Source organism: Musca autumnalis, unplaced genomic scaffold (assembly GCF_047663935.1).
Source record: "Musca autumnalis isolate F117 unplaced genomic scaffold, ASM4766393v1 scaffold_1, whole genome shotgun sequence".
Taxonomy (NCBI): domain Eukaryota; kingdom Metazoa; phylum Arthropoda; class Insecta; order Diptera; family Muscidae; genus Musca; species Musca autumnalis.
In genome coordinates this window covers 1069855-1141943 of record NW_027411644.1, presented here as the reverse complement: position 1 = coordinate 1141943, position 72089 = coordinate 1069855, and the positions used below count along the sequence as shown (strand labels likewise).

Below are 72089 nucleotides of genomic sequence, written 5' to 3'. Positions count from 1 at the left end.
ACATTGAAAAATTAGGAGTCTACCAAAGTCCCACGCATCCAACCATTACACTACGTTTCACGGGTGGTAAAGCCGATCTTCAGGTGTATTAGGATGTTGTTGTTGTGGCAGACGAAGGCAAAGCTTGGAAACTAGTATATATATATCGCACTTCATTAGATAAATGTATATGCGAAATTATGTCAGTTAAATATTTTTTGAAGATTTTAGTCACATTTTTACCGAATTGGTTGTTAATTGGAATTTTGAGTTGCCAGAAGATAGAAAAATTACATATACATCGAGGTTTAAGTCTAATCTAGGGATACAAAAGCTCAATTCGGAATATTATAAACATTTGTCCATGTTTTGGAAAGAACAACGATGACGCCCTGTTGCTCTTTTAAAGGGCCCAGACAATTTAAAAAATGCAACAGCTGTCCCAATTAAACTTCAGAACTGCAAGAATCTACTAATTTTTATTATATTTTTTCGATTTCATAAAGGAAAAATTGTTATCGTACTAAACATTTTTAGATTAGAACAAACATCTAATATTTATGATTTTTTTCTCACCTTGCCTAAATTCGTTACGTGTTTTTATTTTATTTTTTGACTCAGAGATAGGAAAATATGGACTTACTCCTAGATTTTGTTATTTGTTGAGTTTTAAATAACACTGTGACACAAAATGGAACTCAAAGTCTGGATGGTGGAAAATTTCTTTTGGAGATGAAAGCCCTTGGTGAGGGTACTAAGAACCCAAAAGGAAATTTTCGGCGTAGGTCAAGTTTCTGAGATATCGCGCGATGAAGTTTTTAATGTTTTCCTTATGCTACTTGGGAAAATAGCTCTATATCTCTGTTTGGCGTTGTTGTAGCTTCGTTTTGAGATGCCATGTCTCCAGCCAAATCGATTGGCGAGTTTTTTGTAGAACATTTCATTCTTCTAACTCAATGCTTTTCATGTCCTTTTCATCCTTTATTTCTTGAACCATATTCAAAGTACTACAAGATGAGATTTTTCAACATCCAAATATTCTACAAAAATGTTGCTCCGAAGATTTTAGGCATGGTTCTCATTGCCAACTAATCGATTTTGTCTCGTTTTCATCGTCATTTTTGACATTGGTTCAGAATTAAACTATTGGTCTGTTCCAGAACTGCAAGAATCTATTAATTTTTACTGTGTTTTCCGATAACATAAAGGAAAAAATTTTATCGTAGTACAAAATAGTAGCTTCTTGCAAGTTCCGGAGCAGGCATTATGTTTTGTTTTTCTGTATATTCGTTATTGGTTATGTATTGGTATGTACATATACATGTCTATTGGTTATAGCATATATACGAGTGTTCACCAGCAACAACAAATTCGCTGATTGCAACTTTGTCGATTTCGATGCTAGAATAAAATAACCGTCTGAAATTGTTTTTAAAATATCACTGCGCGTAAATATGAAGATCAAAGTCTGGGGATTTGAAAATGCATACTTTCAATACGGTTTAAGAAATAAAGGGCAAAAAGGACATGAAAAGCATTGAGTTAGAAGAATGAAATGTTCTACAAAAAATTCGCCAATCGATTTGACTGAAGACATGTCATCTCAAAACGAAGTTGCTATTTTTCTAAGTATTATAAGGAAAACAAGTGAGCCAAGGCTATAGTCGGGTCGGGGCCGACTATGTGATACCCTACACCACTACCCCTGTTCATAAGCTTTTGACTAATAAAATTCAAAATATTAAAATTGGGATAGCTTAGCGCCTTTGCTCTGAATATCTTCATTAACACAGGTAAATTTTTTTGAAACGCATTTAAGCGCATCGACTATACAACACAAAAAAAAAATTGGAAAAGTGGGATGTATGCCAATCATCAATAGCTTCTTTCTCTAATTAGACCCCCATCAACCCCCAAAATTTCGTGAGGATCCGATCAAAATTTCGTAGTGTGATTGCACAAAAATGGAAAAAAGGGATGCATTAACGACTATTGCGATATCTCTGTTGTATGACCACCTATGACAACCTACTTCACATCGTTGTAAAGGTGATATTTTCTACTTTCCTTGCCGGGTTTTGCTTTCGATATACCTCCTACAGAAGGGAGATATTAACTTTGAAATAAAACGTTGGTCTTTTTTCCAAATATTTTTTTTTTGTCACATTCCGACCCCTGAATAATATCCGACCATTATCAAAAATCAAAAGGTTTTTTCCTCTTTGGGACCCCCAATAACACCCAAAATTTCGTGACGATCCAATTAAAATTGCGACCTGTGGCGTGATTTCCAAAAAAGTGAACAATGGGATGTATTACCGACTATTGCGATATCTCCGTTATTTGGATACCTACGCCAACCTGCTTTACATCATTGTAATGATGGGATTTTTTACTTTCATTGTCAAACTTTGCTTTTGGAAGGTCCCGAACCAAAGCTGTGATATTCGTCATTATTATTAAAATCGTAAAAATGAAAAGTTGTGTTCTATTAGCGGCTTCGTTGTTTGACTACCTACGACAACCTACGTAACATCGTTGCAAAGGTGATATTTTCTACTTTCATTAGCAGGTTTTGCTTTTGATATACCCCTTTTAGAAGCGGAGATATTCGCTTTGAAATAAAACGTTGACTTTTTCTCCAAATAAGTTTTTTGCCCATTCCGACCCCTTCCGGCTTCTTTCTCTGTAGGATCCCCATTAGCCCCCAAAATTTTGTGACGATCCGATCAAAATTGCGACCTGTAGCGTGATTACAAAAAATGAAAAAATGGGATGTATTGCCGACTATTGTGATATCTCCGTTATGAGATCACCTAAGCCAACCTACTTTGCGTCACTGTAAATATGGGATTTTCTACTCTCATAGTCAGACTTTGTTTTTGGAAGATCCCCAACCGAAGCTCTGATATTCGTCATTATTATTAAAATCGCAAAAATAAAAAGTTGGGTTCTATTAGCGGCTATTGCAATATATTCGTTGTTTGATCACCTACGAGAACCTACTTTACATCATTAGAAAGGCGATATTTTCTACTTTCATGGCCAGGTTCTGCTTTTGGTATACCCCATATTGAAGCTGAGATATTCGCTTAGGAAAAAAACCTGGTCTTTTTCTCCAAATAAGTTTTTGCCCATTACGACCCCTAAATATTATCCGACCATCACCAAAATCAATAGGCTTCTTCATCTGTGTGACCCCCTTAACCCTCAAAATTTCCTGACGATCCGATCAAAATTGAGACCTGTAGCGTGATTTCCAAAAAAGTGGAAAAATGGGATGTATTACCGACTATTGCGATATCTCCGTTATTTGGTCACCTAAGCCGACCTAGTTTACATCATTGTAAAGATGGAATCTTCTACTTTCATAGTCAGTTTTTGCTTTTGGAAAGCTTACAACTAAAGCTGTGATATTCGTCAATATAATTAAAATCGCAAAAATGAAAATTGGGGTTTTATTTGCTACTATTGCAATATCATCGTTGTTTGATCACCTACGAGCACTTACTTTACATCGTTAGAAAGGTGATATTTTCTGCTTTCATATTCAGGTTTTGCTTTTGGTATACCCCATATAGAATCTGAGATATTGGCTTTGGAAAAAAACGTTGTCTTTTTATCCACCTAAGTTTTTTGCCCTTTCCGACCCCTAAATATTATCCGACCATCACCAAAATCAATAGGCTTCTTCCCCTCCGGGACCCCCATCAACATCCAAAATTTCGTGACGATCCGATCAAAATTGCGGCCTGTAGCGTGATTACAAGGTTTAGATGGACAGACGGACAGACGGACGGACGGACGGACTGACGGACGGGCACACATAGCCAGATCGACTCAGCTTGTCGAGACATTCATTTTGATATATATAAGTATGGGTCTACGACCATTATTTCGATGCGTTACAAACTTTTTGGCCAAAACCAACTTATAATACCCTCTCCACATAGTGGTGTAGGGTATAAAAATCAAAAACTTCATCGCGCGATATCTCAGAAACTTGACCTACGGCGAAAATTTCCTTTTGGGTATACTCACCAAAGACTTTCATCTCCACAAAATCGACAAAAATTAGGCCCATACCTATATACGTCCGTATACCCAGAGCGTGTGTGGTGAAAAAAGTAGCACACATGTATTCTCATGAGAACTACCGAAATACGCCGAGCGTATACTTTTTGTAAGTTGAAAAAATTTAACTTTGACAGAACGTTATTGTTTGTATGTGTCTGTGTTTTGTATTTTAAAAACAAAAGTCCAACAAAACATGAAATACAATTCATTTCAAAGGAAAATTATTTGTTTTACGAATGAAAACATTAAAATAAGTTTCGGTCGCGCATTTTGTGTTTTAAATGTGATTTTGGACTCAACGTATTTGGTTGGTGAATAATTTTTGTACGTCGCGCTGGGACTTAGGTATAGCTGTAAAACAATTGTTATTAAAGGCTTTACCTAATTAATTGCGTGTTGCGTGTGCGTTCGAAAAAAAACAAAAACAAAATACATGTATTTCAAATTAAAAACAAATACATGTGTTTTTTTTTTTTTTTTTTTTTTTTTGAACGTCAGAATTTGTAAATTTGAGGTTAAAAACCAACGTTTGACTAGTAATCCATCCCTCTAAGACATCGTACTACGAAGAAACAGAAAACAACCCCCTCTATAGTTGAAGATCCCCGCAAACGTTTTATGTATCATAAACTGCGAATCTGCACCTGGAATGTTCCGACTATTTTTAGAAGTGCAGTTTACGCACTGGCAGATGTCCTTGAAAAATATATGTCCGATACAGGAAATAGGATGGATTTGGAACACTGTATTACAGCTTCCCAGTGATTAAAAGACTTGCTACAATTCGTAGAGAAGCTAAATTCAGTTTTATTAAGCACAAAGACATAGAAGACAAGGACGAACAGACCAAATGCACATTTTATGAGTGCTTAAAAGAAAGGAATGAGGCTGATAGACTCGCAGCTACAAAAGCATGGTACACATGCTTTTACATATTTTCGTTCGTGATGTAGCTTCTTCATACTGTACAGGTACCTCACATAAACCTATGTAATGGGCCAAATACATACGGTCCGTTGGGCGACGCGTTGCGCGTTGAAAACAACAACCACATAAAAAATGTGTAAGTGATGCCAAGTTTGTTGTTGAAGTCTTCATGTGGTTGTTGTAACGCAACGCTCAACGCGCCGTATGTGCAGCGGCCTTAAGATTTTCATGTGATGCAAAATCACTTTCCTGTTATTCCCTACATTCTCATCGGTCTCATCGTCTGACCATCGCATTGACAATTTATCAACAAACCACAACACAACCCCCACCATCGTCTCACCATCACATTGAGACTTTATCAACAAACCACACACAACAACAACTACCGCTGTCGGATCAATTGTTGTTAGTTAACTGACAAACCAAACAACTACAGTGCGTTTGGTGTCGAAAAAACCAAGTTCGTATAGTCAAATACTTCGCAACTACAAATTTGTAATTTCTTTAATATAAACGCAACATCTAACATCTCAACCTAGTGCTGATAGACTCAACACGTATGAACATATCGAGCCCTTCCCCCGAAAAAGGTGTAAGCGACAAAAAGCTAATTTTACAGGAGACGGTTTTTATTGAATAACTTTTGACATAACCAAAATTGTTTATTCAAATTTGGTATAGTTCTGTTATTAAATCCTACTTACTGAAAAAATAAAAAAATTGTGGAATATCTTCAATACAACGGTAGTTTGTGTCGCTTAAATCTTTTTCGCTGTCACGCAATCAGGCTTTTACTTTGAGAAGTGGCGGTTACATCAAAAAAAAATTATTTGAAACAAATCATTTTTAGAATAATTCTTATCTACAATTTAAAAACAAAGCACACTAATTTTATAGCAAGTATTTATTCGAAGAATTATAAGATTAAAACGCATTTCTTGTAATATAGTTGAATAACGACATGGTATGTAAATGTGCAATTTGATGTAAGCGACAATTCGCTGTCACAAACAAATGTACACAAAAAGCAAAAATGGCGCTTACATCAAAATTGTTTTTGCTCTAATTTCGTAACGGTACATGGCTGAGTTTTAAAAATTTGGGAGATGGTGTGTTGGAATATTCTTCATAGATTTCCGTAAAAAAACGAAAATCGAAAAATGTCGCTTACATCATTTTCGCGGGAAGGGCTCGATATGGTCCATCTTGTTATGCTGTGCTTACAAAACGATAACAACTACAGTGAAAATCTTTAGAAGAAACAGTAAGTTACATTAATACAAAATAAATGAATTAATAAATAAAAAGCAGCACAATTTGTCACTGCTTTGTCTGGTGGTTGTTAGTCAATAAAAACAAAACAAAAACTCGCCAAAATTGTTTCTCTCAGAAAATCAGTATTTTTTTGCTTCATGAAAAACGTTCTTGAAATGGAGAAATTTGATTCTTGGCAAGACCTTATGAACACTATTCCTGAAATACAGTAATTTTTTCTGTGTAGTTAGCAGTACCAGATTTAAGCAACCGACATCCATCGTTCTTTTACAAATAACAAAATTGTTCGACCGAGCCGGTTGGCTTTCTCCACGCTGGATAGATTTCACGCCAACCAGCAATGTTCTGTTCCATGGCTTCTGTGACGCGTCGGAAAGCGCATCCACAGACACAAAACGGAAGTTGGACATCGGCAAGCAATCACAACATATAGCCACAGCATTTCCACTCATCTGTCCAAATTGTTTAAAGTACAGTACACATTGCCAGTTTTGAATGACGATTTTTTGCAATTATCGATAACTGACCAACCGTCCAGCAACCACAAAATATTTTGTGGTTGCATGATGAATGAAAAATGAGAACTGACAATGTGTACCCAGCTTATCGAAAGTATCCCTCGTCAATGTTGAAGTCATTTCCTTTTCAAATATGTATACCTATCTTCTATTTTTATTTATGTATGTACATATATCTAATTTGATTTTAAATAAATTTATTTTGTCGTCTGTCACCCCTGTCAAAACTGTGTTGACACAATACGAGGACCTCAGGAAAAAATTGTAATCAGATGTTTCCTGTGTCCTACTTTGTAATAATTGTGCCATGGTTTACAACATGTGTACAAAATTCAGATCTGTAAAAAAGGACAGTCGTTATGCATAAAACATACCGTGTTGAAGCCCCACTACACCTCTTAACAATTTTTTAATTGCATTATTCCACCGACATATGTATGTAGGTATATTATACATATATGTAGGTATATTATACATATAAGATATTAATGTATCTTTTTTAAGTATTTAGTAATGAATTTAAATCCAGAAAAATATTAGGTTCTTCCAAAGTTCCATTAGGCAATAAATGAAGATTACCAAAATGATCCAAAATATATTTTGTTAAGGAAATTAGAAATTTTATTACGTTTCATGGTAGAATAAGAAAGAGTAGCAGCAATACACAGCTGACTGAACTGGGTTGCAACGTTAGTGTCAAATTTCATATGACATTTTATACATTTATTTCTATTTCGATGTACATTAGGGACATATATTTTTTGAGAACAAAATATATCATTCGGAAAAAAAACATTTCCCAGAAAGACTTCTTCATATCAATGATATGTAACCTCCTCCAAGTTCGAACGATAAGCTGCACAGTAAATCCCCGCTTGTAGAGGCGATACAACGTTAGTTAATATGTGAGGTATTTTGTTAAAATTTAAAAAAATAAAGCCCTAATAAACATGTGCTTCTTTGATTTCTAAAACAAAACATTGAAACAGCTTCTCCTTTTTCTATGAATTTCCAGCGACCCCAAACTTTTCTGCAAGAATTCTACTTTCTGCTAGAATTTATGCATTTAGTGGAATGATGTGGAAACATAAAAATTGAAAATGTAACGAATTTTCATTCATGTTTTCCAAAATATTGAACCAAATGTGAAAAATTTGTAGTTTTTCAAATTCCAATAATTTATAGACATTTCCTTGTTTTGTTTACAAATACAACTGGCAGTAACGTTACAAACAAAAACAAATTCCTTTGTGGTTGTTGTTCGAGTTGTATCCCAACATACCAAAAAAGCTTGAGAATTATATTATAATAAGCTTACCAACATAAGCCTTAAGCTTATAAAAGACTTGAGAAATCAGTTGTTAAAAGCTTATGTCATAATTGTAGAAAAATCGAAACGGACCCCTTGTTTATAAGCTTACCCTTGTAATTGAAGAACAAGCTTATGCAATTAATATTATCTTAAGCTTACCCTTGTAATAGTAAAACAAGCTTACATATATTTTTTTTTTAATTTTTTATTAAAATTTTATAAATTCAGTTCATATTTTGAGATTTAGTTATAAATTAACAAAGTGTGTAGTGTATTTTATCATTGTTATTTTTTAATTTAAATTAAGTTGATTAGTGATTTAAGTTTTCACTCTATGATCTAATTAAAATAATTATATTTACAGTTACATTTTTTGGTTTTATAATTGTTTCGCATCTTTATACGATTTTTCGCGAACCGTCTTGAATGAATGTGTCGTTGGAGTTGCGGCATCTATAAAAAGTAGAAATTTAGTGATAATTTTTTCAGTTTTTTTGAACTTACTTTATATAGCCGTTCTTGTGCAATAGTTGTGTGCCTTGCACTCTGCACGGTTTCGATTCTCAGGTCGGGCAAAAACATCACACTCTCCAACGGTGGCAAAATATCCCTCAGCGTAATGTAGACGACATTTCCTGATCAACCATGAAAAACTTTTATACAAGTGGTGTCGTAAAACACTCCGTTCGGATTCAGCGATAACAATTGGTCCCATATAATTAAGTCAATATGAAGCGGCGTGCACTGATTGATATGAGATAAATCTCCCGTGTCTATTAGGGGATGTGTATGGGTACATATATATGAATGTCAATTATATAATTATTCAAATTTTCATCACTTTCACTTTGTTCGCATTCACTTCTACTTTCATCACAACCGCTATTTATGTCACCAATCCTGAAAACTTCTTCGGATTCATCATTTTTTGGTTTTTAAGAATTCAACCGAACTTCTTCGTTGACTTTTTTGTCTTTCAACACTTTTTATATTTTTTGGCATTGCAATTATATCTTAGCACAACACGGATATTTATTTGTTAACACAACGCGGATATACATTTAATTACATAAAAACTTAAAGATCACAAAAAAAGTTTCTACAAAAACTAATTTATAAACAAATGTCAATTAACAAAATACTTTTCAGGCAGACTTAAGAAAAGTTTGTGCATGTAATAGTTTTTCAAGCATTGTTAAAAATTGATTGTGAATTTTCTATTTTTATAATATTATTCTAATGTCCTATTACTTTTTATTTTTATTTGGTATGTTGGGATTTGTTGTAGTATTAACTTTACCTTATATTTGTTCTACCATGATTACGTTTGGCAAAAGTGTGAACTTTATTTTGACGCGTCAAATTCTGGGTTACTTTGGTAATCTTCATTTATTACCTAATTAATAAATTGTACACTTACTTTCATAACATCATAAGGTAAAAGTTTATCATAGCCTTGTAACACATCACTAGACATCGGATTTTAACATGTTTTTTATTTCTTATCCGATTGGACTCAAATTTTGGATCTAGGCGTTTTGAGGGTCAATTTTTCGATATTTAGGGTCATATCAAAAATATGCAAAAAATATGCAAAATATGCAAAAAATATGCTAAATATGCAAGTGTTTTTTGACAAAAATCGTCAATTCAATTTGGAAAATCATCAAAAAAGCATTCTAAATTAAGTTTTTTGCAGATTATTATGTTATTGAGACTCTCCAGATATTCCGCCACAGCAATAAATCTAGACTAACAAGATTTAAATCAGTTTTCACAAGGTGAGAAAATGTCAAATAAACCAGCATTCCTATTACAACATAATTTGCTTCCTATACAAATGTAGATAGATAATGGAAAATTTTCAAAAACTCAATCAGAAATGTCAAAATCAACGTGTGCAAATATGGTGATAGCTTCTAATCGGCCAAAATTGTCTAGCAGAAAAACCAAGGAGCTAGAGTTAGTCATCGCTATTTTTGTTTAGATAAAAGCGCAATTTGTTCTAGTTTTTGGAAAAGGGTTCGTTTTTTAGTGCAAAATGGGAAAAAGTACTAAAGTACCATTTACGATTCCAGGTTCTGGAATATAACTATAATTAGAAGTATAAGTTTTGAATATCCACATATTAGGTTTAAATATATTTTTTAGTCCTTTATTCTGTATATACAGACATAAATTGGCAATTTTTGTTCTTTGTGGTCAAAAAGCTTCTTTGGAAAAATGCTCTAACTGCCGCTCTAATATTGATGACATGGTTTTATTTTAATGCACTAAAAATACATAACTTTATAATATCGATCTATATTGTACTCATACAACCGCTTAATGCAGAATTGGAAAATGTTCACTCCTCGGTGAAAAGTAATGCATTATTGTTATACCCATCCACGATGAATAATAAGCAAAATGAAGAACGCCCAATGATTAGTGCAAAATGACATCACTAAGAAAAACCACACAATAGAGTGGTAGTGGTAAAATAAGTCAAAAACCTTGAAATTGTCTTTAAAATGGCAAAACCACTCACATATATCTGCTAGAAAAGTATTTGGAATGCTAAAAAAATATAGTTCATTCATTCCTGCTACAGGACAACAATTTTGATAACACAGTCGAAAAGTCATAACCCTTCTGTATAACCCTTTTTGTACTAATTATTACCAATGCTTCGAATTTTGGCAGTTGTTTAATGGAGAAGTTGGTAAAAAAATTGTTTCAGCAACATTTAGTAAAAGTATCGAGTACAAGGACAAACCTTTCATGACACATTAGTCATGTTGCATAGGATATAAATAAATATATTAAGAAAAATATTCGCCGCAATATTGCCATTAAAGTTGCCAAATGCACTATTTAAAGGAATATTTATTTACAAAACGATGAAATTCCACATCTGTCTCTAGGTTTGCTTACATCCTCATGTAAACTATAAAAACGCCATATTTCTAGCACTACTTTCACAATCTGATTGGTTTTTTCTGGAACAAATACGGGCAATGCCAATAAAAATGTCCGGATTGTCGAGTAGAAAAATCTCACTATTTTTACACGTAGAGCACTTTCATTTAAGTGTTCGTTATTAGCAATTACAATTTAAAAAAGTATTATTATATAACTTCCACGAGTGATTTAATCATATAAAATAATTTATTTTCCTTACAATACGTTAATCCGAACAATTTGATAATTCGGACACCGCCGAAACCTGTGGTGTAGGGATTATCGCGAATGTACTGTATATATGGGAGCAATATCCAAATCTGAATCGTTTCTTACCAAAATAGGGATCGCCCTAGGGCCAAAAAAATTCCCAGTTTTTATGCGAAGTGGTCTATAAATGTGACCTGTGCTTTGCTTTCAAAAAGACATGGCGAGATGGATAAGTGCGAATCTATGCAGATCATCAAAAGGAACTGTGGGTCTATTTCGTTTCATTTTGCATGTTGCAAACTCATTCGCTAAGACATAATACCCTTAGGGTATTAAAATATAGTTATCAGTGCAATCATGGATAAAAATTCTGTGCAGAATTTGTTTCCTTTCCCCAATTTCACAATTTTTTATTTCCGTATTTATGCCCAAAAACGGAACATTTTTGTCGATTCAACTAGAATACGCCATAATGAAGCGAATCTAGTAGTTTTCAACTTTTAACAAATATTGATTTTAAAAGAATTTCACTTTTTAAAATCATTTTCCGTGTGGAAAATTCAGAGGGATATATTCATGATGGCACCGTAAATATTTTTTATATGTTTTTAATAAAATATGAAAGATTTTATGTAATATTCAAAATTTTCTTAGTCTTACCCCCTGTTTTTGTAACTATTTTTTGTTCGTTCGTCTATATTCGTAATAATTTGAGCATCCATAGCTCAGCCCCTAGACGATATACAGACCTAATTCTTCGTAGGCATGTTCTGTATATAGTATAGAATTCCTCATTCAAAAATCAGCGTTCTACATTTGCCCTAAGGCGAGTAAATCGATCTACAAAATTTGACAATTCGTGTGAGAACAATAAATATTTTTACAAAAACTGGGGGTTAATTTCTAGCTCATTTGTTATTCTGTCAGACAATTTTGGCCCAGCAGAAACTATCAACATATTTGGATACGTACATTTTGACATTTCCGATTGAGTTTTGTATTAAAAAGCAACTTATGTTGTAATAAGAAGGCTGGGTTATAGGAAATTTTCTAAGTCTTTTAGTCCAGATTTATTGCTGTGGCGGAATAATAATTAATAACATGATAATCTGCTAAGAAATCGACGTTTAACGGCAATAAACTTAATTTAGAACACTTTTTGATGACTTTCCAAATTTAATTTTATTATTTTTGTCAAAAAAATCACTTGCATATTTTTTGCATATGCAAAATATGCAAATATGCAAAAAAATAAAAAATATGAGCCTGTCATTGCATTCAGTTTTCTTCAAAACGAATTTTGGTCCAATCAGAATTTTCGTATCTTTATTAATAAAAAATATGCAAATATGCAAAATCCGATGTCTACACATCACAAACCATCGGCCTATTAAAGTAACCAAAAATCTAGTTCAAGTTTCTCCTTGTTGCACATAAAAAACTTGATGTACATAAGAAAATGGTTGAAATTGAGTTAGCTTTGAATACCTAAGCAGGAAAATGATCATACCACCAAGTTTCCGGGCCGGAAATTCTGTGTACTCTATCAAAAAACGCAAAAAGAAACTCCTAGGAGACATGTACTTACCAATAGGTCTGTACGATAACTTTCACAGCAGTAATTACTCCGCAAGTTCCAGCAACTTCTCTCTGTGAATTTTACTCTCTCAAGCTAGAAAATTATCGAACAACATTTTGTAAGAACTTGCAAGAAAGTCAGCTGTTTCCGAAAATGTATGAAAATTGTTTTTGTTTCTTTTGATATTTTAAACCAAATGGAACAAAAACATAAATTTTAAAATTGCATTTGACTTTCTTGCAAGTTTTTGCCAAATGTTGTTCGATAACCCGATTGCAATGAAAATTCCAATTGTTGTGATTTAAGTAGTCCAGAACTAGTTCTATGCGGTACTAGTACACAATTGACCACTAAGTAATGCGAAGGGAACCAATTGACACCTTTTTATTCCCAAGTAAACGACAAGACGTTAGTTGCGATTATTCACTCTTATAGGCCGTTTACATATAACCGGGTTAACCCAGTGGGTTTGGGTTTCAAATGTCAATTCCATTAGGTATACGTCAACTAAATCCTCATAAAGAAGGTTAACCCGGCAAAAAAGCTCTAGTGTGTACGGAGTTTTAAACATGGCAGAATAAGAAGGTAATCTCATTTGAAAAAACCGTCCTTGAGCTGCCAAATACAACCATGTATTCAAAACGAAATGAAAGTTGTTGTTATTGTATGTCAATGACAACAATAACAACATACTATTGTTTGTTTACATTTCAATATTTTATATAATTTTTCTTGGAACAAATAAATTTCAATTAAGTGACGATACGACAATCATTGGCACAATTTCAGGAGAATGCATATTAAGTTTTTTTTTGGCGCTTCTCTTGGTTAATGTAATTCGGGCTGCAGAATGCAATAATTGTTGCAAAATTGTCAAAAAAGATGGTAAGCAGCGTGCAAAAAGAATTTCTGTGAAAAATCCCTAAAAACAATGTTTTTCTGTATCACGGTCCTCAGGGCACACTCGGAAAACAATTAACAAACAAAACAACTCTTGCCCAGCCGTGATGTCGTCAATCAATTGGTGGGATTATCCTGATACCAAAATCGTTTAGGCAACCAACAACAAGCATAAAGCGCATTATGCTGACAGCAAACAAGTCGGTAAGTAAATGGGTTGGGGTGATGATGAATTGATTTAATGTGTGTTCCTTGTTATAGGTCACCAAACCTCTACGGAATCTTGAAAAACTCGTCGTGCTCTGATCAGTTGGTTTTGGAAGCACAGGCTTAACTCTAGTTTAGTAAAACCTCTCCGATTTTTGTGAAATTTTTTCCAGAGGTAGATATTGTTGCGCTGATCACGGAAATGTATAATTTTCTTGGGGGGACCCGGTTATTGGACCCGAAAGTCCGGGTACAAAACCCGGCTCTACTGAACCTATTGCTACAAAATGGTTATCATTGGAAAGCTTATGGAAATACCTATCTAACAAGTGGTAATATGATGGGGATAGTTTCTGGTGGTCAGGTGATATAACCCAAAAACTGATTTTTGGACCCGGATTTTTCCATAAAACCTTTAAAAAGTCGAAAATGGGCCCATTATGGGTTCCCATTTAATCTTAGCCAGGTTGTAGCTCACACTTTAACCTTTCCAAAATGGTGCTATATGTTGTAATACCTTCCCTGGATCCAGATATAATCTGGCTAACATTAAATGGGAACCCATAATGGGCCCATTTTCGACTTTTTAAAGGTTTTATGGAAAAATCCGGGTCCAAAAATCAGTTTTTGGGTTATATCACCTGACCACCAGAAACTATCCCCATCATATTACCACTTGTTAGATAGGTATTTCCATAAGCTTTCCAATGATAACCATTTTGTAGCAATAGGTTCAGTAGAGCCGGGTTTTGTACCCGGACTTTCGGTTCCAATAACCGGGTAACCGGATCCGTCCCCCAAGAAAATTATACATTCCCATGATCAGCGCAACAATATCTACATAGGGAAAACATTTCAAAAAAAAAAAAATCGGAGAGTTTTTACTCAACTAGAGTTGTTCCGAAACACATACCTTGATGGTGACCTCTACTGAAGATCTGGACTGAAATCCAAAAGGTGAACAAATACCAAAGATGCCGTGCAGGCCGAGGTACCATACGCGGTCGTCGTGCACCCCTTATCATATACCACAAAGATGAAGGTTTTTTTGCAAAAAAAGGTTCGACCCACCTTGAAGAACCTCCCTCAACTGAAGATTGCTAACACCGATTTGTATAGCATTTTTAAATCTGAAGAAATCCGCAGGTACTTCGGCCGTGTTCGTCGTCTCAATCCAAGCCCCACTCCCCTCCCAGGAAGATGTACACTTTTGAAATCTTATAAACATTGTTAGAATATTATATATTTTAATGCTGCAAAATGTATGATTTTATATAATATTTAAGACTATGCATATAAAACTAACTTAAGTTACAGCATATATTTCCTGGGAGACCAACATCTATGTATGTTTGGTCTTTAAACAATAAAAACTTCCCAAGGGGGAAATACGATATTGTAGTAATGATTATAAACGCTGCATCTAATTTGGGTAGCCATTTCAACAGTTATCGTGCCAAACAGCCATTTAAGTTTGTCACCATAGGATTTTTTGAGATTTGGGTCATTAGGAACCATGCCCATGTTTGAGAGAACTATTCCGAAGTGCAAGTGTTGGACCAAAGTATGTCACTGGCTGACTTCCGTAACGTCATAAAACTGCGTTGTTCCACATGCTTTGTAAAAGTACTTTTAAATGCACACCGTTGCAAAAACTACCACAGTTTTGTACCTGTTGACCATTTTGTGTGTATTCTGCGTTTCAGTGACTGCGCATCAGTGACGTCTTGGATTGCAATACTTCACACTAATTCTGCATCACAGCGATATGAATAGGATGTTTGACATTAACAAGGCAACTGTCTATAGGGATGTCGGCCACTCTTTAAATTTTTGTGACCACCAGTCATTTATGTTGGTCGCTATAGGATTTTTTAAGCCTTGAAGGAATATGTATGTCTGAAAGCATGGACTTGATCACGAAATACATCATATCACTGCAAACAGGACCACAAGGAATTTATAACCTATTGTCGAACAGCCCTTAAGAGAAATTCTTAATCTATGTCTGGAAAAGTTTTGGGAGGATTAATTTTTGACAAAATCTGTTGATCCGGTCGTAAGTTACCGTTCGCACCAAATCTTTGAACTTTTATGGGGGTGGTACCAGAAGAAGTGGACCGATATGCCCCATTCTCGAAATTGATTATTTTGAAAAAGTATGACGAGGCCTATATTTAGACCACTTTAGGTGATCCGTTCGAGAGTTATCCTTCAGACGGGCGGACATACAAGGCTAAATCGAATCGGTCTGAAAAATGTAAATTTAAAAATTTGAAATTAAATTGCTTTTAGATTTGAAATGTAAATAAAACTGACATATGTATGTTTTAACATATACATACATACAAAGCATGTCAAAATCATTTTGTCAATGAAGGGACGGCAAAGCGAATACAACTCTGTGAGCTGTAAGTGTGAGGTTACCTTGTATCATTGTATCATGACTCTTAAATTAAAACCAGCATTTTTTACTTAAACGACGATTTGTATAAATTTGCATTTTCTTAATAACTTACATATAAATGCAGCATCCAATAACAGAAGCTAGTGCTGATGGACTGAACATATTTGTACCTATTATTCACATTGTTCTGGTATAAAAAAGGAATACGGAAGAAATATACTATTTGCCGTCTTCTTCTCTCTCAACCCACTATCAATGAAAATTCCAATTGTCACAATTAGTCCAGAAATAATTCTGGACCGAACTAGTACCAAATCGTCACAAAGTAATGCGAAGGGAACCAATTGACACCTTACATTAAATCCACTACTATTTACTCTTACATTAAATCCACCACTTTTTTGAATAACATACTGGTATATGACTGTAAACTTGGAACTAGTACAATACTATCTACAGGTAATGCATAAAAAGTCAATTGGTTACCTCCTATGACATCCACATGTTAAAATTTACAGTTGATTGCACTGTGAGGGGTGTAAAGTGGAACTAGTTACTGTAGCCCTAAGAATCTTGCTTAAGAGAGTAAAATTCATTGAGAGAGGTTGCTGGAACTTGCTGAGTAATTATTGCTGGGAATGTTATCGTACACACCAAGGCACATTTATAGAAGGTTGAAGTGACAATCAGCTGTATTTTTACTAGTTTTGTAAATTTGGTTTTCAAAATGTAAAAGGGTCTACTCATGAAATTTGAAACGAACTTTGCTACCGAAAAATACTTGGTTTGATCATAAACTTGTAATAAAAATTACCTACGAGAATGCGTTATATTTACATTTTGATTCAAATTTGTTCTATTTTAGATAATTTTCAAAACGTATTTATGTTTTTCCTAAAAAAATTGGAACGACCCTATTACTCAATATTTATCTTTGACAATTAATTTTTAATAACAACAATGTTGTTTCTGTAAATTTGTTAGTTGTTGTAATTCAATTCCTTCGAAAAATTTGCCTTGGTACACACCATGGCAGAACTACCAGGTAGTGGTATCACACCAGCTGATCGAATACGAAAAGTCAAATCCCTTGATAAAAAAATTATTTTTGTTGTAATTTCCACAACAACATAAAGAAAGTTTTGACATAACATATTCAAAATTTTACGATGCCACTACCTGGGTAATTGTGCCATGGTACACACCTAAAGGCCTGCGTACATAAGCTGCCTTGCCTGCTTACCTTGCTTACTTCTGATAAAAGAATAAAAAAGAAAAGGGCAACCCAGTTCGAAATTTCCTCGGCCTTCTTTATTCTTTTATTTTTATTATGTCAAAAATGAAGCAGGAAAGCAAGGCAATCAGGCAGAGCAGCTTATGTACGCAGGCCTTAACATCTCATTGTCATAAATGTATGTATATTTATTTTGTATATTTATTTCTAGTTTTGATGTATTTCGGCACCTCTTTACTCGCGAGCAAGCAAAGAGAGCTTCTCTCTCCACTCACTAATTGAAAAACCATGCACTGGCAACAGTCTTTGCTCAAATTGTTGTTGTTGTGTGCCGAATGCTGCCATAAAGACTTGTTCATATCGATGACATGTAACCTTCTCCAATTCCGAACGATGTGCCTCAAACTATAAAGGCCTGCGTACACAAGCTGCCTTGTCTGCTTACCTTGCTTACTTCTGATAAAAGAATAAAAAAGAAAAGGGCAACCCAGTTCGAAATTTGCTCGGCCTACTTTATTCTTTTATTTCTATTATGTCAGAAATGAAGCAGGAAAGCAAGGCAACCAGGCGAAGCAGCTTATGTGCCCAGGCCTTAACACCGCTTATAGAGGCGATACAACATTTGGGCCGCCCAGTGCACACATCGATTAACTCCATAAAACGAAATGTTGAGAAAAACGATGATGAAATGTATGCTTGCCACTGTATCTCTGTATATTTGCCATTCTTTATTTGTAATTTAAAGGTGCTAATCTTTATTATTCAGGAAAGTTATTATACCCTCCACCATAGGATGGGGGTATATTAAGTTTGTCACTACGTTTGTAACTACTCGAAATAATCATTGTAGACCCCACAAACTATATACAGTTAGGCAAGAAATGTATTGCAAAAACCAAAATTGTAGAAAATTTCATATTAATAGTTCGTTTATGGCAACAAATTATGTGAAAACTATACGGTTTTTTGTGCAAATCTCTTACTATAGGTCCTTACAATAATATTCCGCCAAAATATGCAAAGGTTATTTGCGATTTATAACGAATACGGTCAAAAATAAGAACGGACCGTATGTGCTGAGGCCTTTAAAGTTAAACATAATTTAACTTTTTTGGGACAACACGTGTTCCAACGTGTCACTCAACGGACCGTATGTGCTGAGGCCTTTAAAGTTAAACATAATTTAACTCTTTTGGTACAACACGTGTCCCAACGTGTCACTAAACGGACCGTTTCTACAGTGTTTTATTTATAAATGCACCAAAATCAAGAAAATAATTTTTCGCTTAGCCTCAATAATGCTTGGTTTAAATTTACGAAATCCACTCGATTTCAACTGTCAATCAATCCAATCGATTTTAGATGAGTTTTCATTTGACGTATACGCAAAGGAATTGACAGTTAAAATCGAGTGGATTTCGTAAATGTAAACATAGTATTATTGTGTGTTATCTGTCATTCCATGCTTATAGTACGGTTACATTAGTGTTTTTTGTCGATTTAACCCACTTCATGAGGATTTATTTGACGTTTGCGCTATGGAATTAACATTTGAAACCCAAACACACTGGATTAATCCGGTTAAGTGTAATCAGGGTATTATAAAGCTTAATTTGACTATGCATTTACACGCAATTGGCCTAAAACGTAAACAATTAAAAAAATCGACTTTTTTGTAATTTTCGACTTTCGAAGAAAAATTTAAATATGCGGTAAAAATTTAATCAGAAATTGTACATATATAAATTCAGCGATTTGTTAGGAATGTAGTAAGAGTATTTTCTCAATCAAAAACCAAGGGATTTGCATTTAAAAATACTCCTATATTACCATTCAAACTTTTCGGCACTTTCAAAAGAAGGCCCGATTGCATGGTAGAACAAGAAAAGGTAGCAGCAATACCCAGCTGACTGAACTGGGCTGTAGTGTTAGTGTCAAATTCCATACGTAATTTTATATATGTATTTATTTCTATGTCTGTGTTTACCCTGTAGGAAATGTCAATAGTGAATCTATACTGACTTACTACTGACATTGTCAACAGCACTACTGACAAACTGTAGACAACTAATGTAATTTCCTATAGACATTTTGTATGAACGTGTCATTCGAAAGTCAGTACTGACAATGGAACTAGTATGTCAATAGTAAGTCAGTAGTTCCTGAGGAACCATGTGTTGACATTGGAGGTAGTGAGTCAGTATAGACAATGGAGGTAGTGAGTCAGTATAGACATTGGACGTAGTGAGTCAATAGTACCAGATTTTCAATACTAATTTTTTTAGCTTATTTGGAACTTTTCATAGATAAAACAGCTATATAGTACGTTTAATAAGAAGATGAAGCTACACATTTGTTTAAATACTATATTTCATTAAAGAATAAAACAAATAATATTGAAAATGCTAAAAATGTACAAATTGCGTAATACAGTATTTTTATCTTTTTAAATGGCTAAGCCAAAGATTCCACATAAGTAAAAATTAGTAAATAAAGACAATGTTTTCAATTCTGCTTAAACATTTTAACATATAAATAATAAAAAACGTTTTCGTTTTATTTTCTTGGCCAAGTCGCACCAATGACTTGTCTGCTTAAAATAGTTCTTCTTCTGTTGCACTTAATGTTTTATCAGGCGATTCGCTGAATGTTGATATAACATCTAGGAATTGAAAAGAATAAACATGTATAAATAAACATAAAAAATATGTCCTTAAATTTGCTTGCCTATTACAGCTGTATAACATTGCAAAAATCTCACAATCGATTTTTGCCAAATAATTCTTCAACATTGTAATTCATTATTATGTTTAGTTGCATCCAGCATTTCCAGCGAGACGGAACAATATATACATCAGGCCCCACAATCTTCTCTAAAGGTTCCACATAATGTCTAATTGTCGAAATTTCACCACAAATGTTAGTCGCCTCAGAATTCGTACTTTGCTATAGAATTGTTTATTTTTTACATGTCATTTATATTTTCTTTTGCTCATACTTGTTATTGAAATTATATGCTTTAAGTTTTCACGATATTTTATTGATTTTTACAAAAACACTTTTTTCACCAACCGCAAAAATTATTTTACGCCAAACAATTAAGAAAATTAAAAAAAAAATATGCTTCGTTGGGCTATCATCTGTCAATATACACAATGCTTCTTCTTAATAAGGTAAAGGTATCAATAGTTGACAACCTGGTGACAAAGTGTTGACTTTGTCACCATATTAGTAGACAAAGTGGCGACATGTCAACACATGACCCCACACTTCCTACAGGGTAGACACACAAATTTTTCGGGAAAGTAAATTGAGTTTTTGGGAGAGAGCGGAGAGGAAAGAGCCCCTCAATACTCTTTTCTACCCCCTATTGCCTAAAAACTGAATTTACTTTCCCGTGTGTGTAAACACGGACTATGTTCGATGTATATTAGGGATATATATTTTTTGAAGAACAAATTTATTCATCAGAAAAACAACTATTTCCCATAAAGACTCCTTCATATCATTGACATGTAACCTCCTCCAAGTCCGAACGACGTGCCGCACACTAAAACACCGCTTGTAGAGGCGGTACAATATTTGTTAATATGTGTGGTATTTTGTTAAACTTGAAAAGAATAAAGCCCTTAAGGCCTGCGTACATAAGCTGCTTTGCCTGATTGCCTTGCTTTGCTGCTTCAATAAAAAAATAAAAGAACAAAGAAGGCCGACCCAATTTCCAACTGATGGCAACCCAGTTCGAAATTTCGTCTTTATTCTATTATTTTTATTACGTCAGAAATGAAGCAGGTAAGCAAGGCAATCAGGCAAAGCAGCTTATGTACGCAGGCCTTAATAAATTGTGCTTTTTTGTTTTGAAAAGCAACAGCTTCCTTTTTTTCAATGAATTACCAGCGGCCCCAAAAAGCAAAGCCAAATTCAGATATCAAAATATGAGGGCAAAAGCAATATGCTTCCAGAACTTTACGAAAACAATAAGTAGAGACACCCCTCTTTCCATTGTATGGACCAGGATCAACAGAATAGGTGTGTTCGTTTACTCAATAATTTGTACAAATTTGTACAAGTCCAGTAACTTCTTGTAAACGACTAAGCTCTTTTGTATTGTACTGAAGAGTAAACGAACAGCACACAGTAACAATTTGCAAAAATTTTGAGTAAACGAACACACATAATATCTTGTAAAAACACCTCACACACTATAGGTGTGTTCGTTTACTCAATAATTTGTACAAATTCGTACAAGTCCAGTAACTTCTTGTAAACGACTAGGGTCTTTTGCATTGCACTGTAGAGTAAACGAACAACATCCAGTAATAATTCGTACAAATTTTGAGTAAACGAACACACATTATAACGGCAATTGATGTAAACAACACTCTCTTAACTGACTCAATCGATATTGCAAACTACTTTGCAAGTCGTTGGTCTAACGAATCTTTAAACAGCAACTTCCACTCGGATTTCTGTACTGCAAAAAATACTATGCCTTCCAGTTTTATTCAGTCGCCAAGTAATAAACACGCATCTATTATAGAGCAAAGTATCTCCATAGCCGAATTAAAACTGGCCTTAAAAAAAGTAAAAGGAAACACTCCGGGTCACGACCGAATTACTTATTCTATGATACAAAACCTTTCACATGTAAGTTTATCAAAGCTATTATCCTTATATAATGAAGTTTTCAACATGGGAATTCTACCACACTCATGGAAGTCAGCGATAATTTCAGCAGTTCCTAAACCTCATAAAAGTAAAACTGATTTTTCCGGTTACCGTCCCATTTCATTATTGTCGTGTGTATCAAAACTAATGGAACGTATTATTTCAAAAAGACTCTCGTGGTTCCTTAGTACCCGCAAACTTATTGCTTTATATCAGGTAGCATTTAAAGAAAAACAAGGTTGTACAGATGCTCTATTACACATTGACTACTACGTTACAAAGGCACTATCATCTAGAAGCCACGCTACAATATTAGCCATCGACTTTGAAAAAGCGTTTGATCGCGTAGGCATTCACATTATACTTGAAGCTTTATCATCATGGGGAGTTGGATCAAAGATCTTAAACTATATTAAATCATTCTTAACAAACAGGCATTTTCGTGTTAAGATAAACAACAACCTTTCTCAACAATTCCCGTTACACAATGGTATACCCCAAGGTTCACCACTCTCTGTCGTCCTTTTCCAAGTAGCTTTTAATGAAATAAGCGGTATCATCAATAAACACAACATTTACCATTGCCTATATGCGGACGATTTGTATATCATTAGCATAAATAAAAACAATGATGCTACAACAAATATATTCTCTGAAGTTATACAAGAAATCAACAACTGGACAAAAAAATCTGGCGCTAAAATGTCACCATCAAAATCATCTATAATTCACATTTGCAGGAAGCACAATTGTACCCCTCCAGAAGTTTCAGTCAACAACACTCCTCGAGTAAATAATTTGAAAATCTTGGGGATTATCTTTGAAAAAAACTATCTTTGGAATCAACATATACTCAACTTGAAAAAAAATCTTGTCCACAGGGCAAATATTATTAAATATTTGGCTGGTCGAAGTTTTACACACATAACGACATTAACGTACTTAGTTAAAACGTTGGTACTCAGCAAAATCGATTATGGACTTTTCCTATTTGGTAACAGTCCAAAAACTACCCTACAGCACATAAAATCTATTTATCATGATAGCATTCGAGCTAGCACCTATGCCTTTAGAACCACGTCCATTAATATCCTTTACATGGAATCAGGATTACCTTCCCTAGAAGACCGTTATTTGGAATCCAAGCACATGCTTCTGCCTAAAATTATGTCTGAAAACTCATCTATTATAGATGATATGGTCACCAAAATTATCTCTGCTAAGAGAAAACCAAAATATAAATCAGTTATGTATAACTGTGTTCACAATAACATTCTGTCATTTAAGAAAAACTGACTTCTTATAAGGGAAAATACCCCTCATGGATGTTTCCTGAGTCCAGTTGCGATCTACATCTTACTGCTTTTCTAAAAGCAAGCACTACAAGCGAAACATTTGAACAACATTATAGAAATTTTTTGTCAAAAAATATGGATTCGAAATGGTTATTTACAGATGCATCCAAGAATGACTCATCAACTGCATATGCTGTCGTCGACAATAGTGGTCAGATTCTAGGAGCACATACTCTAAGAAACGCTGCATCTATATTTACCGCAGAAGCAGCGGGAATTTTACACGCCATAAACATCGCTAAGTACTCAGCAACAAAAACAACCATTATATTTACGGACAGTTTATCTGTTATAAAAGCTGTATGCAACGTCGCTAACAATAAATGGGCATCTATTAATAATATACGCGATTTGTTAATTGATAACAAAAACAAGATTACACTTTTCTGGATCCCTGGACATATTGGTCTAACCGGAAATGTGTACGCTGACTCTGCAGCAAAATATGCTTGTTCAGCACCATTAGTCACAGATACATTAATGGAAAAAGTCGATTTAAAGAAAGTTATAAAGTCAGAAATAAAAGCTTTTGTTTCTGATAAATACAAGGATTTTACACACCACCATTACAACATTATAAATCCCGATAATTCATTTCCAATTTATTCTTCCAAATTGGAGAAAAGGAAAATTAGAATTTTTTTCAAGACTACGAATGGGCATGGTAGAACAAATACAAGGTAAAGTTAATACTACAACAAATACAACTCGAACAACAACCACAAAGGAATTTGTTTTTGTTTGGAACGTTAGTGTCAAATATAAATGTAAACAAAATAAGGAAATGTCTATAAATTATTGGAATTTAAAAAACTAATAATTTTTCACATTTGATTGAATATTTTGAAAAAACGTAAATGAAAACTCGTTAGATTTTCAGTTTGAATGTGTCCATATCATTCCACTAAATGCACAATATCACACAGGAAGTAGAATTCTTGCAAAAATGTTTGGGGTCGCTCGTAATTCATTGAAAAAAGAGAAGCTGTTTCAATCTTTTGTTTTTGAAAACAAGAATCACATGTTTATTAGGGCTTTATTATTTTCAAGTTTAACAAAATACCACACATATTAACAAATATTGTACCGCCTCTATAAGTGGTGTTTTAGTGTGCGACATGTCGTTCGGACCTGGAGGAGGTTACATGTCAATGATATGAAGGAGTCTTTATGGGATATTGTTTTTATTTCAGATGAATAATTTTTTCTTCAAAAAATATATGGTAACATGGGGCGCCTTCGCCACGTTTTTTTCAAAATGTTCTCATATCGACATCATTAAAGTTTTTCCAAATATTTTTTTTGGTAAGAATATTAGCATGTCTTGACTATAAGTTTTGATATATAAATGATTATAATTTTGTTTTTAAAATATTATTTTTGAGAATTTACAAAATGTCTAAAACGTGGCGAAGCCTCCCCACCCATGGGGTAGCTTCGCCATCGACATAGGATATATTTCAACGGACTCTAAAACTGGAATTTACCATACTTCCTTCCCAAATATCAACATAATGCATTAAAGGAACATGTTTTCTATTTAATAATCAAAAATGATTCTAATATTTACAAAAAGAAACATATTCTAGCCGTTGATTGAAGTAGGTACCTTGAATTTAGGCATAAAAATGAAATTTTTGCCAAATTAGATAGGTTAAGCACAATATTTGATTTCAACTTCACATTATAACGTGGTATATCAATAGCATAAACAATTTAAGTTAAACCTGACATATTTCTCACATTAACCCACAACACACCTATCATGGCGTAGCCGCCCCACCCCCTACATAGTTCATAATATGAATATATTGACATTTATAATTACTTTTATCATGCAAATTATTTGGATTTATATTCTTCAGTAGTTGTCTATTAACGGTATAAAATATAATTTTGATATCACCAAAGGTATACAAGATATCACAAAATATACCTGCCATGAATATTTTTCACAATACCCCAAAAACATGAAACCGCGTGCATCAGCAATCATATATTTGATAGAAATGCCAGTTTTTGGGAGATGAAAGATCTTCGTTAAACTCACAATTTTCTCTTTAACGGCATTTCTTTAGCAGTTATAATTATCAAGAAAATCGGTGCTGGCGAAGGCGCCCCAGTGGCGAAGCCGCCCCATGTTACCATATGTCCCTAATATACATCGAACATAGAAATAAATATATAAAATGTCGTATGGAATTTGACACTAACACTACAGCCCAGTTCAGTCAGCTGGGTATTGCTGCTACCTTTTCTTGTTCTACCATGACGAATGGGACATACAGTTTCAACACACTTGCACCTACTGAACAGGAATTTCGATGATAAATGTACAAAATGTAATAATATTTGCACCGTCCGTCACATCCTTTCTGAATGCCCGTCTCTACATCAAGAACACAACCTAATACTGTATAACAAAGGATTGGATATTCTGAAAACTCCTACAATTGAAAATGTCAACACAGTTTTTGAATTTATATCATATTGTAAAATACACATTTAAGATGTACTATAATCATTATACCAAAAAATACTCTGTAACTAAATTTGGATAGCTGATGGCCTAAGCTGCTAATGCTATTCTCCAAATTTATCTTATATTTATATAAGATGAATTACATAAATAAATAAATAAATGAATTTAGTGGAATGATATCGAAACATTCAAATTGAAAATCTAACGAGTTTTCATTCATGTTTTTCAAAATATTCAATCAAATGTGAAAAATTATTAGTTTTTTAAATTCCAATAATTTATAGACATTTCCTTATTTTGTTTACATTTACGTTGACACTAACGTTAACAAACAAAAACAAATTTCTATGTGGTTGTTGTTGAGTTGTATTTGTTGTAGTATTAACTTTACCTGGTTTGTTCTACCATGGCCTGATTGCAGGAAAATATAAGTTTTAGAGTAAAAGTTATTTATTACAAAATGATTAATTCGTCTCAGAAATATTATTTTCACAAAAATTCCAAGTTTTCTCGCAAAAAAATTCTCGGCGCTATGTGGGTTAAATGCAAACAAACATTTTATTTGAGAGATTCCATCATGAAGACGAATATACTTATTGAGGCTAAGCGAAAAATTATTTTCTAGGTTTTAGTGCATTTATAAATAAAACACTGTAATAGGCCATTTAGATATGACATCATTAGCCGGATTTAGCGCATTATTGGGTTTTATTTGCAAAATCTACCAGATTTCCCATATAAAAATAAATCCTGGTATTGAGTGGATTTGTTTTAAATCCAGCATAAATCCTCGTATACAACCATGATAGAACAATAAAAGGTAACAGCAATACCCAGCTGACTGAACTGGGCTGTAATGTTAGTGTCAAATTCCATACGACATTTTATATATTTATTTTTATGTTCGATGTATATTAGGGTATATATTATTTGAGGAAAAAATATATCATCCTAAAAAAAACTATTTCTATCACTGATATGTCCGAATGACGAGCCGCACAATTAAACACCGCTTATAGAGGCGGTACAAAGTTTGTTAAAATGTATATAGAACATCTTTGGCAAAAGTTACAGGAATATCTGTAGGAATATAAAAGTTATAGAGAATTTTTTAAAAATAGAATTTTTGTCGAATTGTTCCATATCCACGCTTATGACACAAATGAAAAATATTGTAAATCACATGGAACAAAGTGACAACAAATTTTTCCTATCATTGCCTCAATAAATTCTTCTTCTTCTTTATTTGCGGATCCGTTATTCGGATATAAGCGATCATACAATATTATATGTATTACAAATTAATATATTTTAATGTTTTATGTTATGAAATTATTGACAGCTCTCGATTCTTCGCAGCATATATTAGATTCGTTTCATCCCAGTATCCTGTCCATTCTTGGATGTTCCTTAACCAGTACGTCTCTCTTCTGCCTCTTGTTCTGTGTCCTTCTATATTACATTTAATAATGGCTTGTATAAATTTATATTTATGGTTCCTCATCAGGTGCCCCAGGTATGCGATTTTCCTTGATTTTGCGGTGCGTAAAAGTTGTCTATCAAGGTTCATTCGTCTTAGAATTTCCTGATTCGTAATATGCGATGTATAGGGTATCTTCAGTATTCTTCGGTATACCCACATTTCAAATGCTTCAATTTTTTTCTCATCTGCACTTTTTAGGGTCCAGGTTTCTACTGCATATAGTAGTATAGACCAAATGTAGCATTTGACAAATCTTGCCTTCGTTTTGAGACCAATTTCATGGTTTGTAAGTGTTTTTTTGTATTTAAAAAAGGCATTTCTGGCCATCTCCACTCGACGCTTAATTTCGTTTGATGTGTTCCACTGGTCGTTAATTAAAACGCCGAGGTATGTAAAAGATTTTACGCGTTCGATGTTTTCGTTTTTGATATTTAGTGACGTTTCACAACTGACATATTTTCGACTTACAATCATATATTTTGTCTTCTTTATATTTATTTTGAGGCCATATGATTCGCTTACGTACGTGAGTTTGTCTAGGAGTTGTTGCAGCCCAGATATACTGCTAGCAATAATTGTGGAATCATCAGCATAGCGTATATTATTTATAATTTTACCCATAACTCTTATTCCAATACGTTCTCCTTCAATTGACTCATTAAATATCTTTTGGGAGTATATATTAAAAAGAAGCGGCGATAGTATGCATCCTTGCCTGACTCCTTTTGATATGGGAATTTCGTCAGTCAGATCACCATTTATTTCAATTCTTGCAGTTTGGTTCCAATATAAATTGCGTATGCATCTAATTTCTTTTTCTTGTATTCCAATTTCCCTTAGTATATTTATCAATTTGTCGTGTTGGACGTTATCGAAAGCCTTTTCATAATCAATGAAACATATGTAAACATCTTTTTGAACTTCGCGGCATTTCTGTACCAGTACTTGGATGGATAATATGGCTTCTCTGGTGCCCATACCATCCTTGAAGCCGAACTGGGACTCTCCCATAGCACTTTCGCATTTCGTGTAAATTCGTTTGTGGATTATTCTCAAAAAAATTTTTAATATGTGGCACATAAGGCTAATAAGCCTGTAGTCACAACACTTTTTTGCATTAGATTTTTTTGGTATCGCAATAAAAGTTGATTTCAGCCATTCGTTTGGATATTGGCCAGTATCATACACATGATTGAAAAGTCTTACAATGAGTGAGATGTTATCACCATCTATTAACTTTAAGACTTCAGAAGGAATTTCGTCTGGTCCGGTTGATTTCCTATCTTTTAGTGATTTAATTGCATATTCTACTTCGGATTTGGTAATTGGGTTTCCCGTTAAAGATGTATTTATGTTGTTATCATATCTTGACCGTTGGTCGTCAGTGAATAATTGTTCAATATAGTTTTTCCATCGTTTCTTTATGTGTAATGGCTCAAAGATTGGTTGATTGTTGTCATCCATTAGTACTGATGGTGATGCTCTCTTATACACTCCTGCGGATTCTTTTAGTTTTTTATGAAGATTGTAATCATCGTGAATATTTTGCAGATGTTCAATTTCTCTACACTTTTCATTCAATAGAGCATTTTTTGCAGCACGCGTAGCGGTGCGGATTTCCTTGTTGATTTCCCAGTAACGTTCATAGTCAACATTCCTATATTTGCTTCGTTCCACACGAAGTTCCATAATTTCATTATTCATCCATTCATTTTGGGGTCTTCTTGTACAGTTTCCAAGATATTTTTTTGTTATTTTGCACATCGTATCCTTGACATTGTTCCATATATTTTCTACATCGTTTGAATCTATGTTTTCAAGTTTATTATTGATTTGCACCTTCACTTCATTTCTGGTTGATGGGTTATTGAGTATCCCAGTATTTATCTTGTGAGATTTTTTCTTCCTTTTCTTAAATCTTGCAATTTTTATTCGAACGTTGAGCATCAACAGATTGTGGTCGGATGGCACATCAGCTCCCGGGTACGTTGAGCATTTGGTCACACAAGATCTGAATCTGCTGTTGATCATTATGTAGTCAATTTGATTTCGAACGATATTCCTTCTGTTATCTAATGGTGATCTCCATGTATAGAGTCTTCTGGGGTGTAGTCGGAATATTGTATTAGTTATGGTCATCTTAAACTCTTGACAAAATTGAACTAATCTTTCTCCTCTCTCATTCCTTTCGCCAAGCCCATATCTTCCAGTTATACCATTTACTTCTTCATTCCCCACTTTGGCATTGAAGTCGCCTTGAACTATTGTTATTTCATGTGACTTCGTCATGTTTAATAATTGACTTATTTCTTCATAGAAATGTTCAACCTCGTCATTATTTCCATCACATGAAGGGGCATATACTTGGATGATATTTAAATTCAAGGGTTTTGCTGAGATTTTTATCATCATAGTCCTTTCAGACATGGGGATAAATCCAATTACACAGTCTGCAATGCTTTTTTTGACAATAATGCATACACCTCTCCTGTGTATCCCTTCCATATTTCCTGAGTGATATACTACAACATTTTGGGATTGAAAATCGCCGCATTCTGTCCACCAGGTTTCACTTACACCTAGTATATCAATATCAAGTCGGTTCATTTCATTGATTGTATTGTTTAATTTACCGATTTCGTATAAACTTCGGACGTTCCAGGTTCCAATGTTTAGCTTTTGGTTGGTTTTACCTCCGGGGATTCTTAGCACCCTCGTTTGGCCGGAGACTGAGGGCCGTTTGTTTTGATTTGTGTTGTTCATAATAAATTAAATTAAAACCTTCTAAATCGAAAATGGAACTTCTGATTTTTGGAAAGTGTTTTTAATTTTTTAAGTTATAAAAATATTAATTTCATACCTGAAAAGAACTTAAGCTTTGGGGCCGAAAATTGTATATCTCGGAAACTAGAGCAGATAGGGAAAGCCGATAAACAAAATTCAGGAAGATCATACGCGAAAACCTATGTTCATAATTCGAAGAATTTCATTTGTAGTTTGATTATTCGTAACATTTCACTTGTAATTTGAGAATTCCTATTGAATTTCGAATTTTTTTAATTGAGTATTTAATTGGTAATTTTAATTTTTTCATTTGTAATTCATACAAATTCTAAATGTAATAATTGGAATTTCAAATGTAATAATTCGAATTTCAAATGAAACAATTCGAACTACAAACAGTGTTGCCGAATTTGCTGATTTATCGTCATTTTGACGATTTTTTGGCCCAAAATTGAAAAATGACGATTTGACGATTTTATGGTCCAAAATGACGTTTTTTCACCTAAGCCAGAAATGCATGAAATAAAAGACGATAACTACATTTTGACTAAAGTTTCACGAAAGATTTTATGGAAAGCAATGTTCCAAACTCGATTTTTGAGCTTTTTAATATTTTATAGCAATGTCCAGACGGATTGTCTATATTTAGGCACATATCTGGCATATCTAGGCACAGGTATTTCATAGTTTTTGCCCCACATTCAAATTACATGAGCTGAAAATTTTCCTTTAGTTTTGGTAATAGATAAAAATCTTTCTTTAAAAAGGTTTCGAGATAAAATATTAGTTATATATATTTTTTGTTATAAAAAATATGAGTCCAGCTTTATTAACTTCCTACAAATGCCCTCTTTAAGTTGTCAGCCAGTTTTGAATGAAAATTTTTATCGATTTTCGACTGCCCAACAACCAAAATGTACGTGTACGGACAAATATGGACAGTCACACTGTCAAGCAAGCGATATTTGAGCTAAGCTACCATTGAAAATGGCAATGTGTACCCAGCTTTACCATACTTCATTGCTTCAAACTCGATAACCATAGGAAAACTATCATCTTCTGAAAGCTGTTTTTATAGCAGTATTTAAGTGATATTGGGTTAGATTTATTGCTGTGGATTGTATATCTTATGTTGTCAGTCTCATTCACAAAAGTAGCAGCGAAAAATAGCATTAAACGGTAACCAAACCGAGTTTTGGACCATGTTGACGATTTTTTGACGATTTTTCAAATATTGTTGACGATTTGACGATTTTTTTGACGATTTCTGATCAAAAACTGTCGGCAACCCTGACTACAAATGAAAAAATTCAAACTATAAATGAAATAATTGGAATTAAAATGAACAAAATTCAATTTATGAATTAAATAATTCGAATTTCAACCGGAATATTCAAATTACAAATAATTCGTAATTTAATTGGAATTCTCAAATTACAAGTGAAATCGTATGTTAATGTTATAACTGAAATTATTCGAATTACATGTGGAAATGGTGTAGAGCAAAATCGGAGCCAATTAAGATTAAATTTATAGTTCTTTTCAAGGTATATTTATATAAGGTAGATGTGTGGATTACAACAACAAACAAATTTACAAAAAACAACATTGTTATAGAAAATTAAATGTCAAAGAAAATGTTGAATAATAGGGTCGTTCTAAAAATTGTCCACAGAATCGCCCTTTCTTTTGAAAGAGTCTATAGAAGCACACTTTCTTTCACAAAGGGTCCACAGAGGTACATTTTCACGAAAATGTTCGAAATTCCGTAATTATGGTCCAATCGATGAAAGAAAAAAACTTTACCAGGGGCCTAATGGAAAATATGCATCCGAATGAGGAATCCTTAACGATATATGGAACGGGAATACGAAAAATTAGATGTGTATGTCATCTGGGGGCTGAGCTATGAATGCCTAAATTATTACGAATATAGACGAACGAACAAAAATAAGTTACAAAAACTGGGGGCAAGATTCGAAAATATTTTCAACAAAATTTCGTAGGCAAAATTAATAAAAGTTTATCATTTCCGATTTTAACTGAAGTGCATCTATTATTATGAACAGCAAATCCACTGCCCTTAGTGGAAACATTACCTAAACTCAATTCATTTTAAATGAAACTTACTTCGTTTGTTGGTTGCTATATTTTATGACACTGAGGTATAATAAAAAGCATATTCTCAATTTCTTTAAATAAATGTAACCGTTCTTTTGAAGTTTCAAGAAAAAATGTACAAGATGTACACATATCGTCATCTGAAATGGGCAAAGACGTAACTCGAAAATATAAAATAATCGTTTTCTTACTGAATCTGGATACATAAAGCTAAAGAAAGATTGATATTCTATAAAACAGTTTTCATTTTATAATGGTTTTTGCTTCTCCTATAAACTTATTGTTTTTTTATTTACGCCTTTGGGCATTTCAGGTGACGATATATTCTTGGTTCGAAAAGTTATTTAAACTTAACAATGTACAAAAATCGTTGTTCGCTCTCAAAATGTAGTAATTTTCGACTGACAGGTCGCTTTCATTGCTAAGAACATTTTATTGCCAGTCGAGGGGAAAGTTCATAAATTTACTAATAGTTCTAATAATGTGCGATAGTATTGAGTCTTTTCACTGGCACTTGAATGTGTAAATTACAGGGTTATCGATATGATATTTAACAACAAAAATGCTACAAAATTAAAATACAGATAAACAAATCGTTCTGCTATTCATACAATAAAGAAAGGCATATTGTTTTTTTATGTTTTTATTGATTTCAGATGAAGGTACTCTAAATTTATAGCGTGGGCTTAACAATTAAAAACTAAACGACATAGGTTGCGCGTTGACGTTGTGGTTGTTTTTTGTTTGCTTAATAAATAATAAAATGTATAATCAATGTTCTTGTCTTCATCAAATAATAAACTAAATGTATTACTTAAAAATAAATTGCCAAACAATTAACATCCAATCTCTTGCCATTTTGGATACCTATCATTTAGTAGGCATGGTTGGCAACAAACAGTGTAGCATCAGCACCAGCACCAACTACACTGCCGGCAACGTATTTACCAACAGCAGCTTCGCCATTACCCTAGAAAAATATACAAGCATTATCATTAATAAGGGAATTATGTTAGGGGAAAAACGTCCGGAATATTAAGAAATTATTCCAATGACGTTTAACATCATTTATTGCATTTCACTATAGCGTAAAAATCAGTGTATGGTCTATACGTGTTGTTTATATAAATATGTAGCGAAAAGTCATATTTGGGAACTTGGTACTATAAAAAACTCTTCAAAATACGTATGTAATATTTTCCACTCGGAAAACCAATCGGAATGTCGTCATCAGTCCTCCTTAATTTTTAAGAATATTCAAGAGAACAATATGCCAATTTGTGTAGAGGTGTGTATTTTAGTACTTGTGCTGGGCAACAAATAAACTCGCGTTTGCGGCAAACGACGGAATGGAGCCAGCTTCATATTTGCCCTGGCATGCAAGAGCGTTTGCCTGAATAACGTAAAAAATAAAAAAATAATAAATAAAAAATAAAAAACAAAAAACAAAAAATGCCACCAGAACCAATATGATTATGAATCAATGAGGAGTATGCATTTGTGTTTGATATTAACATGTGAATGTTTACCTATAGAATTCGGAAAATGTGAGTGTGTATGCAAAATATTAGGAGCAAAATATTAGATTACTCGATGTGTTATACAAATTATTAGAAAATGTTATTGAATGTTGTCTCTTAGCTACAACGGGAGAAATTTCTTCCTGTTTTGTCTGGTTTCTTTCTCTTTCGTAATGAGGTAGGATATGATGTGATGTACTTATGTTATTACGATGCTTATTTTCAATTTGCATATCAATTAAAAAAACTGCAAATTGACAATGAATAAACCCCTGGGGCCTAATTACGTGATTCGATTCGATCGAGTATTTGCTCGTGAAAAAGATTTCGACACGATAAAAAAGCGGCATGACGAGATTCGATCGAAATCGTTGATCGAATGTTTCGAGAGTAACCGGTAATCGAACTATGAAAACCTATGTGTACTATAGGGAATATGATGAAGGTAGATGTAAAAAAGGTGTTTTTTGAAAGCAAGAACCAAAAAAAAAATTAAATTATGAATGAAAAATGTAAATATTTGTGGAATTTGTTGAACAATACATTCAATAATAATTTCGGAATGAAGTTGTGCTATGGAAATAAGAAAATTATTAATTCTTGCAAAATCTTTTTGACATTGTTGTAACGGATTGCTGCTACATCTACCTTAATAATCCTCTCTCAAAATAAATGAGAGAGAGTTTGGTGGGTGTTTTGCATTAGCCTCTCTGAGAGAATATTTCCTTTGGTAAACAACGGGGGATGAAATGTTTAAAATGTACTTCCCTTATACAATAAAGGCTATTAATATTAAATATTTGTTTTTCTTTTTTCCAGAAATGCTTATTTTTTAACGACTGCAAAAGTATTTTTTGGTTAATGATTGCATGCATTTTAATTCTAAATTTATCACAATTTCTCAAAACGACTGCAAAGGACTTTTCCCAATTTCTCTTGTTATATTGTCTAAAAAATGCTGCCAATTATTTACTAACATCGTTTTTCTTCTATAAAACGACAACAAACAACAATTTTTACATTTTAAACAAAAAGACAATAAGGAAATCATTCATTTTATTTGTTTACGATAGGTAATTTGGCCTCGAGAAATTACTCGCAAATTTATGCTCAATTTCTCGATAATTTTACTCGATAACGAATGTTGTCATCCCAACTTTGAGTACTCAGGTCGAAACAACTCGATATCGAATCACATAATTAGGCCCCAGGACAATTATTAGTTATATGTATGTCCTGAATATTTAACTATGATACGCTAAATTAAGAAACTTGTTTATAGGTATCTGCTGTATACTATTTACACCATTTGCATGAATCATTGTATTAACCCAAATATGCCCACAGTATATACTCACTTAACTGTAACTTTCAAATGACTAACAGCAATATTGCTATGGCATTTATAGAGGTTAATTACAGCAAATATTTTTGTAGGTAATGAATTAATCACAAAATGTGTAATATCACCTATAAAATAAATAAGTAAATAATAAATATGTCCAATGTTCTAGTTTTCATGATGTGTCAGGTTTATCAAAGTACCATCTATCAATAGTATTATACTGTAGTATACAGCCTTAAGGTCGAAAGACTGGGCATATGAAAATTGAAAATAAATAAATAAATAAATAAAGGTAGAAATGCATCTAGACCCCAAAGCTTTGAGCATATCTTGGTTAATACAATCCACAAGGCGTTGTTTTTAATACCATTTGGCTAATGGCTTTTATAAAATGATAAACACATTATGATTATGTGGAAGAGGGTTAGGTTAATGTTGATCTAATGAACATAAAATAAATATGCCATAAAAATAAAAGTGAAATCAAAGAAAGCATAACTCCTTTCGACACCAATTATTAAATAATATTATTGTTCATGCCATAAAAATAAAAATGAAACCAAAGAAAATATCACTCCTTTCGGCACCAATTGTTTGTATTCAAGCATAGAAAATGGAAAACTGTGCACTCAAAGAACCACAGTTTTACCACGATAACATGAAAAATCAAAGTCGAAACGGTTAACAGGATTAAGCATTATTACAAAAGCGCGCGGAATATATTGCTGAGTCCACCTCATTTCGATTTTCTCTACTACATAAATATGTATGTACATATATTATACTTTTGAAAATCAGCCTATCGATATGATGTTTGGCCTTAGCGACCCCAACCAAAAATATTTGTATACCAATGAGTAGTCCACCATACAGCTGTACCCCTTGTGACCATGCGTGCAATTTTTTATTACGGAATTACTCACCTTGGCGCGTTTAAGCAATTCGTTTTGACCAGCAGCAACATTTTCCTTCTTTCCACCCCATGCGCGGAGTACGGAGGCTTGCAAAGCACGGCCATAAGAGAATGTCAAAGCCCATGGTTTCAACAAAGGAACGTTGTTAATGGCGTTCAAGTGAACGGAAGCTTCCTCTTCGGATTGACCACCAGACAAGAAGGTGATACCTAGGATTATAATTATGTTACAGAATGATGTAAATGCTAGAAACACTCGGTTTTTACTTACCGGGAACAGCGGCGGGAACAGTGCGACGTAGAGCTGTCACGGTGGCAAAAGCAACTTGTTCAGGAGTGTACTTCTTGGGGCAAGATTGACCAGCTGTTACCATGTTAGGTTTGAGGAGGGTACCTTCCAAGAAGACATGATGATCGTTCAAAGCCTTGTAAACTGCAGCCAAAACTGTTTCTGTGACCTTTTGGGCGCGATCCAAGTCGTGATCACCATCAGGCAATACTTCGGGTTCAACAATGGGGACAATGCCTTGGGATTGGCAGATGGAAGCATAACGAGCCAAAACATTAGCATTTTCCAAGATGGATTGGTAGGATGGGGTGTTCTTGCCGATCTTCAAAACACAGCGCCACTTGGCAAAATCACAACCGTCTTTCTTGTATTGGGCGCAGCGGCTGGCCAAATCGTCCAAACCTTGGGTGGTGCATTCATCTTCGGAGCCCATCAATGGCACAACACCTTTGTCGACCTTGATGCCGGGAATAATTCCACGCTTCTTCAACAATTCAACGAATGGAGTACCATCATCGGCCTTTTGGTACAATGTCTCGTGGAACAAAATAACACCAGAAATGTTCTGAGATACTTTGGGGTCAGTGGTGAACAAAAGTTGGCGGTATTGACGGCGATTGTCTTCAGTGTTTTCAACACCGATATCCTTCAAACGTTTGCCCATGGTGGAAACGGACTCATCAGCAGCCAAAATACCCTTGCCAGGGGCAACAATTGCCTGAGCAATGCGGGTAAGTTCCTTTTGCAATTCTTCGGAAGGATAGCTGAAGTATGTAGTCATCTTGAGATTCGCTTTTCTACAATAAAATTGAAAATCATAAATAATTTGTATATGTTTTAATACGTCCATTACATATTGGAAATCAAATATTGCTTTCGCTCTGTTAAAAATGTATGTATACACAATACATCCCATGAAACTATAAACAAATGTATACGTACATATATATGTACATAAATTAAAAAATAATTATCATTTTATATGACGTTACATGATATAATGTTCTTCAAACAAAAATCCCAGTTATTTTTCTTAAGTTATAATTTGAGTATTTGAATTTCCACTGTTGTAAACAAAGTAGTTTGATATTCTTCATAATGTTCAAATTTTTATAACTTTCAATTTTTTCATATTAACAAAGTAGTCAAGGCGAATTTAAGAAGGTGATCCAAAAGACGAATTTAAGCCGTAGTCTTCATTTGGTGTCAAATTTTTTGCGCGAAATAGGTATCCACAAAATGTAGAGGAAAACGGTAAAATATTCTTCGCGAAGCTTAAATAAAGATGTTGTACACAGATATTCGTTACAGAAGCGAAATATTTGTTATTTATTTTTGATTAAAAATATGTTTTGACAGCAAATGAAGACATCAGTTGGTATTATTGTATCATTTTCTTTCTTGCACCATGGCAGTAATGTTCAAATACTATGGTTCAAATTTTTTTCATATTAATGAAGTAGTAGAAATTCAAACACAATTTTCAATACATTTTGATAAAAGAATTGTTTGTAATACTGTTGTACTTTAGACGCATAAGGCCCGACCCCTTGCCTTGGCTTTAAAATCAATGAAAATAAAATAAATGAACAAATAAACTCACTAGTCCCTCAAAGTTATTCGAGTAGCCCAATATTTTAAAACCACACTTCCAAAAAATTCGACACAACCACAATAAAAATGTCCAAAGATTATTGATAAGGTGATACGCTGTTCATACAGCACTTACATATACTGGTTTCTTCACGAGATATTCCGCTGAATTTACTTTGGAGCACTACCTGCTTGGGTGACTTGTGTTTGAAGACTGATGTAACATTCAATCATTTCAAGTTGGTAAAACATTACTCCATCCAGCGTTTGTTTAATGTCCCATCCCCATTACTTTCGCATAGCAGCTCATGCGCTGCAGCACAATATTTTTTGTGTACACTCCTTAGAAAGCTGAATGAACAACAAAATTAGGCGCAGACTTCGTCAACCCACTGTCGGTGGGGGGTGGAAAAGACCTGTGGGGTTGTTTGCTGCTTCTGCCATACATTTTATTTGACATTGAAAAAGGTCACATTTATTCAAATGTTGCAGATAGAGAGCGAGAGAGAGCGCGCAACATCTGCTAAATATATATCTGTATAAATATGTATATACGTACATACGTCTATAGACATGCTGGAGAAAGTAGTTGCTGACACTTTGACATTGAATAAGTAATTAAGATTGGTGGGCATATTTATGTTTCTTGATACACAAAATCGTCATTATAATCACAATATTTGTACATATGTATATACAATTTTTTTTATATATATGTATATGTATGTATATATGTTTTATTTCACTTTCGCTTTCAATATGCCCTGCAACAAAATTGCTTTATAAACATTTTCACAACCATAATATTGTGTTTAGAAACAATTTCTAAATAAATACCAATTCAAATACAATGAGCTCTCTCTCTCTTTTTGTATCAATAGGTAATTCCATATGTATATCACAATTTTAAGGTCTGTAGTGGAATTCTGTAACTCATTTTTTGAGTTACCGACAAATATTAAAAAAATATTAAAATTAAATTGCTTATAATTTTTGTAATTAACGACTGACAGGTTAGCCTAAAATTTGTACAAAATTTAATGTTGTCTGCTAACACAATTTTTTAAAGTTCTTCAATTAGAACTTGTAAATATTTGCAAGAGAAAATTCTACTGGCAAAAACTTGTACTGACTTGTTTTCTTTTTGGTTTATTCAAATTTAAGCACCACAGATTATATTTTCCATAAAGATTTAAAAAATAATATAGAACAGAACTTTTTGTCGATACATTATTACATTAAATACAAAATATCGTAAACACGGACCCAATTATTATATCGGATTTCTATTGACTTGTTTATCTAAGACAATTCGAATTCAAATTCGTTCGAATTACTAACAAAGTCCTGTTATTTGTAGAAAATGTTTGTCTGACTGAAAACAAATATAAATGTTATATTTCTAAAAAAACAGAATGAAAGATTGCACGTGCTGTATAATGTTGAAATAAATAAAGGCTTGGGTACATAAGCTACTTCGCCTGATTGCCTTGCTTGCATCTTTTATTTTTATTATGTCAGAAATGAAGCAGCAAGCAAGCGAGACAGCTTATGTACTCAGGTCCTAATGCTTTATTTAATAAAAAAAACTAACAACAATGATGAATCGAATGTAAAAATGGAGTCGAAAGTTTGATAGTTGGATTCGTAGTTCGAGCAAATTTGTATTCGAAACGTCTTAGCGAAGTAGGCCATAGATATAATGAGAAGACACTGAAGTCCTTATTTACAAAAATAATAAAAAATCAGGTTATGTCTCTTCCCATATATTATTTCCAACCATACAAGTCACAAATTGAAAATTTTAAAATGTGTACTTCTCCAAACAGCAAGTTGTCGTATGCACGTGGAATCATGACCAATTATTTTTTATTAGGAACAATGAGAATCAACCAAGGGCAGACGAAGGTAGTAAGAACAATAAACCATAAAGGCCCTTTACCAGGCCTGTAGTTAAACCGTTAACTAGTTAACGACAGAATTACAGATAATTGTAGGTAAGTGGAAATTTTCAATAACATTTATTATTACCGAAAGTTATAATTTCTACCGATTTTTGTCGCTAACGGAGAAATAGTTAAAGAATTCCACTACTGAGTGGTAAAATCATTTTAAAAATGCAGATACATCTCCGCATTTTTGAGTAATTGGTCGTGTCATACTCAATGCTGCAAAAAGGTGATATAAAACAACAGCAATTATATGGGTTTTTGTAATTATTATTCAAATGTGCAGCATTTCTCTTTAATGAACTATTTCGGAAAGCATTCGTTTAAAAAATAACTAATTTATGAAACCTCAAGCTAAATGTAATTTAAGTTCTACTTTAAATAATCTCTGTGATTACGCTAGTGCTTTTGGAATGATATTTGAACTAAAGCAGTGATGCGAGTTTTTAGTAATAATCGCGCGTGCAGAGTTGAGCTAAAGACTTTATTGTTATAAAGTAGAATCGCGACATTTCGTATCCAAATAAATCGAAATCCTTAATAGATTGTAATAAACGTTCGGCTTTAACCCTGTTAAATCGAAACCCCTATTTCGTAAAAAAATTTCCGCTCCATTGGATTACGAATTATCGGGATTCCACTACATATATTTCCGTGTTCAAGTCAACCGACCAGTACAGCCACAGCTTACTGTTGTGTATGCTTTCTTAAATTCAGCAGCTATACACATTATGAATATTAATTAAAACAAAACTTCACAAAATAGACGAACAACTTGTGTGTTTTAATGTTTTAAAAAAAAAAGACTATGCCAGATGTGGATGTGTTGGCATCTGTTTTATTTGAATATCACAGTCATTTCACAGTCAATTCAAAAAAATAAAATGGAAAACTTGTTTCGAAGAAAGTGTCAATTCAATAAAATCTTTGTGGAAAACTTGTTTCAATTTCATTGATGTTGGAAAGAGTGAATTAAGTTTACGCCATTCCTCTTTTTCATAACTTCGATTAATTGAATCATCGAAAGAAGTTTAACTACGCAGACAACCTAAAATTCTTGAGACATTGTATCTATGGTGCCTCATTATTCAATTTGTTTTGATGTTGTGTGCTGTATAAATGTATAAGCTGTACACAATTTTGGTGCCAACATAAACAAATCAGATGACCAGGAAATACGCAGAAATGGGCTAACTGGCGGATGTTACATACAAATTGCAGATTAAAAATAAATTCAACTGACATTTTAAAAATCGAACAAGCCATCCCATATTACGACCGGTTCTTCTAAGATTATGAATACATGTCGGTTAGCTCCGGAATAGAAAGTGGGAGGGCAGGCCACTTTTCATTATTTCAGTCAACACTTTGTGATGATTACGAAATACAATGTAATTGTTTTTACACTATTCTGACATGACTTCACACGTATGTATGTACATACAAATTTCACTCTACAGATTTGCAGAAAATTCACATAAGGCGGTTGTTTTGGTCTATTACACACATTTTGGAGTTTACACTTTTCAAGTTTCGATTCTGGAATTTGGAGAACTTACCACTGATGGACCAAGGAAATATGTAAATATGTATAGACGTGTATCTGTCGCGATTAAAACTCCTTGTCTTGTCTGCTGCCGCTGCTTCTCTTCTGGAGGAGGACGACTGAAATGCGACTTATATTCCAAATAATCTATAGATAACAAACGTCAAATGTGGGTAAAAGGTTGTTTGAAGGTCGTATGTTGAACGAATTCGTACGAATCGATAATGTCGTTCGGGGAGCCACAGGGATCTGTAAATCGATAAATTCGACTTTTTAAATATAAAATTCGAACCCTCATATGTTGGACAAATCTATAGATATGTTGGACGATTTATGTTCTGTTTTTGGTGCTAGGTCATCTTTTCTAAAACTGAAGCTGAAAACACATCCAACGTTTGGATAAAGTTTTGTGTCGTTTTGGCCGTTTTTACACTGTTCGGCATGATGGCGAAAAATTCAAATTCATTTAAAATATATGCTGGCAAACATATCAACGCTGGACTTTGGTGTCAGCGTTGCCCTGTTGTTGTTGTTTTTTCTCAACGCCCAACACAAAACATTAATCAAACGTTGGATGTGTTTTCAGCTTGACGCAATTTTCATTCCTTTTTCGTTATTTAGTCTTCTGCCAGACTATGAACATTTTCATGAAAATGTTTTGAGCTTATGGGTAAGAAGTAGAGCTGGCAAAAAATCGATGGTACTATCGATAAAATAGATTATTTTTAAAAAATCAATATCGATAGATAGTTCTGTCTATAGATATTATCTGATTAAAAATCTCAAACCAAAAATGCGTTGAAATAAATAGAAATTTCGCGGTTTTTCGGTTTTGTGGATGTGAGAAAGTAAGTCCGTAGTCACACGTAGAATTTTTTCGGAAAAGTAAAATTTATTTTTTTTTTGTATATTTTTATTAAATATATTATTAAATAAAAATGAATGTTTTTTATCCTTTATTTCTGTGAACAATTGTGCAAAAAGTCAACAAAAGACATTTCCGCCATTTTCATTTCCAAATTAATGATGACGACAAATTAACGATAGTATCGATAGCAATCGAATTTTTTTAATGAAATATCGAAAATATCCAATATTGGGAATATCGATATTTTGCCGGCTCTAGTAAAGTCTAATTTACATATGCATATTAAATGATTTCGTTTTGCGAAATCCTAGAATCAAATGAAGTGTATTTACATCTGTTTTTTGCGTCATTTGCTTACGCACACAATCGCACATACACACTTATACAATAACAGAAACACACGCACACAATATATTTATTCAGAAAAATAGGAATTTCACAACACAAATGTGTATCAAATAACTTAAATTAATTCCAAAAACAAAAAACATAATTTTTGCAAGTTTTTTAACCATTTATTTTCACTTTTGTCTTCGTTTGAGTATTTTTGTTTTTCTACAACACACACAAACAAACAAAGACATCATAAAACAGTTGCTTTTTTTGGTAGTTTATGACGAAAAAGCAGGGTTGCGTATAAAAGTATGGTGTTTTCGTGCGTTGTTTAGAATAAATGGCGTAGCTATCGTCATTTATTTTTGTATGGCAAATGACGCAAAATGTTGCCTGTTTTAGCAAATAAATGACGAAACAGCTCCAAATGACGAAAAAGTTGCTGATGTAAATTGGACATAAGTCCCGGTCCACACTAAAGTGATTTCATTGAAAAAATTGCATGAAATTGTGTCTCTAGATCAAAGACATAGAACTGTAAAGATTGGACATAGTACACAATGCAGTTCAATTTTGCTATTAAACCATAGAGGGTGCTTGTGCATACCATACAACTAACAGAACACGACGGCAACAAAAACATGTAAAACATAATTTTATGTCACCATATTGGAACATAACGTTATGTTAGACCTCCAGCACCATCTGCCGATGTATAGTAGCAATGTAAATGTCCCATCTTGTTATATTTTATGTCTTTGTCTTGATCGACCTCCATAGTAGAGTAAAATCATTAAAGCTTTGTTCCTTTACTTTTTTAATGGTAAGAGTGGTAAAAGAGAAAAGTGTCAAAATTACTCAAAATTGCTCTCTCATGAACATTTTTACCAGAAAAGTAAAGGAACGGAAAATGGTAGATCTGTAGTGGGATTCTGTAACTCATTTTTGCTGTTGTCGATAATTGTCGGTAAAATTAAAATGCTTATAATTTCGATAATTAACGAAAATTTTCGGTAAGTTAACGATGAATAAAAGTAGTCGCTAGCCTCTACCGACACAAACAGTGATGTCAACTTTTCTTTATGTTTTTAGTCATAATTTTGCGATTTCATTTTACCTATTTTTGTCGATAACAGCAAAAATGAGTTACAGATTCCCACTACTGGCAGCAATGTCAAAAAGAAACATACACAATAAATTTTAGTCTTTTGTTTTACAGTTTTTAATTTAGTTTTGTCAGAGTTCGACTTTTTCTTCTGTTTTTCGTCCATTTTCTTCTTCATTGTGAAATAATCGTCAAACAAAAGTCGAAAATTCAGTTCTGCCATTTTTACCTGCAGAAATTTGTCTGGTAACCTGTGGTAGAAGAGAAAGCCATTTTCGCTCTCTCTCCTATCTCACTCTCTTAAAAATTGCTTCCAGTTTAAAAGGTTAAAAATGGTAACCTCAGGTAAGTAAAGGAACACAGCTAAAATCGTTGTAGTGGGGAATTCGATTTAAGTCCCGGTCTACACTAGCATGAATTTCATTAAAAAATTTCATGAAATTAGGTGTTCTTAAATCGAACTCCCCACTACAGCAATTTTGTGATTGTACTCTACTATGGACGTCGATCTTGAGACGCATAATTTCATATCAAAATTTCAGTGAAATTACTATAGTGTGGCCCGGGACTAAGAGCACCTAATTTCATGAAACTTTTTAATGAAATTCACGTTAGTGTGGACCGGGACTAAGAAGGGAGAAAGGGTGCTCCTTCAACTCCGTTCTCTCCTAAAAGCTAAAATATTTTCATGTGTTATTTTCAGTGTCTGACACAAGAGTTAGTTTTGTTATGAAAACTATTGGTCTGTTCCAGTACTGCAAGAATCTACTAATTTTTACTATTTTTTTCGATAACATAAGTAGTAGCTTATTGCAGGTTCTGGAATAGAGCATATGAGGACAACCAAAAGTTTCGTTTGTTTGCCACACATTCTTGATACAAAAACAGGCTGTAAATCGGCTATGCTCGCCCATATACATAGTCCATATTTACATTAGGCAATTTTCCTTGCGGCAATTGTCAGTTTGTAGGCGAAAGAGGGTGTTGAGAGGCAAAGGGTTACCATACGCCTCGCCCCTCTCTCCATCAAACTCACAATTGCCGCAAGGAAAATTGCTTAATATAAATACCCAGCAAACCAAATGTCTGATGTCCGACACGTCTGAACAATTTCGGAAGCAAAGTCGTTCAGATTTCGTTCCGATTTCTAAACGATTTTTCGGATAGGAAATAGTTCAGATTTTGTACCGATTTCGGAACGAATGTCGGAAAGAAATTTCCTTTCCGAATTTCCCAAGGATTTTCTTCAGATTTCGTTACGAAATCGGACCGAAATCGATCCGATGTCGCTAAGACATTTCGTTCCGAAATTATGTCAACCACTTCGTACAACTTTCGTTAAGATATCGTTACGATTTCGGATAAGATATCGGACGTATCATCCGAATTTTGTTCCGATGTCGGTACGATTGGTTTGCTGAGTATGGACATACGTTATCGGATGTACAACAACAACTTAAGTATAGTACGCACCATGGAGAAGTAAGAAGGTGTTACATCAATTGGTCTGTTCCAGAACTGCAAGAATCTACTACTACCAATTTTTCCGAAAACATAATGGAAAAAATCGTATGATGCTATAATATATACAAGCTATAACAATAATTCTGTGGTTTTCAAACAAAACGACATAAGTCGACTTATGTAAATTTTGAGTTATTAATATCACTTTTCCGTTTTTGAAAAAAATGTTCCGTTACTGATATATTTTTTGTTTGGCAAAACTACGTATAAAAAATCATAATAAACATATCATCTGGACATATGCAGAAAAATATCCCAAACATATTCATAAAAAAACACAAGATGACTTAGGTCATTTAAGAAGGAACATAAAATTAAAATATTTATTGGTTCTCTTTCAAGTGAAAACGACGTAAAACTAAATGTGCTCTTTTGCATTCTACTTTATATTACTTTTGTGTTTTTATGTGGTTTACTCCCTAACACAAGTCTCATTGCGTAATTTTTACGAAAAAAAGAGATCCATGGCCCAAAAAACACAAGAAATGCTGATCATTCATTTAACTACTAAAGTACATAATTGTGATATAATCGCAGTACAACAAAATGAATTAAAAGTACAAATTCATCAAATTCTAAAAGCGTGTTATATGTGTATCTGTAATGAATAATTTATAATACCGCCCACTATTTCTAACTAAATTTAGTATGAAGAATACTTTGATTTTGTTATAGTTTATTTTCTTTTCAACCATTATTTGACAATCGCATACAAAAACTGATAACATTTTTGAAATACAAATTTTTTATTTTCATTTTATCAAATGTTTTTTATTTCTATGAAGATTGGGTCAGAATTTGTATAATAAATTTAACCGAAAAGCAACACAAGTGTACATGTGTTTCCCATTTTCTCCGCTATTATTCATAGAAAGCAGTATAAGTATAAATGTGTAATTTTCTGCAACAAATAAAACGCACACGCAAAGATATGTTTTTAAAAAAATTTAATAAAATGTACATTTATAAAAAAATTGAAATTTTATTCCTAACGTAAGAAAAAAACAAAAAAAAAACAAGTAAAAAAGCATTAAGTTCGGCCGGCCCGAACTTTTCATACCCTCCACCATAAAATATTCATTCCTGTCCCCAACTTTAAGTGAGTACGTTAAAATGTCAGATAATGTACATAAAATGCTTCATTCGGGAGGCCCTTTTTTATGGTGCCTATATCTAACTGTTGACAATTTTTGGTGGGCTAGAAATTGGGAGGTACTTTTATATAGGGGTTATAATAAACATGGGCCTATGTTGACAGTTTTTGATGGGAGCCTTTAATGTCAAATAACTCCTAATTCGGTTAAAAATTGCAGCTAGAATCCTCAAAATACCGAAAATTGGTACATAACATGGGAACTTCAAATGTCATTAACAGCTAGTTCGGAGGTATGTGGGCTATACGAAAATATGAAATTAAATGAACAATTTTTGTTGCAGAATTTTTGTTGACTTTTAAATTTCAAATTACAGAAAGTTCGTCCAAAAAATAAAGCTAAGGTACGGAAAATCGGGAGGTTTGTTTTGGGGCTATACAAAAACATGGACCTACGTTCGGTTAAACATTTTAAGTAAAATCCTCAAAGTACCGAAAATCGGGAAGTATCGTTGTATTGGGGCTATGTTGAAAATTGTTGATGCAGATGTGTGGTGACCACGACAACCTTCAAATGTCACATTACAGTTAGTTCTGTTAAAAATTGTAGCTAAAATTGCCAAATTACTGAAAATTGGGAGGTACCGTTACATGGGAGCTATATCCGAACATGGACCTATGTTGACAATTTTTGATGGAGAGGTGTTGCGACCACTAAGAACTTCAAATGTCAAATTACTGCTAGTACGGTTTAATTTAGTACGGTTTAATTAATTACTGAAAATCGGGAGGTACCGTTATATGGGGGATTTCTTGACAATTTTTGGTGGAGAGGTGTGGTGACCACTAAGAATTTCAAATTTGACATTTGAAATTCTTAGTGGTCACCACACCTCTCCACCAAAAATTGTCAAGAAATCCCCCATATAATGGTACCTTCAAATTACAGATAATTCGGTTAAAACTTGTTGGTAAAATTCTCAAAATACCTGAAATCGGGCGGTAACGTTATATGGGGGCTATTCCAAAACGTGGACTTATGTCCACTAGTTATATAAGTTTATTGACATTTAAGAACCCTAAATGTCAATTGATAGCTAAATCGGTCTGAAAATGTAGATAAAAACGTCAAAATGCCGTAAATCGGGGGTACCGTTATATGGGGGCTATACCAAAACGTGGACCTATGTCCACAAGTTTTGTTAAATAAGTTTAATGACACTTAAGAACCCTAAATGTCAAAATATAGCTACATCGGTCTGAAAATGTGGCTAAAAACGTGAAAATACCGCAAATCGGGGGGTACCGTTATATGGGGGCTATACCAAAGCGTGGACCTATGTCCACAACTTCTAATATATAAGTTTATCAACACTTAAGAATCCTAAATTTCAAATTATATCTACATCGGTCTGAAAATGTAGCTAAAAACGTGAAAATACCGCAAATCGGGGGTTACCGTTATATGGGGGCTATACCAAAACGTGGACCTATGTCCACAACTTCTAATATATAAGTTTATCAACACTTAAGAACCCTAAATGTAAAATTATAGCTACATCGGTCTGATAATGTAGCTAAAAACGTCAAAATACCGTATATCGGGGGGTACCGTTATATGGGGGCTATACCAAAACGTGGACCTATGTCCACAACTTCTAATATATAAGTTTATCAACACTTAAGAACCCTAAATGTCAAATTATAGCTAAATCGGTCTAAAAATGTAGCTAAAAACGTCAAAATACCGTAAATCGGGGGGTACCGTTATATGGGGGCTATACCAAAACGTGGACCGATATAGCCCATCATCGAACTTGACCTGCCTGCAAACAAAAGACGCATTTTCCCAAAATTTCAGCGTCCTATCTCCATTTTTGTGGATGCTACAGTGATTACCACAGACGGACGGACGGACGTGCTCAGATCGACTTAGAATTTTACCCTGATCAAGAATATATATACTTTATAGGGTCGCAAATGAGTATTTCAATGCGTTACAAACGGAAAAACAAACTTAATATACCCTCCATACTATGGTGGATGTTGTTCGTTTACTCTACAGTACAATGCAAAAGACCTTAGCCGATTACAAGAAGTGGACTTGTACATATTTGTACAAATTGTTGAGTTTTCGTTTACACACCTAGTTTGTATGTAGTTTTATTCACAATAATTGGCATGTTCCCGTACTTTATAAAGTGGTGAAAGTCGTAATCGATTTTCATATAAATTTTGTGTACTGGAACGCAAAATGTGTAAAAGTGGTAAAAATTGTAAAAACTTTTTAGTTCTGGAACAGAGCTAATGTATTTTGACAACTGGTATGAAGATCAGCTGTTTTTGACCTTGTACCTGTATCATGGTACAGTTACAAAGGTAGATGCCTCAGCCCAGCTGATCGAATCTAAAACGTCAAAAAACTAGGAATTCGCCATGAAAAATCAAAACAAAAAACCATATGATTCGGTAAGTAAGAGATAGCATGTCTACACTTTATAGACAAAAACAAGTGATAAAAAGAGACTACAAGAGACCATTAGGCGAAAATTTTGACAGTTTACATTACAAAAAAGTTGCTTTGTTGTAGCAATTCGCCGATGCATGTACCATGACCTGTATTTTTGTGCCATGGGTAGAACTTTACTAGGCGTTTACACCAGACAGTTTGTCTTCAAATACAACTCTGATTTACTAACATAATTTTTTCAAAGACAGCCTGGTTAACAAATGTTTGACATTTTTTGTAAAAATGTGTGAGAAATTGAAATGTGTTGAAAACAAAAGAACATGAACAAAAACAAAATATGTGAACGGAAAACAAACAGCCAGTTTCTGTATGTCGAAAGAAGAATGTGTGCGAATGAAACACGCCCGAACTTTGATTTTCGAAATCACTTTACCTTTGCTTTTGCTTCAAAACAAAAAACAAATTTGAAAAACACACAAGAGTTTGGACGTGTTTCTTTCGCACACATTCTTCTTTCGACATAAAGAAGCAGGCTGAAAATGAAATCGATGATTTTCATCCATAATACGGCGTTTATATTATAGTTTTTTGCAGGGTTAACCTTCTTTATGAGGATTTGTTTGAAGTATATACAATGGAAATGACATTTGAAACCCAGACCCACTGGGTTAACCTTGTTATATATAAACGGCCTATAATTTTAAAACTGTTTTTGCAGTTGTCTGGACGCCTACGTTACACAGGCAAGTTTTGGGATTTTGACAATCAATACATGAAGTCAATTGTCCTGTCATTTTTAAACGCAGGGTTACGATTGCGTTTTATTCGTCGCTAACCTACCGAAAAACATCGTTAATTATTGAAATTCTAAGCATTTTAATTTTACCGACATTTGTCGGTATCTCGAAAAATTAGTTAGAGAATCGCACTACTGAATACGCTGATACGTTGATTTTGACATTTCTGCTGGAGTTTTTGCAATTTGTATGGGATAGCAATTTTTGACAGTTCACAGTAAAAAATAGTAGCTTCTTGCAGGTTCTGGAACAGAGAAATAGTAATTTAATATTTTTTTCACATTGTTTATAAATTTTGATACTAGAATTTATTGTTGCAGCAATTTACCATCTACCTTGTTTATTGTGATACGTGAAAACTGTTGCAACTTTTGGTACTTTTTTAGGCATAAACAGGGTTGTATATCATGAGTACCGACATTTCGATGTTGATTTCGCTGAAATTACGAAATGAGATGATTTCATTTTTGTATGCGAAATCATGATAAATTTTACTTGATTCCACACGAAAGCACGAAACGACGCCGAATGTAAACCTAGCATTAGTGTGGACCGGGACAAAAGAGAGCGGGTTGAGAGAGATTTTTTGGCAGTTCTGTGACTGTGAACTTGCACATTTTTGCTGGGAAAATTTGTCCCGTAAAAATTTGTAAGTTTGGCCAGCTGAACTTGTAAACAACTTGAAATGTTTACATTTTCGACCAACAAAATTTCACATTTTTTTTGGATTCTAAAGCGTTGTGGATAGGATTATTGCTTTAAATAATTTTAAAATGTACAGCTTGTTTCTGTATGTCGAAACGAAACTGTGTGCGAATGAAACACACCCAAACTTTAGTTTTTGAAATATTATTACCTTTCCTTTTGCTTCAAAACAAAAACAAATTTGAAAAAACACACACACGATTTTGGTAGTATTTCATTCGCACACATTTTCATTTCGACATACAGAAACAGGCTTTTATATTTTTGTTTCATTTGGCTTAAAATAACAATAGAAACAAAAACATTTTCATACATTTTCTGAAACAGCTGACTTTCGTGCAAGTTCTTACAAAATATTGTTCGATAACCTTCTGAAGTTTTTCGTGCTTGAGAAAGAAAAAAATTACTGAGAGAAGTTGCTGGAACTAGCTGAGTAATTATTGCTGGGAAAGTTATCGTACAGACTTAATATTTGCCAAATAAATGACGTATACTCCCAAAACACATGTTTTAAGTGCAGGTGTAAAATGGGTTTAAAATTGTTGGCCTGTTCCCGTATTTTATAAAGTGGCAAAAGTTGTAAAAGTCGTAAACGAATTTCATATAAATTTTTGTGTAAGGTAACGCAAAATGTGGAACAGAGCTTGTGTAAGCTTGGCCAGCTGACTTTTAATCAGCTGTTCAATGTAAACAACTTTAAATGTTCAAGGGGAAAGGAAATTTTACAATTTTAATTCTTTTGAATTGAAAATCGTTCGCCTTACTTGAAAATTTATTATTATTGGTATTGTTCATTGGTATTGTTTAATTCTTTTAAAATTTAAAGCAATGTGCATAGGATTAAAGATTTAAAAAACTAAAATGCAATTTAAAAATTTATGTTTTTGTGACATTTGGATTACAAATTTCAAAAGAAGAAAAAACATTTCACATACTCTTCGGACTTGCAAGTTTTTGCTAAATATTGTTCGTCTTATGTCAGACTACGAATTTTCATTTAAAAATTCTTTGTTATTCTCGTTTATATTTTCATTGACGTCCACACACATACAGATATGAAATTGTATGAAAATTTTGTTATTATACCCTCCACCATATGGAGGGTATAATTAAATTTGTCATTCCGTTTGTAACACATCGAAATATTTGTCGGAGACCCTATAAAGTATATATATTATTGATCAGCATAAAATTCTATGTCGATTTGACCATGTCCGTCTGTCCGTCCGTCCGTCCGTCCGTCAGTCCGTCTGTCTGTTGAAATCAAGATACAGCTCGCAATTTTAAAGATAGAGAGTCAAAATTTGGTACAGAAGTTTTTATTACTTGCATGATGGTTGGTATTGAAAATGGGATACATCGGTCCACGTTTTGATATAGCCCCCACAGAACGGTACCTCCCGATTTTCGGTATTTTTAAGGTTTTAGCTTCATTATCTTACCAAAATGGCTGAAATTTGGTACGTAGTCTTCTTTAGGGATATAAAAATTTCCCCCAGAATTTTGTCGGTATCGGTCCACACTTTCATATAGCCCCCATAGAACGGTACCTCCCGATTTTCGGTATTTTTAAGGTTTTAGCTTCATTATCCTACCAAAAAGGCTGAAATTTGGTACGTAGTCTTGTTTAGGGGTACAAAACTTTATCCCAGAATTTTGTCGGTATCGGTCCACACCTTCATATAGCCCCTATAGAACTGTACCTCCCGATTTTTGGTATTTTGAAGGTTTTAGATTCATTATCCTACCAAAATGGCTGAAATTTGGTACGTAGTCTTGTTTAGGGGTGCAAAACTTTATCCCAGAATTTTGTCGGTATCGGTCCACACCTTCATATAGCCCCTATAGAACTGTACCTCCCGATTTTCGGTATTTTGAAGGTTTTCGCTTCATTATCACACCGAAATGGCTGAAATTTGGTACTTAGTCTACGTTGGTGGTATAAAACTTTCCCCCAGAACTTTGTCGGTATCGGTCCATGCCTTCATATAGCCCTCATAGAACGGTACCTCCCGAATTTCGGTATTTTGAACGTCGTGACCTCAATATTCCACCGAAATGGCTGAAATTTGGTATTTAGACTTCGTTGGGGGTACTCAAACTTCCCCTTTAAATTTGTCGGTATAGGTTCACGCCTTCATATAGCCCCCATTTCGTATTTTGAAGGTTGTGTCTTCAATATTCCACCAAAATGGCTGAAATTTGGTATTTAGTCTTCAATGTGATGTAAAACTGTTCGCCAGAAATATATCTGTACAGGTCCACGCTTTCATATTGCCCCATTTGTGACTAAAATTCGTCGGTATAGGTCCACGTTTCGATATAGCCCCCATAGAACGGTACCTCCCGATTTTCGTAATACTGAAGATTGCGACGTCAATATCCAACCGAAATGGCTAAAATTCGTTATTTCGTCTTCCAAGAGTTATAAAATATTCCAGAGGAGTACTATCAGTATAGGTCCACGTCTACCTAAATCCCCATAGAAGCGTACTTCTTGATTTTTGGTATTTTTTAACTTTTAGCCACATTCTCTTACCGAAATATAGGAAATTTGGTATTTAGTCTTCTTTGAGCCTAAAAACTATCCGTAAGAAATTTGTCGGTATAGATCGACGTTTTGAAATAGCCCCCATAGAATGGTGCCTCACATTGTTTACCCGAAGTTGCTGAAATTTTGTATTAAGTCTTCTTCATACACGAAAGGAAACAAATTATTCCATTTTACTTCAATACAACTTGTGGTGGAGGGTATAACAAGTTCGGCCCGGCCGAACTTAACGCCGTTTTTACTTGTTTTCATTGCTTTGCATTGGTTTGAGAGTTACGAATTTAAACACAAAGCATAATTTCAGATTACAGAACCTTGTGTACAGAGTTTCACCCTCTTCACACCTCATAGTCTTATGCCAGACTATACAAATTGTCATTGAAAACGTTTTGCTATTTTCATCCAAATTTTCATTGACGTCTACATATGTATATTGTTGTTGGGGTCCATCCATATTTTTGGTTCCATCGTGATAGTATAACATAATTTTCGTTTCATCAGAAAATATAACGTCATCCCAGAATACCAGTCGATGTGAAATGCTCTCTTTAGCAAATCTGAATCGCGTCTCTACTTTTTGCTGGAAGAGCAATGGCTTTTTCCTAGGCACTCGTGATGAATACTTGTTATGTACTTACTCCAAAATCGTTTTTAATTAGAACATCCAATTTTCTGAGGTTGGTTTGGGCAAGGCACATTTATATAAGGTAGAAGTGACAATCAGCTGTATTTTTTTGTAAGTGAGGTTTTCAAAATGTAATAGGATATACTCATAAAATTTGAAACTTCGAAATTTGCTACCATAAAATACTTCTTTTCATCGTAAACGTGTAATAACAATGACCTACGACAGTTCTGAATGTTTTATATACATTTTGATTAAAATTTGTTCCATTTTAGAGGGTTTTCAAAATGTATTTATGTTTTTCCTGAGAAAATTTTTAGAACGATATTCAATTTTTTTTGACATTAAATTTTCTACAAAAACAATGTTACATCCATGGCAGAACTACCAGGTAGTGGTATCACACCGGCTGATCGAATATGGAAAGTCAAATCCCTTTATAAAAAATATTTTTGTTGTAATTTCCCCAACAACATAAAGAAAGTTTTGACATAACATATTCAAAATTTTACGACGCCACTACCTGGGTAATTGTGCCATGGTTACATCTGAAGTTAGGAAAGGAATAGTAAATTATACATTTGTGGACATATAGAGTATATAGTAGCCGATATTTTCAATACCTACCATGTTTCACATATGCGTTATAATGGGTACTTTACACGATATGTTATTTTACATATGTGCTGTCACTTTGCGTATACACTTTGTATATAAAAAGTGTCAACCCATATGTAAAAACATATCGTGTAAAGTACCCATAACGGTACTTTTTACTCGCTTTATGAAAAAATGTCAAAATACTAGCATGTTTTAATCGTTCACCAGAATAGAACCAGCTTATGAATTTACACAAATCCTTTGTCAGATGTGGTAAACTTTAACAAAAAAAAAACTATTTATAATTAAAAATAAAGGCAGGGAGAGTTGATTGCCAACAAATATTGTGCAACAAATATTGTACAGGCAAAGTCATTAAAAACGGTCTGTAACTTTCGCGAATTTGTTGCAAATGACACCATATTCTCTTGTGCGATAGGTACAAAAAATATAAACATAAAATTCACGAGTTTATAAAGAAAAACCAAAAATTGCAATAGTGTCAAAAGTTCCTAATATGCTCCGAAATGGCGCGATTTGAGAACAAATTGGTCCAGAACGCTTTAATAATGATTTTAAATTAGATTACAAAAAAAAAAAAATAAACAATTTAATGAAAAGCAAACATGTTGTTATAACAGATAAAATTAAAAAATGCATTACTGAACTTCAATGCATTTGGTGCGGAAACTTTTTTCGCGATAGAGAAAACAAGTGAGCCAAGACTATAGTCGGGTCGGGGCCGACTATGTGATACCCTACACCACTACCCCTGTTCATAAGATTTTGACTAATAAAATTCAAAATATTAAAATTGGGATAGCTTAGCGCCTTTGCTCTGAATGTCTTCATTAACACAAGTCAAGTTTTTTGAAACGCATTTAAGTGCATCGACAGTACAACCCAAATAAAAAATGGAAAAGTGGGATGTAGGGATGCATTACCGACTATTGCTATATCTCTGTTGTTTGACCACCTATGACAATCTACTTCACATCGTTGTAAAGGTGATATTTTCTACTTTCCTTGCCAGGTTTTGCTTTCGATATACCTCCTACAGAAGGGAGATATTAACTTTGAAATAAAACGTTGGTCTTTTTTCCAAATATTTTTTTGTTCACATTCCGACCCCTGAATAATATCCGACCATTATCAAAAATCAAAAGGTTTTTTCCTCTGTGGGACCCCCAATAACACCCAAAATTTCGTGACGATCCAATTAAAATTGCGACCTGTAGCGTTATTTCCAAAAAAGTGGATAAATGGGATGTATTACCGACTATTGCGATATGTCCGTTATTTGGTCACCTACGCCGACCTAGTTTAAATCATTGTAAATATGGGATCTTCTACTTTCATAGCCAGGCTTTGCTTTTGGAAATTCCTCAACCAGAGCTGTGATATTCGTCATTATAATTAAAATCGCAAAAATAAAAAGATGGGTTCTATTAGCGGCTATTGCGATATATTCGTTGTTTGATCACCTACGAAAGGTGATATTTTCTACTTTTATCGTTAGGTTTTGCTTTTGGTATACCCCGTACAGAAGCTGAGATATTCGCTTTGGAAAAAAACGTTGTATTTTTATCCACATACGTTTTTTGCCCATTCCGACCCCTAAATACTATCCGACCATCACCAAAATCAAAAGGCTTCTTCCCCTCCGGGACCCCCCTCAACATCCAAAATTTCGTGACGATCCGATCAAAATTACGACCTGTAGCGTGATTACAAGGTTTAGATGGTCAGACGGACAGACAGACGGACGGACGGACGGACTGACGGACGGACGGACTGACGGACGGACACACATAGCCAGATCGACTCAGCTCGTCGAGACATTCATTTTGGTATATATAAGTATGGGTCTACGACCATTATTTCGATGCGTTACAAACTTTTTGGCATAGTGGTGTAGGGTATAAAAATACACCTTATTTCATAATAGTTATTCATGCTCTACACGGCTATGTGGTGGTATTTTCGATATCTGCAAAAAAGTGCAAAAAATTATATCCCTAATGTACATGTGGTGTAGTGGTATCACATAGTCGGCCTTTGCTCACTTGATTAGGAATACATTCAATATTGAAAGCTTTTGAAAGTTTATTGATCTACATTTTTACAGAATAGCACAATCGTTACTGCAAACAATTTTTAGTGCCGACAACGTCGTCTTAGTGGGTATTGTCGAATGAAGTTTTTGTGTGCCCGCGATAGGTTTAGCTCATGACGAAATTATAAGGTGGCGTAAAACGGCGTGGTGGTTGGTTTCAATCTGTCAAATTGTTTGTTATTGTGAATAAATTATATGAAAACATAAACAAACATTTTGACACCTTGAAGAATTTTCGTTCAAAATATAATTGTTGTTGTGCTAGTTACGTGTCCTGTTAAATAGATCTTGGTTTAGCCATTTCATATGTATCTCAAATTCTAATCCTCTTTCGTATTTAAATAATCATCTTCTGGAGAAAATATCGCTTTAATACCCCGGTTACACTAGTGAAGCTTAACCCACTGGGTTTAATAGATCCAGTGGGTTAATCTTTGCTGGTTACACTTACCTTTTCAAGCGTATAAATTTTCAGCCGATATTTGTTTACGTATACATACAACACTGTGCAACACGGAAAATGGAAACAACTTCTAATGGCCATTTTCTAAGTACACACTGAGAATACAAAAACCCTAGTTGGGTTTCGTGTTGTTAGATCGGGTTTGGATTTTATAGCCAAATATAAACCGGGCTGCTCGGGGATTTATAATACTTCACATTGATATATGTATGTAAAGGAAAATGTTTCTTAACAAATTTTTAAATACTAAGAACAAAATAGTAATTGTTCGAATCCCACTACTAAGTGGGTCTTCAAATTTTTCCAATTGATCGTAGTTTAATACAAAAAAAAAAAAAAAAAAAAAACTAGTGAGCCAAGGCTATAGTCGGGTCGGGGCCGACTATGTGATACCCTACACCACTACCCCTGTTCATAAGCTTTTGACTAATAAAATTCAAAATATTAAAATTGGGATATCTTAGCGCCTTAGTGCATCGACAGTACAACCCAAATAAAAAATGGAAAAGTGGGATGTATGCCAACCATCAATAGGCTTCTTTCTCTGTTAGACCCCCATCAACCCCCAAAATTTCGTGAGGATCCGATCAAAATTTCGCAGTGTGATTGCACAAAAATGGAAAAAGGGATGGATTACCGACTATTGCGATATCTCTGTTGTTTGACCACCTATGACAACCTACTTCACATCGATGATATTTTCGTAAAGGTGATATTTTCTACTTTCCTTGCCAGGTTTTGCTTTCGAAGGGAGATATTAACTTTGAAATAAAACGTTGGTCTTTTTTCCAAATATTTTTTTTGTCACATTCCGACCCCTGAATAATATCCGACCATTATTAAGAATCAACAGGTTTTTTCCTCTGTGGCACCCCCAATAGCACCCAAAATTTCGTGACGACCTGTAGCGTGATTTCCAAAAAAAAGTGGAAAATGGGATGTATTAACGACTATTGCTATATCTCCGTTATTTGGATACCTACGCCAACCTGCTTTACATCATTGTAATAATGGGATTTTTTACTTTCATTGTCAGACTTTGCTTTTGGAAGGCCCCGAACCAAAGCTGTGATATTCGTCATTATTATTAAAATCGTAAAAATGAAAAGTTGTGTTCTATTAGCGGCTTTTGCGATATCTTCGTTGTTTGACCACCTACGACAACCTACGTAACATCGTTGCAAAGGTAATATTTTCTACTTTCATTAGCAGGTGCTTTTGATATACCCCTTTTAGAAGCGGAGATATTCGCTTTGGAAAAAAACGTTGTCTTTTTATCCACATACAGCTGCGGGAAAAATAATAGCACCGTGGCCTATATTCGTATTTCTAGTCTATTTTCTCTACTATTACCTTATTGAATGAAGCGGTTCAGTGCATTTAGGAAAAGTGCACTCTGCGTAATTTTAATTTAAAGAAATGTTGAATCAATTAACTTAAATTTTATAAAAGTTATAAGCAAAATGCCTAAAATACTAATTTTTTGCCGGTAAAAATAATAGCACTATTTCTTAAATCAGGGTCTTTGATGAATGTATTGGTGTAAATATTGATTGATTTCATATAAAACGTTAATAAATGGATACTAGACATTCAAATATTAAATGTAATATAATTTATTAACAATAACAATATTAAATCTAGAACAAACCGAGACTCCATGTCCTAACAAAGTTTTTTGAAGATATTTTACAAAAATGTTGTGAAAAATACTAGACCATTTGTTTTGTTTATCGTGTTTTAATCGGATCTATAATTCTAGATCATTTTCTGTTGGCCTATGTCATAAAAACTGAATAGGACACGCCATACCTTAACTTAATAGTCCTTGAATCATTTCGCAGCTCACAATGTCTCGTATTTATCGACATTATCCTGGGTCTCATTGTCCTGAAATTTAATAAAAATCACGCTTTCTATTCCCTGTTGAATTATAATTTCTATTTTGTGTGAATTTTACAACGATAGTTAGATCCAAAGACGTTTTATACTTCAGTTTTACATCCATACCAAAATGGGTGTGTGTAATCTGACTGATACACCAAATCCTCCAAGCCTGGATTTTTTTGAAAGTGAGAATAAGTTATTATACCAGAATTTATGGGTCTTCCGCCGTCGTTATGAGAACCTACTCTTAACTATAAAATAATTGTTACGCCCCATTCCCGAAGATATTATTTAGTTATTTCGTAGGCAGGATTACTTGACATTTTATAAAAGTTATTATTTTCGTTGTACCATGCAGTAAAGATAAGATTGGACGCTTTCATGGAACATACGGGTGCAAATATGTTCTATGGACTGTTCCCTAAAATTGTCCATGCAAAACTTTACTTGCATGTCCTTATTGGAGCAAGATAGCTGATCTTAAACATATCTCCCCTCGCCTTTCCAAATAATAGTTTCAATTATTTTATTTGTTTGATGGTTTTCGACATGTGCTTAAAGCTTTTTTGTTGAATTTGGGGCCAAGGATATCCCTCATCGGATTAAAAAAGGATATGCTCACATTTAGTGTATAATTTGACTTCATAAACCATCCTTTTTTAAACATGCCTTATTTAAAAGGTGCCGTGGTTTGTTAGGCAAATCTTAACATTTTTTGTCAATTATTTTCCTGTTTAAAATTAATTTTTTATAATGTTTTATCAATACAAGCTTGTAAAGAAAAAAGTTTTACTGATAAACACTTCAAAACGCTAGTTAACTAATGGAAACTAAGATCGGTGCTATTATTTTTACCGCAGAATTTTCGAGTTACATGAACTAATTATCTTATAAAATTACATCAGGTAGTAATATACAGGAAATATTATTTTCCTCAAAGTGACGATCCGATCAAAATTGCGTCCTGTAGCGTGATTACAAGGTTTAGATGGACAGACGGACGGACGGACGGACTGACGGACGGACACACATAACCAGATCGACTCAGCTCGTCGAGACATTCATTTTGGTATATATAAGTATGGGTCTACGACCATTATTTCGATGCGTTACAAACTTTTTGGCCAAAACCAACTTATAATACCCTCCAATCAACAAAATAAAAATTGATTTTAAATATTAAATCGAGATAATTGTATCCAAGCCCACTCTGCAAAGATTTGGTTCCACTTTTTATTAGATAGCTGATAAAAAACAAAAAAAGTTTTTTTCTATTTGGACCAATGTTAAAGAAGTTATGAATATTTCTGTTCGAAGTGCGATATCTCCGCAACCGTTAAAGTTTCTGAATGTTCCAAATGTTCATAGAAATTCAGCTGATATTTTCACAGAAGTCCGGTCACCCATGGAAGATCAATATGAATTCTATAAAATATCAATAGAAAACATGTTGATCAGTCTCATCAATATCTGATAGAAGACCGCAATATGTCCTTCCGTAGAAAACGAGAAATACTTATAAGATTACTTTTGCCATAATTGTGGAAATATATTGATTAATCGATCTTGAATCGATCGAGCTTAAAAATTCACCCTAAAGATGCAACAGTAGTTCAATTGTCATTGTGCTTTACTTTCATTTGTAGTCACAATAGGGAGGAAAAGATTATATACATACATATTCGGGATATACATAAAATCTCTTTTTTATTCGATTTATGTTTGCCCGGACATCGGTTCGCAACGTACAATGAACTGGTAAAGTTTTTCTTCATCGATTGGACCATAATTGAGGAATTTAGAAAATTTTCGTGAAAATGTACCTCTGGCCCCATACAATTTGTATGGAAACAAAGATCGCTCCGCTGGCACTGGTTAACATTAACCGATCGCCATAACATTTCAAATTTAAGGTTTTTGGGTCAACAAAGAAAATTGTTTTGAATAAAACATGAGGTCTATATCAAAACGTGGACCTGTAACGAAAATCGTAAACCGGAATATTTTTTTATATTTCCAAGGAAGACTAAGTACCAATATACAGCTCTATCGTTAGGATAATATGGATAAAACCTTCAAAATTCCCAAAATGTGAAGGTTTGGAGGTTATATTAAAACGTTGACCGATATAGACCATACCAAGGAGTAATATAAACTACTTTACCAAATTATAAAGCTCGATCAATTTAATTTAATTTTAAATGTCAATTTTGATGCTCTAAATTGATGTATTCAGAATTTAGATTGGGGTTCGGGTTGTGCTAATTTTAATGCAACTCAAAGCTATAAATTTTTCTTACAAATGGTTTCTGTGCGGTTGATCGTTACATTCTATAACGATGTATTAAATATTATTCTCATCTAACGTTTAAAACAGTTCCTTTTTTACCTTGACCAAAAATCATGCAAATTCTAAGTGTCGTGTAGAGTGGAGTAAACCTATTTTAGAGGTGGATTTTATATGAAATATTGACACAAGGTATATACATTTAAAAGAGAGAGTTCACAATATTTAATATACTATTTTGTAGTTGTACAGAGTCACTAGATATTTAGAATTGGAAACCAGTAAGGAAAGGATCAAAGTCGGGCGGGGCCGACTATATGATACCCTACACCACTGTGAATATGTAAAATATAAATCGGGGCTATATCCAGATCTTAACCGATTTTTATATAATTTGGCACATTTATTTCCAGACCGAATTCAGTTACACATTCCAAATATCGTTGAAATCGGACTTATATAGCGTGTTTGGAGCAGCAAATACGCGAAATCGGCCGAAATTATATATGGGTGCTATATCCAAATCTGAACCGATTTCGATATAATTTGGCACATTTATTTCTAGACTGAATTCAGTCACACATTCCAAATTTCATCGAAATCGGAAATATATAGCGTGTTTGGTACAGAAATACGTCAAATCGGCCGAAAATATATATGGGAGCTATATCCAAATCTGAACCGATTTCTATATAATTTGGCACACTTATTTCTAAAACAGTCAAACATTCAAAATTTCATTAAAATCGGACGTATATAGCGTGATTGGTGCAGCACATACGTGAAATCGGGCGAACATATATATGGGAGCTATATCCAAATCTGAACCGATTTTCACCAAAAGCAATAGCGTTCCTCCTATGGCTAAAAAAGTTGTAGTCCCCAATTTTCAGCTGAATCGGACAAAAAATGCGACCTGTACGTTGCGAAGAAAAATACATGGACAGACAGACAGACAGACGGACGGACATGCATAAATCGACTCAGAAAGTGATTATATGTATATCCCCAAAAGGAACTATGGGTCTATTTCGTTTCCTTTTGTATGTTACATACAAATAATGAACCCTATCATATTAACATAAACGACTAATTAAAATGTGTTCCTTCAAAAAGAATAATAACTCGAATCCGCAAGTGCAGATTATAAATAACTTCACTTTTTTACCAGAAGTGATAGAGTCTGTGCCAGCCATTTAAAACGTTCAGAAATTTTAAATCGGACGATACAGACTACGACTCATAGACTCCGTATCCTACTCGTTGTAGTGTTTGAGGCTACGAAACCCATGTTTGGGGTTTGCCAATACATGGTCGAACAAAGGTTACAGAAACCATTATCAGAAACCAATTGGCAAAGTGTAAGCTAAATACTGGCAAAACGCTATAAGTCGAAAAAACTCCATGATTGTTGTTGCGTCTGAATTCTTTACTTTTGGTATAATGTTACAGAAGAAGCGTTATTAGGAGTATATGCAAATTTTACAAAATTGAAAATTATAAGCTTATATTAAAGTACAGGAAGTAGAATATGTTGCAAACAATTTCGAGTCAATAGGAAAAAATTGGCTGAGATATGAGCGTTAGAAAGGAAAAATTAATTGTGATTTGTATGTAGTATCGAAGTTTTAAACTCGCTTTAATCGTAATGGCATTTTTGGAAGCAAAATCGTTTAAAACAGTTTGATAGATTTTTTGTAAAAACATCATGAAAAATGTTTTTTTTGTGCTCAATAAGTGGTCATAAGCCCTTAATTTCTTAAGTTTTTGAACTCGATGACATTAAACACTTTGCTGGACTCAATTCCTGCAACTTATTGGAACTAGAATTTAAGTATTTCTAAAATTAAATTTATTTCTTTAAAGTTACATAGTTTTGACAAGTAACAATAGATTCTTATGGAACCTCACATATTTATTGGCTAATAATAAGCAAATTTATCAACCGGAACCCCTGCTCATGCCGATTGACCCCCTGCTCATTATGCCCAAAAGTGCTTTATATTTGTTATATCTTGTACACATTTTGAAACAAACTCATAAAAATTCGTGATTTTTATTTTCGGGCTAGTGTGAAAAGAGAGAGACCTTTATCTACTAACAGATCGTATACCGGCTAAACAACAAAAATCAGTTTTTAAAAAGGGAGTTTCACAATTGTTTGGACGTATAAACTGCCAAAAAATATCAAAGCTTTTGCGTAATATATCTTAACGATAATGGACGTTCGGAATAAGTGTTCTTATTTTGCTAATAAATTTGAAGGCTCAAAAATGTTGAACATTTGCGGAGAAGGTACTTAAAGAAACGGACCGACATAGTCCATTTTGGTCCATTTGGATTTAGAGCTTTTGGACCATTATGTCAAAAAACATGGACTTGCACACGAAAAAATATAATATCACTATAAACAAGACCAAATGCAGTACCTTTGGTCAAAATGTCCAAATGATCCTCGATCATCAATTAAACAGCACTTCTGTTGAACTTTTGCGAGGGAGGTATACGAAGATGTTGCCCCATATACATAGATTCTCTTGGAACTTGATAGGTTTTAAGTAAATTTTTTTACGATTCGGACAAATCGAAATACTCTCTGTCGTCTTCTGCTTCAGGTTACAAGTGGAAACAATATATACGGATATTGCTAAGGTATTTCACACTATTTCTACATCTTGTTTATTAAACAAACTGTATAATTTATGCCTTCATTTTTTAATGGGAAAAATTCGTAAAAATTAATGAATATGAGACAATGGTTTGCCATTAAACGGGCCTACTGTCCAAAATATTTAGCATTGACATGTTTAGTTTTTTTGAACATACGGAATTCTTATTGTATGCTGATTACTTGAAAATCTATTTGAAAGTCAATTCAATAATCGTCAAATCAAAACAATTTAATTCTCAATATTCTAATAGTTCCAAAATTCAAATTTGTCTTCTAATGGACACTATTCAATGTCAAAAATAAAAATCTTAGCAATCTATGTATGCATTGTGTTGCACCTTCTATTTTTGAATAGTGGCCGATATAGTGGTGATTGTCTTAAAGATCCTACATAAAGGTATTCTTTATTCAGATTTAATCCAGCGTTGAACAAATAACGTTGTAAGATGAAATGAGGGATTTTAAATATTAAATCGCGAAAATAGCATCCAAGCCCACTGTGCAATTTTTATTTATTTATTTTTTTATTTAATAGCTGATAAAACAACAAAACATACAAAAAATATTTTTTTCAAATTGTACCAATATTGAAGAAGTTATGAGTATTTCTTTGCATGTAGTTTATACAGAATTTGACTTTTTCAAGGCGCAACATCTCTGGAACCGTTAGTAAAAAAAATCTGAAAATATACTAAAATGTTTTGCTAATGAGCAGCATCACCGCAGCAACAAATAAAGGAAATCAAAAAACTCATATTGAAAAAGTATCCGATTTCACTCAGAAATCCCCATATATACTAATAAATGATGACAAATTGGTTTAAAAAAAAAGTAAAAAAACCAACTGATTTTAGCGTATACCTTGTTTATTACACAATGTTTCAGTCGGTTTTGGCGAAACATATGCAAATACATTAAACATATTAAGATGAGAAATTTATATTTAACATAACGTTAGGTAACCATATGACTGTAATGTTATGATTTCGTTACATAACATACTGTTGTATGTAACAGAGTTGAAGCTTTTATACGAAATTTAGACGTTATTTATAATCCTAGGTACATGGAATTGCTCAAGAGATCATAGAACTGTTGACTACCGGGAACTGAAATCGGTGTTAGCGTTTTATGGAGCCATACGAAAACATTGACCTATGCTGAAAATTTTTGTTGGAGAAGTTTTGTGACCACTGGGAAACTTAAATTCCAAATTACTTAAAATCGAGAGGTACTGTTACATGGGAGCTATACCCATCAAGTTCGAAGATGGGCTAAATCGGGCCATGGAGAAAAGATACTTCAGTGAAAAAATATAGCACTCTAGCTCAATTTTTGTGGACGGACATAATTAGATCCACTCAGAATTATACTGATCAAGAATATACATACATATACACTCCACGTCATACATACATATACACATGTTAGCTTATTTATCCCAAAACGAATGAACCTGCGTTTTCGGTCTTGTGGGGATTTAAAGTCGATGATGTTCCGTATCAAACACAGAAAAAATTATGTTTCTAGCTCTTCGCGAAAAGATTTTCTGATCAATTTTCCGATAGTACTATGAAAAATAGGCATTTATTTTTGGTCATCAGGATAGAACAGTCACAATATTTTCGCGAATTTTTGAGATATAAACGCCGAATTTTCTTTCAGTCGATAAAGCAAGGCTTTCTAATAATTTTCACCAAAGAAAACCTATAAATATTCCGCGGACACCGAAATAACAGCGTTAAAGGGTTCAAATTGACAGATATTTGTAACATCTCGGAATATCAATAGGAGTCTCGCAGTTATGTCATATTTCTTCACAATAATACAGAATATGACACAGACAACTTTGACGGATACAATCGAGTGCTTCGGATGCTGATAAGATGGAGCATTTTCAAAATAATTATGAAAAACGTCAAAATTTCTTATAAATACCTTGATGTTTTGTTCAATAAAATGGTTTTTCCGCGAACAAGTCTGCCGTTTAAAGGTTTGGAAATGTGGTCCAGATTTGGAGGAAGATAATCTGATACGAAAACAACCGTTATTTTAATACACTGAGGGAAATTTTAGAACTTTTTAAAACAACATAAGAAACCTAAAACCTCAATTTCCATGACTGTATTTTCCCGCGAAAACGGGGCTTTTTCATTTGCGAGTTCAGTTTAAAAAACTACTAATTCGTAAAATCCGGTATAGAGAGCATAACCTGGTCCATTTATATTGGAACATAACACTGTTGAGAACAGTCGCGGACACCGAAAAAGGAACACATATAAAACTCGAAGTCCAAAGGTCAATTTGAAAAATGTGCTAAAATTTCCCTCAGTGTATTAAAATAGCGATTGTTTTCATATCAGATTATTTTCCTCTAAATCTGGTGGATATTTACAAACCTTTAAAAGGCAGACATTTTCGCGGAAAATCCATTTTTTTGAACAAAACATTATGGTTTTTATAAGAAACTAGCAGACCCTGGTCCGCGTTGCTGGCCCGTCGTAATGAGTTTTAATTCAAAAGTAGGTATTTTCTACCTCACTTCTTCGGTCCATTGTCAAACCGAGAAGGATTTTAAATTTATCAACAGATTTTGTCTGTAACATTTCTTTTCTCTTACGGACTTTGTCGGATTTTTCGCCAATTTGTGCCTTTTAGGATTTATTATCGTCCATGTCACTGTCTTTATCCTAAAGCGATCTAATAATAAAAGTTAAAAAAATGATTAAATCGAATTCTCCCGCTTATTTAGACCTATATGTTTTAGCTTTTCATGGTTGATGGACCGTTGAACCTCACCATTTACGTACATTTGTAAATATATAGTTTTTCTTGATCGGGGGACAGCCACCGTTGTCTCGAAAACTAATTTGCAACCTGATGCACTCATAAGTTTAACAAATACACCGATTATAAAATAATAGGCCCCGAAATTCGTCTATATTTGTAGACCACGGGACATTCCTGAATATTTTCTGAAAATTAGGTTCAGTAGTTTTGGAAAAATTATGTTTTGAAAAGAGTGGGCGTGGTCATCAGTTTTCAAGATATAACATATTAAAAAAGTGGGCCTGGTCCGGTCCTAGGGTGCACACAACTTCATTGCCTACCAAAATGTATGCTGAAACCGATATAATCATAAGTTTGGCTTATACATATAGCGTTTAACAGAAAGGCGTGCGGAAGGTACCCCACATAACAACCCCACATTTTGCTGCAAACTTTATGGAAATCCCTTCAGTAGTATTGGAGTTATGACATACTAAAAAAACAGGCTTGGTCGGGCCTATAGGCCCCAAAGAAGTACCTAGATTGTAGATTAATCCGTAAATTTTTATTCCGATACATACATAATTTTTGTAAATATAACGTTTTTTTTTTTTTTTTAAATATCGCATAGGGGAGGTTCCCCCTCTGGAATTCAATAAAATATGTAACCTGTTGTCGGGGGCGTGGTAAACTTTTCTTTCCATAAAACCAAGTTGGGTTATGACAGCATTTGATTTTTATTCATAAAGGTAAGGCGTTTTTTTTAAATATGCCCTCTTCAAAATTCAAGAAAATATGCCTGTACATTCCCTGATATTTTCACGAATATCGGTTCAGTAGTTTTGTAGATGTAACATATTTTAAAAAGTGGGTATGGTCAAGTCTGTGGTTCCTTAAAAATTAGGTAAGGTCGGAGACACAACCACATTTGTCTCGCAAATTAACAACCAAATAGATACATTCGTAATTATTGTAAATATAACATTTTTAAAAAAGTAGGGTATAGGGGAAGTTCCCCGCCTTTTCCGAAATTCAACTGAATTTGTAGCCTATTTATATTCCCTGGCAATTTCAGGAAAATCGGTTCAGTAGTTTTTGTAGAAATGATAAAAATAGAAAATTGAAAAAAGTGGGCGTAAAAGTGGGCATAGTCAAATTTTCTTTGCATAAAAACCCAAGTCGAAAATCGGTCCAGCCGTTCTCAACTGACGCCATTACCAACGAACGATATTTGATGTTTATTTATAAAGATTTAAAAGTTTAGACAAATCGCTACTTTCTTGAAAATCCCCTGTAGATATAACCTAATTAGAAAGTGAGCGTGGTCGGATCTTAAGTTACAAAATAAGTACGTAAGGTTGGAGACACAATCGCCATTGACTCGCAAATAAATTCCCAAACCGATACATTCGTATTTGTTGCAAATATTGCATTTTTACAAAAATAGGGCATAGGGGAGGTACACACCCGATCCGAAAGTCAAAAAATATGTAGCCTATTTTTATCGGGGACCAACCCTGTACATTCGCTGAAAGTTTCAGGAAAATCGATTTAGTAGTCTCGTAGATATAACATATTTAAAAAAGTGGGCGTTGTCCAGTCTTAATGCCCCAAATAAGCACGTAAGGTCGGAGACACAATCGCCATTGACTCGGAAATTAATTTTCAAGGCGATACATTTGTAATTGTTGCAAATATTGCATTTTTACAAAAATAGGGCATAGGGGAGGTACCCCGCCCGATCCGAAATTCAACCAAATATGTAGCCTATTTCAACCGGGGGCCATCACTCTACGTTCCCTGCAAATTTCAGGAAAATCTATTGAGTAGTTCCGTAGATATAACATATTTATAAAAGTGGGCGGTAAAGTGGGCGTGGCCAAGTTTTCTTTGCATAAAAACCTAAACTGGACTCTGACTAACATTTCCACAAAAAATTATCCAAATCGCTCTGGCTGTTTTCAACTGATTCAATTACCAACAAACGACAATTGAGTTTTATATATAAAGATTTTGACGTTTCTCATAATTATTTTGAAAATGTTATCGGTATCCGAAGCACTCGATTGTATCCGTCGAGGTTGTCAGTGTCATATTCAATCTTACTGTGAAGAAATATGACATAACTGCGCGACTCCTATTGATATTCCGAGATGTTTCAAATATCTGTCAATTTAAACCCTTTAACGCTGTTATTTCGGTGTCCGCGGAATAATTTATAGGATTTCTTTGGTGAAAAATGATTAGAAAGCCTTGACTTATCAACTGAAAGAAAATTCGGCGTTAATATCTCAAAAATTCGCGAAAATATAGTGACTGTTCTATCCTGATGACCAAAAATAAATGCCTATTTTTCATAGTACTATCGGAAAATTGATCAGAAAATCATTTCGCGAAGAGCTAGAAACATAATTTTTTCTGTGTTTGATACGGAACATCATGGACTTTAAGCCCCCACAAGATTAAAAACGCAGATTCATTCGTTTTGGGATAAATAACCTAACATTAACAAAAATGTAGGTGTTGTATTCTACTGACGTGGAGTGTATACTTTATAGGGTCGCAATTGAATATTTTAATGCCTTACAAAGGGAAAAAGTGAGGGTATAAAATATTGCTAATTCAGCCATTTTACAAAGACCCGCGACGATAAATCTGAGTGACGTGTATTGAATTATTATAATAATTGGTTGTGATTTGGCATTTTCTAAATAGGTATGTATTATAGATTTAGAGAAACAATTTGTAAGAAAACATAAATAAAAATTAGTAGATTCTTGCAGTTCCGGAACCGACATTATGTGTTTGAACGAATTTATACCATTTTGAGACCATATAGCGACAAATTCTTTTTTTATTACTACACGAAGTAGTTGTAAGTTGTTGTTGATGTTACGAAAACTTTATCCCTTTCTATTCTATTTTAAGTGAATCCGTACAAACCTCTAAAAAATAAATGTAGAAAATGCATAGAAAAATATGAAACCAAATTTATAGAGATTGGGTGCATAAATTTCGATGCATAAACGATGTTTCACTAAGCGGCCAAAGTGTGCCGTCAGTTGCATCACCCAATTCAATAAACCTTAAAGTGGGTAAAAGTGCGATGTGCATACGATTTTGATGCACATCCGATTTAAGTAGTACCCATCAAAAATACCTCAATATACGCCTACTTCAAATAATATCGTCAAGAACCGCGGATGAGCCTCCACATTCTATTTTGGGTAAAATACCCATATTACTCGCGTATCTCTATAATTTATGACACACGTTTTCGCAAATATAATAATCGTGTATAAAGGATTCCATTTATGTAAAAATTTTAAACGAAAATCGCGGCACCATCGAATTTATCTAATATTCGAAGAAAAATTACGATATGCAAAGTGTGGACCAACGCAGTATTCGGTTCGAGGGTTGTCGTGCGTACTACACTTGGTGGACGTAGGGGATTTTACACCTTTCGGGTCATTCTCCCAAGAAATATGGACATGCCACTCAAAAAACTTGTACCATCGTAATAGGGGCCTTGAGTGCAACCTGCACTTTTCCGACATTTTTTTGTGAGAGGTATCCGAAGGAGTTGACATATAACCTGATCTTTGTCTCGTAGTAGATATGGCCCATCTTAGAACTTGATTTAAGTTTGCGCTAAATATTACGACTGCCAAATGTTGGATCGAATTGGTGAATTGGAGAATATTCATACGCTGCATTCACTACACATGGTGCCTTAGAGGTTTTTTACAGCTTTCAGGCCATTTTCTCAGGAAGTATGGACTTTCCCCTGATTCGAGAGGAGGTCTTAAACTGCACTTTTCCGAAATTTTGTGAGAGGTACCCGAATGAGTGGACCGATATGGTCCATCTTCGAACTTAACAGCCAGACAGACGGAGAGACGGACATTGCTAAATCGACTCCAAATTGTATGAAGCTGATTTCGTCCAAACATACATGGGGTCTAAAACCATTTTTTCGATGGCCCTCGTTAGCATGAATGCTGAGGGTAAAAAAAAAATTATAAGAAGAACAAAAAACCGTATGGTGGACTGAATCTTTAAAATCTAGTTTAATTGAAAGTTTAAATTTATCTGCAATCACTGGAACCATAGTGCATATAAGGTGTTCCATCAATCATATAAATTGTCCAAACCTTTTCACCATAATGCATAACTGCGAATTGTTGGTTCACCTTTTGTATATGATATCTATTCACAATAATGCATTTTGACAACAAACAATTTATGAAACTTGAATTGGAGGTTATCTTTGACTAAAAAATCCACAATGAATCACTGTATGCAGTCTGTGTTCATAGTAGATTATTATGTTTAAATACTCCTCAAAAAATCCCAATGAGTTGTTCCAGATTCCATTTCCCACAATTTCACCACTGTTTCCGTCCGCATATAAAGTTCACAGCTGACACCAGAAATTTCCCTGTATTTGTCAAAGAGCCATTAGAGTGACGAAAAAAGCTTTTCTCTTAAAGAGTTGAGTTGCTATTTGTGCGCATGTCTTCCTTCCATCACTTCAGTCTTAATTTAAATAAAAATTTAATTTTAAATAAATGATTGTGTTACTAGAATAGTATTAACTTTGAAACAAAACCGTTTCTTTGGGTCCCATAACGAAGACAGCGATAAGTACCATTCTGTAATAGCGTGACAGTTTTTAGGAGAGTATCTATCATCTTTATCCATTTCTCTAGTTGCGTTATGTTTGTGGCCGCTCTTGTGAGACAAAAATACTTGGAGTGACATTGAGTCAGATAGAGGCGATTAAACTTGAGTTCAGTTCCATTTGAAACACTGAACGGTTAAGTTGGATACGTTGCCACTGGAGTTGCGCCGGGAAGTCGCCAAACGTTGTCTTGTCCCAATAACAAAACTAACAAAAACACATTTCATCACATCAATGTGAACAAATATTTGGAATTGTATGTAGGGACCCGAATACGTATATATCAACATATGTGTACGTCACAACTTGGTATATGTTTAAATCGAAATAAAACACTGTACATTCTGTAAACATTAGTGAAATATAGAAAAACATTGTCTAGGCAATGTTCATCCAAGTTCAAAAAATACGGAAAGTTCTTATGTGCCAAAAGAGAACACGTGTTGCACTTGGCGACAAGTAGATTGTATTCCAAATCAAAACCTTTACATCATTAATGACCAAACGTATGTACCTGTGATAATAACAAAGCAACACGCGAATCAAATATCTATATTAAGTAAATCGACGTTGTGAAACTAGTGCTGAATATATTGTCGAAACAGCGCCATAAATAGCACGTCAAAGATGTTGATTGTCCATTACACCATTGGTAAGTTTATGTACGAGTATATCATTCAGCTTAGAGGATTGTGGGTCATGCCCCAAGACATGACTCACCCTAGGCAAACTGTTCTTTCAGTTTACCCTAATAAATTTTTAATTTCCCCTATGTATCGGCTAAATGTTCACCCGACATTGTCCGCAATGTTTGCCTGATATTTTATCGGTAATACCAGGAAAATATATAAGACAAAGAAGCATACACATATGTACATATAAATACCTACGTATACATTATGGGTAATGAAGGGTTCTC

General features: G+C 33.9%; 2 protein-coding genes and 2 long non-coding RNA genes across 7 annotated transcripts in view; 3 read left to right on the top strand and 1 right to left on the bottom strand.

Annotated features, from left to right (window-relative positions):
* The first annotated feature begins 13544 nt into the window (after nt 1–13544).
* LOC141390287 (uncharacterized) lies at nt 13545–14159 on the top strand. Its single transcript, XR_012409317.1, has 3 exons — nt 13545–13708; nt 13781–13927; nt 13985–14159. It is a non-coding gene; the product is annotated as an uncharacterized lncRNA (long non-coding RNA).
* An 18318-nt stretch (nt 14160–32477) lies between these two features.
* Ald1 (fructose-bisphosphate aldolase) lies at nt 32478–43049 on the bottom strand. 4 transcript variants are annotated; one of them, XM_073982150.1, is made up of 5 exons: nt 42820–43049; nt 41633–41868; nt 36514–37328; nt 36253–36452; nt 32478–33434 (listed from the first exon to the last, which is right to left on the bottom strand). In XM_073982150.1, the coding sequence occupies exons 3-5, from the start codon at nt 37310–37312 to the stop codon at nt 33339–33341; spliced, it is 1095 nt and encodes a 364-aa protein (XP_073838251.1). In that variant the 5' UTR covers nt 37313–37328; nt 41633–41868; nt 42820–43049; the 3' UTR covers nt 32478–33338. The 4 variants fall into 4 exon arrangements, with proteins under 4 accessions (XP_073838251.1, XP_073838422.1, XP_073838349.1 ...); XM_073982321.1 differs by lacking the exon at nt 42820–43049 and having other exon boundaries at nt 38261–41633; XM_073982248.1 differs by lacking the exons at nt 32478–33434; nt 42820–43049 and adding an exon at nt 33477–33857 and having other exon boundaries at nt 41633–41840.
* Nucleotides 41334–41787, top strand: LOC141401906 (uncharacterized). Its single transcript, XR_012412473.1, has 2 exons — nt 41334–41464; nt 41534–41787. It is a non-coding gene; the product is annotated as an uncharacterized lncRNA (long non-coding RNA).
* Nucleotides 43050–71276: 28227 nt separating the features above from the next.
* Nucleotides 71277–72089, top strand: part of LOC141401499 (dipeptidase 1) — a 26478-nt gene continuing 25665 nt past the window's right edge. Inside the window, exon 1 of the mRNA XM_073981818.1 lies at nt 71277–71822. The gene's annotated coding sequence lies outside the window, so the exon portion shown is untranslated. The remainder of the gene's footprint in view (nt 71823–72089) is intronic.

What these genes read in the sequence shown, in the direction of transcription:
- Ald1 (XM_073982150.1), bottom strand. Translation starts at nt 37,312, where the DNA reads ATGACTACATACTTCAGCTATCCTTCCGAAGAATTGCAAAAGGAACTT. An exon ending in TGTTCCCGCCGCTGTTCCCG is followed by an intron (nt 36,453 to 36,513) that starts GTAAGTAAAAAC and finishes TTATAATCCTAG; the next exon opens with GTATCACCTTCTTGTCTGGT. An exon ending in AATTGCTTAAACGCGCCAAG is followed by an intron (nt 33,435 to 36,252) that starts GTGAGTAATTCC and finishes ATATTTTTCTAG; the next exon opens with GGTAATGGCGAAGCTGCTGT.